This window comes from Panthera onca, chromosome Y, assembly GCF_046562875.1.
Source record: "Panthera onca isolate mPanOnc1 chromosome Y, mPanOnc1 haplotype 2, whole genome shotgun sequence".
In the NCBI taxonomy this organism is placed as follows: Eukaryota; Metazoa; Chordata; class Mammalia; order Carnivora; family Felidae; genus Panthera; species Panthera onca.
This window is the reverse complement of record NC_138358.1, coordinates 2478390-2550478: the sequence shown is the minus strand read 5'-3', so window position 1 is coordinate 2550478 and position 72089 is coordinate 2478390.

Below are 72089 nucleotides of genomic sequence, written 5' to 3'. Positions count from 1 at the left end.
TCCAGCTCTGTTTTCTAAAGCCACAAGGGGAACAAATAATCCCTCTTTTCACACACAAGACTTTCAGAGGTTGCAGAAAGCAAGCTCTCCGGCTCCACCTTGTCCCCATGCTGGGTGTATGTGGCCTCGACAACACACTGTTCATTCCCTCATTCGGCAAATGCTTCAAGGGCCCACCACCCATCAGACAGGTGGTCAGTGCCGGAGACAGAGTGGTGAACCAGACAGGCAACCTGAAGCTTATGAATCAGTGTGTAGACAATGAGCATCTGTTCCTCATACCGCGGGGTCCAGTCCCACAAAGTCACCCTGCAGAACTTCCAAGCCAAAGGCAGGGAGAAGACTCTTGCACCTTTCTCCTTAAAACGTTCCCCAGGAGTCTTCTGCAGAACACAAGATCCCAAGAGATGCTCCCCAAACAGAGGTCCTAGGAGCACGTGAGATTAACAAAGGCAGTCACATACTCTTCTGGGGTCATAGCACGCGGTGTGTTAGCATTTCAACATCTTCCTGTTGTGCAACATCTACTTGACTGCTCTTAAACATTTTTTTAACACTTATTTGTTTTGAGAGACAGAGCATGAGCAGGGGAGGGGCAGAAAGAGGAGGAGACACGGAATCCAAAGCAGGTTCCAGGCTCTGAGCTGTGAGCACAGAACCTGACGCGGGGCTGAATTAACCGAGAGATCATGACCTAAGCCAAAGTCGGACGCTTAACCAGGTGAGCCACCCAGGCACCCCTATTAGACTTCTTTTAAACCAGTGTCTCCCCAACCTATTGGAACCACACAACTCAGTCTTTTTTTGGAAGAGAAGTTTTCCTGTTTTATCTTTTGCAACTAGAATACCTTGAAGCATTCTTGCTTTGCCCTATCCTTAAAACTGGAGACAAAGTAAAACCTGGGTAGGCACTTTCCCTTCCCCCTCCCCACCTCAGGTGAGGAGACAGGAAGTTGTGTGCTGGAGCCAGGGTCTGCATGATCAGCAGGAAATGAGCAGCAGGCCCTCTGGGCACATCATGAAGGCCTCCAAGCAGGAGTCCCTGTGTCCTCGGGAAGCGACAGGAGATGGGGCAGACAGATTGGTCTATCCTAGGGTCAGGGTCTTGGCTCAGAGGGGACCTGTACCATCATCCACTGAGACAAAGCAACCACCTGTGTGTGACAGTCCCTGGTGATGCGTTTGGCATCGAGAGTCGCTTGGCCTGATTGTCACTGGAATCAGGCCCTGCAGGAATGCCCATCAACTCCTGACAATACCACTGCCAGCTCACAGCCCCTGGCCAAGCATCCCAGGCATTTGTGGAACCAGGATGGGGAGGGGGCTGCCCCAGCATTACCAGGACCCTTCTTGTTGTAAGTGACAGAAACTAAACACAGGCGGGTTTATTAAAGACAAGAACATTTTTGGTTCCCATGACCTGGCGAATAAGCACCAGGCCGGCTGCAGGGGGCCAACCTCTGCTGTCAGGTTTATGTTCACCTCCATGGACTACACTCTGGGGAAGCTCCCCTGGTGGTGACACAGTGCACTGGCTCCTGTCCAGGTGAAGAGAGAAGCCTTTCCTGGGTGCTGAGCACAAGTCCCAGGGCCCACTCAACAGGCCAATGAGTGGAAGAAGCTGACTGGCTAGGCCTGGGCCAAGTGGGCTCTCTGTGGCTGGGGTGGAATTAGCCCCACACAAACCACGCAGACAAAGTGTGGGCACAGAGTGGTCCCCCAAATGAAATTGTGAGTACCCTTACCCCAACACCCATGAGCGGCTATCCACTGTAGGGGAACGGCATACCTGCCCGCTGACCCAACCGTGTCAAAGACACTGGAGGACAAATCAGATCTTTACTGTCACTCCCACACCTCGGCTTCTTCCTCAATACCGAGTCCCATCTCGCCCTGCTTCCCCCAGTCGCCTAATGATTACCTTACAGAGAAGAAAGATGGGCCCAGGGCTATGCATGCTTAACGATCATTTCGATGGTGTCCAATTCAGGGCGGGAGCAGACCTCCTCCTGGAGGGGACCCCTCAACATGCCCAGAACCGGGGCCCCAACTCTGCAGGAGGTCCGCAGGACAAGGCAGGAATCTGAGTGTGCAGCCAACGTCCCACATAATGCTGACGCACGTGACCCTTGAACAGTGCTTTGAAAAAGCCAGGCTGCATCCATGGAGAAGTAACCAGGGCCTGGGAAATTGTTTCATATCTTAGAAGAACAAAACAGCCCGAGGATATGCATGCAATGCACAGAATCAGAGGAAAAGAAGGGTGTGATGCAAGATCAAGGAGGGGTCTGTTACTGAGGAGAAATGAAGACGTCTGAAATACCTCCGATGCCATGCTCCGAAGTAAAACAATGGAAAACCCCCATCACTGGGAGAAACTGAGAAATGATGGAAATGGTTAGGTGGGCGGTTCGGTCCTCTCTGGGGAGTCAGAAGATCTACTTTGGGGCCCAGGCAGCTCTGTTCCTCAGTGCAGACACCTTCAGTGCATGAAGACCTTGCCTTGTGCTCAGATGTGCCCACTTGTTAGGGTTGGAAGACCAGGAAGTAGAAGCACTGAGAGTGATGATAGAGTCCAGCATATAGACACACAGACGTGTCTCTCTGCCTCGTATGGTGTGTGTACACACACACACACACACACACACACACACACACACACACGCACCCTGGAAGAGTTCCACTAATTCCTGTGATATGAGAATTTGAATGTTTTACTTTATTTTTATATAAATAAAGAACACAAAAAAACTGCAAGTGAGGACGGACCAGGCTGTTAACTACATGCCATAGTAACAAACGGTTTCCTGAATATGGTGGCTTAAAACAGCAAAGGTTTGTGTCTGAGGAAGCAACACGCTGTCTGCCGGTGGGTGGGAGTTCTGCTCTGCTCCCCAGTGGGACACCGTTCCGGCACCTCTGCTGCTCAAGGCAGTGGAGGGAGAGAGGGCCTCGTGGATGTCACACCAGCAGTGGAAGTGACATGTGCCGACTCCACTCACAACCCCCCGGCCACTTGGGAGTGTTCACCTGACCCCTCCCCCCAACAACAGGGGACATGCCATGAAAGGTAACTCTACCAGATACACAGAGAGGGACCATATACATAGATGTATTTCTACCATCTACAGAGAAATTGCTTCTCTGTCTAATGCCCCTGCACTGCCCTCTCCACACTCACTTTCTTGAAGAGGGGGTGGGTGGCAGGACATCCTGTCCCTGGGTCAGCTAGAGAACCGCTCCATGAGCTACGCACACATTAGCGGGCCTGGCGCCGTGCCAGGGACCAGATGTGGGGCTGTGGCAATGTGAGCTAGCTCCCGCCTTCTCGAAGTTTACGTCACACTGCGGGGACCGATAATGTGTGAACAAACCCTCAGGTAAGACACTCTCCAATGGTGATAAATGCTCTGAAGAAAATCAACCAGGGACTGGGGGAGGGGGAGGGGTGGTGGCAGTAGGTTCTTTACGTGGACAGGCAAGAGGGCTCTCTGAGGAGCTGGTGCATGAAGGAGGTGCCATCGCAAAGAGGCGTGAAGGGGCGCTTGGGGACCTGCATCGCTCGCCGGGCAGGGGATCCCGGAGGATGTGTTCGCAGGCCCGGTTGGGGGCAGGCGAACTGCCAGAAGCCGTCTACCAGGGAATTCTGCCCAAGTGGGGCTGCGAGTGCTTCCTGGCCATCTTTGTCTCCCCCCCACCCTTGCTCCTTTAGACTCCTGCCCAAACATGTGCGGGACCGTGCGGTTGGCCACGAAGGATCTTCACTAAACAGCTCCCACCACCCTGAGTGATTGCTTTCCATTGGAGACAAATAACCACATAGTTCAGCTCTTTCCCAGGCAGCTCCCCGTTCCGAAGAGCCGCCTGCACATTAAGGCTTTTGATGCATGGTGCCCAGCCTGCTTAGGCCTTCTTTATGGCCTCATCAGCAGTAACTGGACGATTACAAAGGCTTCTTCTGTTTTTACAAACAATGATTTATTGGACCCCTTCAAGACTTCTTTCCCAAATCTGGGTATTACATGGGCATGTTTTGCTATAATTAAATTCCTAGATTACTGTCAAGCCAATTGTTTTACCCATCCAATCTGTAACAATGTGTTTTTATTGTCTCTTGTTTTTTTTTTTTTTATTTAAGCTGGAAATAGATGTATTCTATGAGATCCAGAAAAGAAATAAAAACATCCCTATTCTCTAGTCAATCCACCCCAATCAGAGGGACTCTGGAGGAGGGAGGTAGGAATCTTCAGTGAGCTCTACTTAGCGTGGAAGAAGCCAGACATTCTGGGTTTGTCCACCCCACACTCAACAGGTATTTATTGAGCAACTACTAAATGCTGGCCACTGAGAAGGACACAGTGGTGAACAGGACAGGATGAGACTATCCTCAAATGCTTACATTCTGCTGGGACCGACTTGTAACAAAGAAGTAAGTTTAAAACACTAAGATGGCAGTGTCCTTTATAAAGAAAAGCCAACAGCATGCCTGATAGGAAGTGACAATGACTGAAGGCTATGAAAATCAAGAGACCACGTAAGCCCTTTGGAAACTCATATTGAGATGAGATCAGAATTAGGAGGGCAGAGCTAAACCAAGGAAAACAGCACTGATGACAGAAAGAAATAGTAGGTTCAAAGGCTCCAGGGCAGGTGATAGAACCTCAGCAAGTGTTAGAAGTGGCAGAGAGCAGGGAGAATACAAGATGAGGTGGAGAAGCTTAAATGGAGTTGAATTTGCAGGAAAAAGGAAAAGAAGTGTCTTCTGGGAGCAGAAAGTGAGGGAGGAGGGGACTAGGGAGGCTCTGGAAGTAGCCCCAGCCTTGGCTGTATCTTAGGGGCACACCTGTTCAGTACGCCTGCTTCACACCCCAGACTTCTTGGCCAAAGACTCTTGCGGTCCAGGATGGGCATAAAACAGCATGGACCTTCATGCTGGGACGCGGGCACTCTGGCCTAGTGACCAGTGGCCAGAGCAGTTTCCTCCACACCTGGCTACGGCCTCCAACAAGGGAAGTTCTCCAAAACCCTGACAGAAGCTGACCCCCAAGAACAAGTGTGGCTGAATTTTCCTCTCACCAGGAAGGATGAAGGCTCAGCTTGTTCATTCCTTTGATGGCCAGAAAGTAAGGGTATTAGGTATTCCGTGCACTTCAGAGTTGGGAACCTGATGAATCCCTGCTGCATTTGTAGCCTTGATACTAGAATGGTACCCGGTGTATCTAGGTGCTCAATAAATGATTAATAGAAAGACCTGCCTGGATTGAAGACTTGGATGCTTCTCCCAACCCCTCAAGGTGGCCGCATGCATCCAACGTTCCTTCTCACATCCACCCTGAACCCACGGCTCGCCCACATTTGAGCACACCCACTGCCCCTCCCTGGATCCCTACAGAGATGGCGACCACATGCTTGGGCCCTGGGCAGCATGAAGCCTGATCACCTTCCTCCCTCCACAGCCCCTTTCTCAGGCCCTCCTGCCCCTTGTTTCTCACTAAGCCCTTGGAAGTGAGCTGCATTCTCTGACCTTGGCCCAAGGCAGGGTCTGTAAATCTTGCCAGGCTGCTCAGAGATTTGGTCCTGGCCTCAGTATTTGACTTATTTCCTACTTGCAACTTTTCTTCTTTGCAGGTATGCTGTGACCAAAGTAGTGCCCTGAACATCCTGTCATTTAAATCAGGGTCCACCTAGCATGTCTAATCAAACATATGGAAACACTGTGTCAGCAAAGGCAGGTTCCAGCTGTGGCTCCAAGGCCTGGGGTCTGGGAGGCCAGAGCCCATCAAGCTAGGAAACAGGGCCACGGCCAGCACCCCCTGGGGCCACCCTCCACATGATCCCCGTCTTCTGTTTTGGTCTCTGTCTGTTACTGGATAGGAGGCCAGGGAAGTGAGCGGCTTCAGAATCCAAAGATCCCAGGGTGATGAGGGTTCAGCCAGAACATCTCAAAGTCCGTGGGTGTCACGCACACCCTCTTCCCAAAGACTGTCTGTCTCCCTCCCTTCTGTCACCTTCCAGCATCATAGCTTGAGTAAGTGGCAGCTTCCAGAGGGCACAGGAAAGAAGCCTGTCCATTCTACATGCATGCACCTCAGGTGTCCAGTCCTCCTGGTATCCTCTTAGCTACTCAAACCAAAACGTGTGGGGGTCTCCAATGCCTCCTTGCTGGCCTCTTCAATCCACCTCCCTGCCTGAGGTGCCTCCTGCTAACCAGTGCCAGACTGCAGCTTGACTGTGCACACGGCTTCCTGACTCCACGTTCAGTGACATCACCCAGGCAGCTTGCAATCAGCCAGCGGTGAAGTTGTTTATGTCATGGAATTGTAACACTCATCGTGTTTGTTTTTAAGACTGTTGGCTTACCACTTACCAACACACCACTTCTACATCCCAAATTAGTTTGCCTCTCCCCGTCGCCACAATGACCACCTGACTTCAAGTTATCACCTCTCACTTCAAAAACGGCCTTCTCCCATTCCTGCTCCTTCCAGCACACTCTCTTCACTGCAGCTGAAAAGGAAGTTTAAACCTAGATTGGGCTGTCATATCCAATCCTTGCTTAACTTCCTACTAAACTTAAAGAAGAGTCTGAGCTCCTACCTGTGCCACAAGACCTGACGGATCCGATCCTGTTTATCTCTTCCCTCCCCCTGTGGTCCCTGGACTTGCACCATGCTGGCCTCCATTCTGTGCTGGACCAAACTGACTACCCCCTTATCTCAGGGCCTTTGCACATGTTCTATCTCTGTCTAGAATGTGCTCACCAGCACTTTGCCTGCATGGCTTAAATGCTACATCTTCACAAGGTACTTCCTGGACCAGGTTTCTACTGGATGGCCACACACATCCAATGCCAATTCACTCTATTACTGTTGATTTGGGTTTGCTTATAGCACCTTCACCAGTCATAACTCTTTATTTGCTTCTTTATTTTGCCTATAGTCTGGAAACTCCCTCAAAATTATAAGCCCTCAAAGGATAGGAACTATGTCTATTTTATTCTGCTAGGTATCACTATAGCTTGTTACCTAATAGACACCCAAAACAGCATTTATTGGATGGATGGATGGATGGATGGATGGATGGATGGATGGATGGATGAACATGTCCTCAGAGCAGCTGAGAGACTAGGGGATCTGAACCTGGAAGCCAAGGTGAGGCTTTAAGAAGGCTAGAGCCCTTCTGAAATCATGGAAAATCTTACATATCTATAGATTTTCTTTCTCAGACCCTTCCAACTGTGATCCAAAAACAGCATCCTGTATTGAAAATCATGGGAGGAGAGAGATTTCCCTGGACAATGATCACCTTAGAATCGGATTCTGCCTTACACTTAGCTGCTCACTGGACCTGGGCTCAGTATCATGAATAGAAAGTCAATAACTCTCCAACAAAGAGTGCTCACCAGAGAGTTCTTTGGTTGTCTACTGGGACCTATGGCTGTGCACAAAGAGCAGGGACCCAGGAGGAACTTCTGAAATGGTTTGAGGCAGACCCGTGCCCTTGCTGAAAGCATCACAGCCTCCCAGTGTGCTCAGCAGAACCCAGAGCTGGGGACGATCAGATGCTGGCACTGTGCGGCCTCGACAGGAGGCAGGCTGGAGGTCCTGGCATCTTGGGGAGGAATCGGGAGTTGGGGTGGGGGGGCACTGCATTGACATGGTAGCAGCTGGAGGTCTGTACCACGGATTTCCCCCAATTGTAGATCAATACTTCACGCCCATATTGATCTCAATTGTTTTCCTCACTGACAATCAGTAGTTCCAGAGGAAGTGGTAACCATTCCCCAAATAAAAGAGACAACAAGGAAATCTGAGCATAGGCACATTAAAAAAAAGAAGAGGAAAGATTTTCTTTAAAATCATAAAATGATAGGGCGCCTGTGTGGTGCAGTCGGTTAAGCGTCCGACTTCAGCCAGGTCACGATCTCACGGTCCGTGATTTCGAGCCCCGCGTCAGGCTCTGGGCTGATGGCTCAGAGCCTGGAGCCTGCTTCCGATTCTGTGCCTCCCTCTCTCTCTGCCCCTCCCCCATTCGTGCTCTGTCTCTCTCTGTCCCAAAAATAAAAAAAAAAACAACGTTGAAAAAAAAATAAAATCATAAAATGTTTATAACAATAACAGATAATGGAGTAGCATTATCTTCAGAATGCAAAGGTAGCAATTAAATCTCTGTTGGGCAAAATGTCCTCTACTTCCAAAGATGCACGCCCAACCTCAGAACAAAATCTCCTCTGTTTTGATCTCCTACCTCTGTGATTATGGAAGCTACAAGGACTTGGCTGGGGGTGGCAGAGAACTCATCTATTAGAAACCTTAAAAACAAAAGAAAAGAAAACATGAGAACGGGACTCAGGAGGGACTGATTACAAGGTAGCTCCAGATGTGGGTAGAGGATAAAAGAATGCATTTTGCCAAACTGACAGAGCTCCTGATCTGTAGCTCCCTGAGGTCCAGCTATGATTCCCTATGGATAGGGAAAATTGTGGTGTCTCTCTAGAATTTTCCCCCTTGACACATGGCAGGTCAACTTTTCCCAGCAGAAAGCACATTTTTGCAATAAAGCATTTTGATTTTAATGTATCCTTGTGTAAATTGGATACTCTGAGTCTAGACCCTCATATTTTTTAATACTTGATGGGTGGGAGTCTGGACATGCTGCTATTTTAAATCTCTCAGCAATTTTCTACACCATCTTTGGAAAGGAAGACTGCTCTTTTATTTCCAAAACAAAACAAAACAAAACAAAGCATTTCAAGGAGCCCTTTGACTTTACAAAGGAGAAGCCAAACCCCTATTTGGGAATGGAGAGGTTCTAAATAAGGAGATGTGAAATAGCCTTGCGTGATAATGTGAAGTGTGTCACTGCTGTGCATGGAACTCACCTTTGAGCTGGGAGTGTAATGTGGGAGAGGAGTCTAGGACTTTGTGTGGGGGGCTAGGGGGAAGCGGGCAGCATTCTTTCTGCTGATCCCAAAATGCTGCGGTTGATGGCAGGCAAGAGGTGGGTCCTGGGACTGGTGCACTGGATGCAGAAACATGGTATCAGGTTGAGGGTTAAAGAGAAGCACATCTAGCAGGGACCCACGGCTATGGTGGACCTGGCTTCAGATCACAGCCTTCTTTCAACTTTGGTCCCTCCAAGCTTTCCGTGAAGTTTTGATAAACATGAAAGGAGCCTGATTTAATCCCACTTTAAGGAAACAGAGGAGGACCTTAACCCTTCCGGAGAATGTAACTGCAAAATGCTGGTGATGTGTGGAGGGCAGAGCATTGGTCTGTCTGAAAAGAACAAGTACAGTGGATGTCAATGGATATAATCCTCCTCGGTTCCCTTCCCTGTCTTCATTCTTCTGGCATTAGAACTTCTCTTTCTAGCCTGAAGCCCTTTGCACACCAGACTTAACCACTCAGAATGTGGTCTCCTACTGCCTCGATCCTGGCCAATTCAAAGCTTCCCTGGGACTTTCCCTGGAACCATCAGATGTTGGCTGAGAAAGTTGCTGGGGAGGTGCTGTAAGTACAGAGGGGCTGGTAGCTGGCTTTGGTCCATGTACGAGACAGCCAGCTGAAGAGGAAGAATGGTTGAGTTATTTATTCCTCTGGTATCCTCTCTGCTCCACTGTTGCAAGCTGGCTTCGTCCTCCTTCTGAAGCTCTCACTTCTGCCGTAGTTCCCTACACCTCTCCTCCATGGAGCCCTGTAACTGCCCCCTCCCCCACTCCTTCAGGTCCTGGGATGGAAATTGTTCTCCCATTATCACTAGCCAAGGGGTTCCTTGATGTGACGCTCTCTGGACAATATCTCTGTTGATTCTTCTGTTTTGCCAGTTTGTGGTCTATTTCCTTCCTGAAGCCTGATCTAGTAAAGATTGGCCTCTGTGGTCTAACAAGAAACAGGCGCTTCTATTGTAGCTGGACAATAATGGGAGTTAGTGAGCCCTAAAGAATGGAGCAGTTAGGAGCCACTTGTGTTATATTCATGACAAACACAAGTTATGAAGCCTGGTCTTTGCTCACAGAACCTCCTGAATTCTGGGAAGTAACCACATCTATCTGAAGTTGCCTCTAAACTTCCCTTAGCATGCTTATCTAGGGCTTCCCAGTGCTGACTCTTAAAAACCAGGCTGAGAGAATGACATCAACAAGGTGGTAGCACAGGAGGTCCCCTGTTCATATCCACACCCCCCCACCCCCCGCTCAGCAATAAAAACCTGGCATCTATCCACAGACAACAGTGTTTTTCTGGGAGCTTTGGGATCCAGGTAGGAAATTCTGAAACCCTATGAAGTCCAAGCGCTATTTTGAGAATGGAAGCCCATAGCCAGGTGGCTGACTCACTGACTGCAGTCTCAACTATATACCCAGAAACAGGTCCATGCCCCTGCAGGCTCAGCTATAGCACCATCTGCCATCTCTCCTGTCACCAGCCCCATACGTCAAGGGCTCTGGGAGAAGTTATACCCATATCTGCACTGGCTCAGAGGCCCATAGACCTCAGTCCCAGCTGTGTACCTTGAAATGGCCAGCCCTTCTCAGCCATACACCAAGATCAAGTGGGGATTATCCTTGGGAGACAACGATGGTTCGCTATGTACAAATCGACAAAGGTGTTACACTGTATTAACAGGATAAAGGATAAAAGCCATATGCTCATCTCAACAGACACAGATGAAGCATTTGACAAGATTCAACATCCCTTCATGATAAAAACTCTCAACAAATTAGATTTGGAGAGGATGAACTTCATCAAAATAAAAGCCATATATGATAAACCCACATCTAACATCATACAATGGTGAAAAGCTGAAAGCTTTTCCCTACGATCAGGAACAAGACAAAGATGCTTACATTAAACCTAGTACTGAAATCCTAGCCAGAGCAATTAGTCAAGAAAAAGAAATACAATGTTTATAAATCAGAAGTTAGTTTGTCTCTGCAGATAACATCATCTTACCTATAGGAAACCCTGAAGACTCCATCAAAAACCTCTTAAAACTAAATTCAGTACAGTTGAAGGATACGAAATTGACACACAAAAATCAAATACATTTTTATACACAAACAAAAATGTGTCTGAAAAAGAAAATTATCCCATTTATAATAGGATCAAACACAATAAAGTACTTAGCAATAAATTTAACCAAAGAGGTGAAAGATCTGTGTACTGGAAACTATAAGATATTGGTGAAAGAGACTGAAGAAAACATGAAGAAATGGAAAGATAGCCCATGTTCATGGATGGGAAGAATATTGTTAGTGCCCATAGTACTTAAAACAATCTGCAGATTCACTGATATTCCTACCAAAATTCCAATGACATTTTTCACAGAAATAAAGAAAACACTCGTAAATTCAAATAGAATCACAAACACCCAGAAAGCCAAAGCCATCTTGAGAAAGAAAAAAAAAAATGGAGTCATCACACTTCCTTATTTCAAACTATTACAAAGCTATAGTAATCGAGAGTGTGAGCAGGGGAGCAGCAGAGAGGGAGACACAGTATCTGAACCAGGTTCCAGGCTCTGAACTGTCAGCACAGAGCCTGACATGGGGCTCCAACTCATAAATGGTGAGATCATGACCTGAGCCAAAGTCGGATGCTCAACCGACCGAGCCACCCAGGCGCCCCTTATTCAATATATTTTTAAAAAATACTCCATGAGCTGGAGTGCTGGAAGATGGCGGCGTAGGAGGACGCGGGGCTCACAGCGCGTCCTGCCGATCACTTAGATTCCACCTACACCTGCCTAAAGAACCCAGAAAACCGCCAGAGGATTAGCAGAAGGGAGTCTCCGGAGTCAAGCGCAGACGAGAGGCCCACGGAAGAGGGTAGGAAGGGCGGCGAGGCGGTGCGCGCTCCACGGACTGGCGGGAGGCAGCCGGGGCAGAGGGGCCGCTCGCCGGCCAAGCAGAGCCCCTGAGTCTGGCTGGCAAAAGCGGAGGGGCCGGACAGACTGTGTTCCGACAGCAAGCGCGACTTAGCGTCTGGGAGGTCATAAGTTAACAGCTCTGCTCGGAAAGTGGGAAGGCTGGAGGACAAAGGGAGGGAGAGCTGCTGAGCCCCCGGACGGCAGAGCTCAGCTTGGCGGTGAACAAAGGCGCCAGCGCCATCTCCCCCGCCCATCCCCCAGCCAAAATCCCAAAGGGAACCAGTTCCTGCCAGGGAACTTGCTCGCACAGTGCAAACACCCAACTCTGTGCTTCTGCGGAGCCAAACCTCCGGCAGCGGATCTGACTCCCTCCCGCTGCCACAGGGCTCCTCCTGAAGTGGATCACCTAAGGAGAAGCGAGCTAAGCCTGCCCCTCCAGCCCCCGTGCACCTTGCCTACCCACCCCAGCTAATACGCCAGATCCCCAGCAACACAAGCCTGGCAGTGTGCAAGTAGCCCAGACGGGACACGCCACCCCACAGTGAATCCCGCCCCTAAGAGAGGGGAAGAGAAGGCACACACCAGTCTGACTGTGGCCCCAGCAGTGGGCTGGGGGCAGACATTGGGTTGGACTGCGGCCCCGCCCACTAACTCCAGTTATACACCACAGCACAGGGGAAGTGCACTGCAGGTCCTCACCACGCCAGGGAGTCTCCAAAATGACCAAACGGAAGAATTCCCCTCAGAAGAATCTCCAGGAAATAACAACAGCTAATGAACTGATCAAAAAGGATTTAAATAATATAACAGAAAGTGAATTTAGAATAATAGTCATAAAATTAATCGTTGGGCTTGAAAACAGTATACAGGACAGCAGAGAATCTCTTGCCACAAAGATCGAGGGACTAAGGAACAGTCACGAGGAGTTGAAAAACGCTTTAAACGAATTGCAAAACAAAATGGAATCCACGATGGCTCGGCTTGAAGAGGCAGAGGAGAGAATAGGTGAACTAGAAGATAAAGTTATGGAGAAAGAGGAAGCTGAAAGAAAGAGAGATAAAAAAATCCAGGAGTATGAGGGGAAAATTAGAGAACTAAGTGATACACTAAAAAAAAATAATATACGCATAATTGGTATCCCAGAGGAGGAAGAGAGAGGGAAGGGTGCTGAAGGGGTACTTGAACAAATTATAGCTGAGAACTTCCCTGAACTGGGGAAGGAAAAAGGCATTGAAATCCAAGAGGCACAGAGAACTCCCTTCAGACGTAACTTGAATCGATCTTCTGCACGACATATCATAGTGACTCTGGCAAAATACAAGGATAAAGAGAAAATTCTGAAAGCAGCAAGGGATAAACGTGCCCTCACATATAAAGGGAGACCTATAAGACTCGTGACTGATCTCTCCGTTGAAACTTGGCAGGCCAGAAAGGCTTGGCACGATATCTACAGTGTGCTAAACAGAAAAAAATATGCAGCCGAGAATCCTTTATCCAGCAAGTCTGTCATTTAGAATAGAAGGAGAGATAAAGGTCTTCCCAAACAAACAAAAACTGAAGGAATTTGTCACCACGAAACCAGCCCTACAAGAGATCCTAAGGGGGATCCTGTGAGACAAAGTACCAGAGACATCACTACAAGCATAAAACATACAGACATCACAATGACTCTAAACCCATATCTTGCTATAATAACACTGAATGTAAATGGATTAAATGCGCCAACTAAAAGACATAGGGTATCAGAATGGATAAAAAAACAAGACCCATCTATTTGCTGTCTACAAGAGACTCATTTTAGATCTGAGGACACCTTTAGATTGAGAGTGAGGGGATGGAGAACTATTTATCATGCTCCTGGAAGCCAAAAGAAAGCTGGAGTAGCCATACTTATATCAGACAAACTAGACTTTAAATTAAAGGCTGTAACAAGAGATGAAGAAGGGCATTATATAATAATCACAGGGTCTATCCACCAGGAAGAGCTAACTATTATAAATGTCTATGCGCCAAATACCCGAGCCCCCAGATATATAAAACAATTACTCATAAACATAAGCAACCTTATTGATAAGAATGTGGTCATTGCAGGGGACTTTAACACCCCACTTACAGAAATGGATAGATCATCTAGACACACAGTCAATAAAGAAACAAGGGCCCTGAGTGATACATTGGATCAGATGGACTTGACAGATATATTTAGAACTCTGCATCCCAAAGCAACAGAATATACTTTCTTCTCGAGTGCACATGGAACATTCTCCAAGATAGATCATATACTGGGTCACAAAACAGCCCTTCATAAGTTTACAAGAATTGAAATTATACCATGAATACTTTCAGACCACAATGCTATGAAGCTTGAAATCAACCACAGGAAAAAGTCTGGAAAACCTCCAAAAGCATGGAGGTTAAAGAACACCCTACTAACGAATGAGTGGGTCAACCAGGCAATTGGAGAAGAAATTAAAAAATATATGGAAACAAACGAAAATGAAAATACAACAATCCAAACGCTTTGGGATGTAGCGAAGGCAGTCCTGAGAGGAAAATACATTGCAATCCAGGCCTATCTCAAGAAACAAGAAAAATCCCAAATACAAAATCTAACAGCACACCTAAAGGAAATAGAAGCAGAACAGCAAAGGCAGCCTAAACCCAGCAGAAGAAGAGAAATAATAAAGATCAGAGCAGAAATAAACAATATAGAATCTAAAAAAACTGTAGAGCAGATCAACGAAACCAAGAGTTGTTTTTTTGAAAAAATAAACAAAATTGACAAACCTCTAGCCAGGCTTCTCAAAAAGAAAAGGGAGATGACCCAAATAGATAAAACCATGAATGAAAATGGAATGATTACAACCAATCCCTCAGAGATACAAACAATTATCAGGGAATACTATGAAAAATTATATGCCAGCAAATTGGACAACCTGGAAGAAATGGACAAATTTCTAAACACCCACACTCTTCCAAAACTCAATCAGGAGGAAATAAGAAGCTTGAACAGACCCATAACCAGCGAAGAAATTGAATCGGTTATCAAAAATCTCCCAACAAATAAGAGTCCAGGACCAGATGGCTTCCCAGGGGAGTTCTACCAGACATTTAAAGCAGAGATAATACCTATCCTTCTCAAGCTATTCCAAGAAATAGAAAGGGAAGGAAAACTTCCAGACTCATTCTATGAAGCCAGTATTACTTTGATTCCTAAACCAGACAGAGACCCAGTAAAAAAAGAGAACTACAGGCCAATATCCCTGATGAATATGGATGCAAAAATTCTTAATAAGATACTAGCAAATCGAATTCAACAGCATATAAAAAGAATTATTCACCATGATCAAGTGGGATTCATTCCTGGGATGCAGGGCTGGTTCAACATTCGCAAATCGATCAACGTGATACATCACATTAACAAAAAAAAAAGAGAAGAACCATATGATCCTGTCAATCGATGCAGAAAAGGCCTTTGACAAAATCCAGCACCCTTTCTTAATAAAAACCCTTGAGAAAGTCGGGATAGAAGGAACATACTTAAAGATCATAAAGGCCATTTATGAAAAGCCCACAGCTAACATCATCCTCAACGGGGAAAAACTGAGAGCTTTTTCCCTGAGTTCAGGAACACGACAGGGATGCCCACTGTCACCGCTGCTGTTTAATATAGTGCTGGAAGTTCTAGCATCAGCAATCAGACAACAAAAGGAAATCAAAGGCATCAAAATTGGCAAAGATGAAGTCAAGCTTTCGCTTTTTGCAGATGACATGATATTATACATGGAAAATCCGATAGACTCCACCAAAAGTCTGCTAGAACTGATACATGAATTCAGCAAAGTTGCAGGATACAAAATCAATGTGCAGAAATCAGTTGCATTCTTATACACTAACAATGAAGCAACAGAAAGACAAATGAAGAAACTGATCCCATTCACAATTGCACCAAGAAGCATAAAATACCTAGGGATAAATCTAACCAAAGATGTAAAAGATCAGTATGCTGAAAACTATAGAAAGCTTATGCAGGTAATTGAAGAGGATATAAAGAAATGGAAAGACATTCCCTGCTCATGGATTGGAAGAATAAATATTGTCAAAATGTCAATACTACCCAAAGCTATCTACACATTCAATGCAATCCCAATCAAAATTACACCAGCATTCTTCTCGAAACTAGAACAAGCAATCCTAAAATTCATATGGAACCACAAAAGGCCCCGAATAGCCAAAGTAATTTTGAAGAAGAAGACCAAAGCAGGAGGCATCACAATCCCAGACTTTAGCCTCTACTACAAAGCTGTCATCATCAAGACAGCATGGTATTGGCACAAAAACAGACACATAGACCAATGGAATAGAATAGAAACCCCAGAACTAGACCCACAAACGTATGGCCAACTCATCTTTGACAAAGCAGGAAAGAACATCCAATGGAAAAAAGACAGTCTCTTTAACAAATGGTGCTGGGAGAACTGGACAGCAACATGCAGAAGGTTGAAACTAGACCACTTTCTCACACCATTCACAAAAATAAACTCAAAATGGATAAAGGACCTGAATGTGAGACAGGAAACCATCAAAACCTTAGAGGAGAAAGCAGGAAAAGACCTCTCTGACCTCAGCCGTAGCAATCTCTTACTCGGCACATCCCCAAAGGCAAGGGAATTAAAAGCAAAAGTGAATTACTGGGACCTTATGAAGATAAAAAGCTTCTGCACAGCAAAGGAAACAACCAACAAAACTAAAAGGCAACCAACGGAATGGGAAAAGATATTTGCAAATGACACATCGGACAAAGGGCTAGTATCCAAAATCTATAAAGAGCTCATCAAACTCCACACCCGAAAAACAAATAACCCAGTGAAGAAATGGGCAGAAAACATGAATAGACACTTCTCTCAAGAAGACATCCGGATGGCCAACAGGCACATGAAAAGATGTTCAACGTCGCTCCTTATCAGGGAAATACAAATCAAAACCACACTCAGATACCACCTCACGCCAGTCAGAGTGGCCAAAATGAACAAATCAGGAGACTATAGATGCTGGAGAGGATGTGGAGAACCAGGAACCCTCTTGCACTGATGGTGGGAATGCAAATTGGTGCAGCCGCTCTGGAAAGCAGTGTGGAGGCTCCTCAGAAAATTAAAAATAGACCTACGCTATGACCCAGCAATAGCACTGCTAGGAATTTATCCAAGGGATACAGGAGTACTGATGCATAGGGGCACCTGTACCCCAATGTTTATAGCGGCACTCTCAACAATAGCCAAATTATGGAAAGAGCCTAAATGTCCATCAACTGATGAATGGATAAAGAAATTGTGGTTTATATACACAATGGAATACTACGTGGCAATGAGAAAAAATGAAATATGGCCTTTTGTAGCAACATGGATGGAACTGGAGAGTGTGATGCTAAGTGAAATAAGCCATACAGAGAAAGACAGATACCATATGGTTTCACTCTTATGTGGATCCTGAGAAACATAACAGAAACCCATGGGGGAGGGGAAGGAAAAAAAAAAAAAAAAAGAGGTTAGAGTGGGAGAGAGCCAAAGCATAAGAGACTGTTAAAAACTGAGATCAAACTGAGGGTTGATGGGGGGTGGGAGGGAGGGCAGGGTGGGTGATGGGTATTGAGGAGGGCACCTTTTGGGATGAGCACTGGGTGTTGTATGGAAACCAATTTGACAGTAAATTTCATATATTAAAAAATAAAAAAAAAATTGTAGTGTAGGGCTAACCTGTAGCCTTGAGAAATAACAGCTTTGTTTTGACACTGTAGGTTAATAGATAACAGCCTTGTCCTATCAATCAAGGGAACAAAAGTTCAAGGAAAATCAACTGGGTTAGTGTTTGATTGGATTGGGGCAAGGGCATGCCTGAACTGTTTCTACCACCATCTGGGAACTATTTCTTTGTTCTGTTCCCAGTTGATGATAAGATGATGTGGTTGGCTATAAAAACTCTGTACCTCGGCTGTTCGAAGCCACGCTCTGGTCAAGAGTGTCCGTCCCGATTGGTAGGCCTTGCCTCTCATTGCAATAAACTTTGTTGTGACTGTCAAAAATAAATAAATAAATAAATAAATAAATAAATAAATAAATAAATAAATAAATAAATAAATAAATAAATAAATAAAAATAAAAAATAAAAATAAAAATAAAAATAAAAATAAAAATAAAAATAAAAATAAAAATAAAAATAGTGTTGAAAGGAAAAAAAAAACACCCTTTGAAAATTCTATATCCAGCAAAAGTGTATTTCAAACTGAAGAAAAAAGACTTTTTGGGGTGCCTGTGTGGCTCAGTCGGTTGACCATCTGACCTTGGTTTCTGCTCAAGTCATGATCTCATGTTTAATGATATTGAGCCCCACATAGAGCTCTCTGCTATCAGAATGGAGTCTGCTTGGAATTCTCTCTCTCTCCACCCCCCTCTCTCTCTGCCCCTTTCTCCCTCAACATAAATGTATAAACATTAAAAAAGATGTTAGGCATGGAGTGCGTTACTCTTCCCAAAAGCATCTGAAGTTTACCATCCCTCACCTTTGGAAACAACAAGAACAACAACAAGAAAAACAACAACAACCCCAAAACAAGTAATACGTTGTGAAACAAAAAAGGAAGGACTTTATCACTAGTAGATCTGCCTTGCAAGAAAAAAAAAAAAAAAAGTTCCTTGGAGGATACCTCAGTGGTTAAACACCCGACTTTAGCTCAGGTCATGATCTCATCATTCATGAGTTCAAGTCCGACAGTTTGTGAGTTCAAGTGCCACATCAAGTGACCTCCAGCCCCAATGCAAGTGAGCATGAGCCATGCTTTAGTGAGATCCCATTATCTCTCCCTCTCTCTCTGCCTGTCGTGGGATTCTCTCTCTGCCCCTTGCTCATTTGTGCCCCCTGTCTCTCTCAAGAGAAAGGTCTTTAGAAAAAGGAATATGGATATAGGTTATAGATAAGGAATTCAGATCTATGTTTAAAAAAGAAGAGGATTAGAGTAGGAATAAGGGAAGGTAAGATAAAATATTTTATTTTTCTCATTCCCAACTTATCTGATAGATAACAATTTGTTTAAAGTGATAACAGCAGCAATATACTCGGTTGATCATAGCATATGGATAAGGAGGTAGATGACCTCAATATTAGAAGGCATGGGATGGAGGAATTGAGAAAGTTTTATAAGGTAGCTGCACTACCTGTGAAGTGGCACAGTGTGATTTGAAAGAGGAATTTGACTAGTTATAAATGAGTAATGCAAATGCAAATAAAGGGGATACCACTCCAACTTTTTAAAATAAAAAAGTGTAATGAATATGCTAACAGAAAGAAGAAAATGGAATATACCCACTGCTGCATTAAAGTCTAGAAGGCAGAAAAAGGTGAAGATAGAAAGGAAGCAAAGTATAAATGCAGTGAATAGAAAACAGTTACAAACATGGTAGATATTATTCCAACTATATCAATACTCACATCAAATGTGAATAGTCTAAATATACCAATTAAAGCTCAGAGATTGTCACAGGAGATCCAAAAACAAGATGCAACTCTATATTGTCTAGAAGAAATTCACATGAGATATAAAGGTACAGATGGATTAAAAGTAAAAGGATGAAGAAAGATTTATCATGCTAATGCTTATCAAAAGAGAGTTGGAGTAATTGCATTAATTCCAGACAAAGCAAACTTCCAAACAAGGAAACTCTAGAGAGATAAAGAGTGCCATTATATAAAGAGATTATCTAGAGAGATAAAAGAGTCAGTTCTGTAAGAAAACATAACAATCCCTAATTTTCTATGTCTAACAACAGAGAATGAAAATACATGATGGAAAAACTTTTAGAATTTCAAGGAGAAAGGGAAAAATTCATTATTATAGTGGAGACTTTAACACCTTTCTGTCAGTGACTGACAGGTCTAGAAGGATATAGGTAAGGTTACAGCTAGACTAAGCAGTAGCAGTAATCACCTAGATCTAACTGATACGTATGGAATATTTTATCCAACAGTAGTTGAATAAACATGTTTCTCAAGTTCACACAGAACATGCACGAAGTCAGAACATGTTCTGGGCCATAAAACACATCCTACCAAATTTCAAAGCCTAGAAACCATACAAAGTATGCTGTCAGGCCACACTGGAATTAAACTGGATGGAAAGCAATAATAAAAAGATAGCAGCAAAAATTCCCAGATGTTTAGAGATTAAAGAACATACTTCTAAATAACACATCAAATAAGGATTCTTGAGAGAAATTTCAAAGTAGTTTGGACTCAAACGAAATTAAATACAACCTACCAAAATGTGCAGGACGGGGGGTGGGGGGGGGGCACTGAAAACATGATTTACAGTAAAATGTAAAACATTGAATGCATTTATTAGAAAAGTAGAAAGATCTTCGGGCATCTGGGTGCTCAGTCGTTTTAGCATGCAATTCTTAGTTTCTACTCAGGTCATGCTATCATGGTCATGAGATCAATCCCCTGTATTGGATTCCTGCTTGGGATTCTCTCTCTCCCCCTCTCTGCCATGCCCCTGCTCACGTACATGCTTTCTCTCTATCTCTCTCAAAGTAAGTAAATAAATGTAACAAAATCGAAAAGGAGAAAGACCTTAAATTAGTAGCCTAAACTTCCACCTTAGGAAAATAAGGGAGGAGGTACAGTTGAAGGCTGCAGTAGAAGAAAAGAAATAATAATAATTAAAAAAATAATAATTAGAACAGATATCAATAAAATAAAAGATAGTAGAATACTGGAGATAATCAATAGAGAAATCAAAAGATGGTTCTTTGAAAATATCAATAAAGGCAATGAACCCCTAACTAGGTTATCCAAGGAAAAAAGTAGACGCAAATGACTAATATCAAAAATGAAAGAGACATAACCGCTACCGATTCCATGAACATCAAGAGGATAATGGAAAATATTATGAATGACTCTATGCCCCCAAATTTCATAACTTATATGAACCAGATCAATTATTTAAAGATGCACACGATGGGGCACCTGGGTGGCTCAGTCAGTAAATGTTTGACTTCAGCACAGGTCATAATCTCCTGGCCCGTGGGTTTGAGCCCTGTGTCAGGCTCTGTGCTAACATCTCAGAGCCTGGGGCCTGCTTCAGATTCTGCATCCCCCTCTCTCTCTGCCCCTCCCCACCTCCCACTCTATAGTTCTCTCTCAGAAATAAATGAAAACGTTTTAGACAAATATAGAAAACAAATAAAAGACACACACTACTAAAACCCACATAAGGAAACATAGATTATCTGGATAGGCCTACATTTTTTAAGTAAATAGAGTCAAGGATGAATAACCTCCCCAAAAGAAAGCATCAGGCCCACATGGTTTCAGTGAAGAATTCTAGCAAACATTTACAGGAAAAAATGATGCTAATGTCCTATAATCTCTTCCCGAAAATAAAAACAGAGGGAAAACGTCCTCATTCTAGGAGGCCAGCATTGAGAAAACAAGGTAAATGCATTGTAAGAAAGGAAAACTGGAGACCAGTGTCTTGCATTTTCATATACACAAAATACCCAATACATGTTAGCAAATCAAATCCCACAATGTGTAAAAAGAATTATACATCCATAACCAAGAGGGATTTAGTACCAGTATGGGAGACTGGTTCAATATTCAAAAATCAATTAGTTTAACCCCTCACAACAATAAACTAAAGAAGAAAGACAGGAAAATGAACAGATGGTCTTAAAAACAGATGCAGACAAGGCATTTGTTACCTCCATTCATAATAAAGAAAACATTCTCTCCACAAACTATGAGTCCAGGGAGACTTCATCAACTTGATAAAGGACTTTTATAAAACAAACAAAAACTAATCCCCACCAAAAAAATCCTACAACTAGCATCATAACAGTTTCACCATTTCATGGGGCGCCTGGGTGGCTCAGTCGGTTGAGTGTCCGACTTCAGCTCAGGTCATGGTCTCACAGTTCATGGGTTTGAGCCCTGCATCAGGCTCTGTGCTGACCACTTGCTCAGAGCCTGGAGCCTGCTTCGTATTCTGTCTCCTTCTCTCTCTGCCTCTCCCCCACTCACACTTTGTCTCACTGTTTCTCAAAAATAATAAATGTACACACAAAAATTAAAAAAAAATGTTTCACCATTTCAATGGGGAAGAATGGGATGCTTTCTGAAATGCTACTGTAGCTGATTATGAAGAGGCCAGGTAGGTGAAGTCACCTGTAGTAATAATGGACATAATTATATAATTCTATAAGAACACACCCAGAACAGGCCTGTTCTGTTTAATTGTTCCTGATTCTGCTACAACACTAACTTTTGATCAGTTAATGATTTCTGATTCCATCTTTAGAGGAACTAAGTATTGACAAAACAAACATCTTGTAACACTGAATGTACATTCATATTGTCAGAGGGACATCATACACCAACTTAGAGCTACTCAGAGTAAATAGAGAATTACATGGAGCCAACGTATTCCCTGCAAATGATATTTTTGTTTTTATATTATATTCTGTTGATTTTTTCCAGCTTTTTTATATTGTTCCTTTTTTTTTCAAATCCCGATAATTCTACAAATATTAAAGTTTTAGTCATTTGTTTAGAGGTGAATTTTAAAATCACGGGTATCTAGCTAAAACTGGCTGACTGAAGAGAGTTTCCAGTTTCCATGAATGCAAATTAATAGATTCAATTAAGGGAACAAGCTTGAAAACCAGATGTTGCTGTACCCCAAGGATAGGCCCCAGCTAGTTGAGAATCAGTGAGAATAAATTACCTTTAGATAGCTCACAAACAGGACCTTCTTAAATTTGTCTTCAGTATACACTCCACATGATAAATTAATGACAAGGAAAGTAAAACAGAACCACAGAAATGACTGCAATCTGTACAGTAGAAAAGACCCTCCAGGAGATAAAACATGTGTGTACAAGTTGTACATTTTACAGATTTGAGGGTTACCATTCGCACTATAGTTCATATAAATCATGCCCCCTAGAACTGTGCAGTATACAACTTGTGCAACCAATAGCAACAAACTGAAAACATTCTGATGCTGGTATAGAATAGCAAATATATGAACAAGGAGTACAAATTACAACTGAAGTTATAAGGTGTATAAATTTGATTCATATAAAAGAAAAAAAATCTCTAAATTGCACTTCATTATTACTAAAACTTTTGCTTGGTAAAAGACTCTGTGAAAAGAACAAAAAGACAATCTATGGACTTGGAGAAAATATTCCCAAATCATATATCCAGCAAAGGTCTTGTGTCCAGGATGTCATATATGAAGTGCGCAAAACGATGCTCCACAACACTAGGCTTCAGGGAAACACATTAAAACTGCCCTGAGATACTGCTATACACATATTGAAAATGTTTTTTTCAATCTTTACTTATTTTTGAGGGATAAAGAGAGACAGAGTGTGAGCAGGGAGGGGCAGAGAGAGAGAGGAGATACAGAATCCAAAGCAGGCTCCAGGTTCCGAGTTGTCAGCATAGAGCCAAACATGGGGCTTGAACTCACAAACCGTGAGATCATGACCCGAGCTGAAGTCAGCTACTCAATCTACTGAGCCAACCAGGAGCCCATGAAATATATCTATTTTTTTAAAGACAATACCTAATACTTGCATGTGACCCATAAATCTGACTCCTAGACATTTGCTCTAGAGAAGTGAAAACTTATGTTTATAAAACAAAAACAAAAAAACATGCACACAAATGTTTACCGCAACTCTAATCATAACTGACAAAAATGGAAAAACACAAATTTCCTTCAGGAAATGAATGGTTAAACAAACGCTGGTATATCCGTACAGGGAAACACTAAGAAACAGATGTATTGTAAAGGCTTGATGTTGAATGAAAGAAACCAGTCTCATAAAGTTACCTACAATAAGGATCCATTTATATGCTATTAAAGTTGGAGATAGATGGTTGCCAGGCCTCAGGGGTGGGGTGAGAGTGATTCAACATGAGGGAATTCTGGGAGCTGATGGAATTGTTCTCTTTGTGTCTAATTTTTTTTTGGGGGGGAGACAGAGAGTGAGAGTGGGGGAGGCACAGAAAAAGAGGTAGAGAGGAATAATCCCAAGTAGGCTCCGGGAAGTTCATGAACATGGGCTCAAACTCAAGAACAGTGACATCATGACCTTAGCTGAAATCAAGAGTGGGATGCTTAAGTGACTAAGCCACCTATGTGCCCCAGGAACAGAACTCTTCTGTATTATCACTGGGGTGACATTTACATGAGTATATACAATCTTTAAAACTCAATGCACTATGCACCAAAAGAGTTATTTTATATAATGTTAATTACACAACAAAAAGCATTTTCAAAAAATACCACATCTGTCCTCATCTCTCCATTTACTGCGTCCACATTAATTCCTGTCACGTTCACCTCTCCTGGTCAACTGCAATGACTCCTTTCCTGATTTCCTCGCAATTACATTCTTCAATCTGTCTTTCTAATAAACTTATGAAATATTACTCCTGAATAAAGTGTTATAAGGAAAAAAAATAAGCCAGATCTTAATAGCTGCACCTTCCTTAGATCATACATGTACACCACTCCCTATGGTATTTGTAACATGCAGACCCAATGTGCAAATACAATAAGCAGCCAAGGGGAGCCTAGTGGCTCAGTTAGTTGACTGACCTAATCTTAGTTTCAGTTCAGGTCATGATTTCGCCATTTGTGGTTTCAAGCCCCAGGTCACACTCTGCACAGAGCCTGCTTGGAATTTTCTCTTCCCCCTCTCTCATCCCCTCCCCTTCCTCACACACACTGTAAATCAACCACCCACCCACCCACCCAACCAACGAACAAACATTAAAATAAAAATAAGCAGCCCAAATCATAGGGTTTGTAGTATGTTACACATTTATCCCATAGTTCAAATAAAAGCAGAGAAAACTTGACTATCGTGCTGGAATTATTTTTCTTTCTTATACCCAACACATTTTGCTCACTTGTGGTTCACTTCTGTGTCTCCTCCTCTAAATGCAGTGCCCACTTCCTCTGGCAGTCCTACTTGAAGTGAATTCTAACTGCTTCAACTCAGTACCTTCTTCATTCTGTTGCCTTTGTCATGAAGACCTGGAACAAAAATCCGTGAAAGAATGAACACCCCAGGCCTGGCATGCCAATACTAACACCTGGCAAACAGCAACAACGTCCCAGAGACAGCAACTAGCAAACAATCCGTTGTCTATTTAGGAAACATGAGCGAGAAGATGGAAGAAATAGAACTTCCCAAAGGGAGCCTGAAAAAGAAAACCAAAAACAAAATCCCCTGGCGTTAAAAAGTGAAAACAGGTAACACCAAGGTTTATCTCAATGTTATTGCAGGTGTTACTGGATAGACTAGATGAACCTGAAGCAAATGATTTCTAAACAACAAAAACAACAACAACAACAACAACAACAACAACAACAACAGCAGTAGCAGCAGCAACAACAACAACAAAAGAGTCTTCTAAAATATGCATTGGTGTAATTTAGCAGATAATCAGAGCTGCAGAAACTAGCTTTATGTGGGAATAATCAGAATACCATAGCTACTCAGAGGAGTCACGCTTATTGCGAATAACTGATGCTCAGGTGGTGTGATCACTGTATCACACAAAACCAAGTAAGGGTGTTAAAAAGGAGGAGGGAACACATGCAGGGCAGCAGATGCCAGAACACATGGGGTGAATCAAGGGCTCAGTGAAACAGGAAGACTTAATCACAAAGTGAACAATTTGCCTGAAAATGCTGCAGATTCAGGCCAGCACACAGGCATCCAGGCTCCCTGGCAGGAGTCCTGGGAATACCAGGAGCAAAGCAATGAACTTACAGCTACCAATCACTTCCCTGTGGCAAGCACGTTACCTGATAAAGCATCTCAATTGACCCTGTGTACAGAAGAAGGAATTGAGGCTGAAGGAGATGTTATAATTGCTCAAGGTCACAGAACTACGAAAGTTATGGAAATGGCCATTACCCCAAGCACTCTGACTCCTTAGTGCATTACATGCTGTCTCAAGTATGCAAAACTCAGCTTCAGTAACCCTTTTACATCTTTTTAAGTAATTTTATTTCAAAAAGTTTTGATTGTTGTATTTTCATTTTTTATTTGCTTTCTTATGTCTTTTAATTTCTTTTCTAATTGTCTGGTTGACTGATTTGTTCTTTAGTAGGTTGTTTTTTAACCTGTTTGATTTTAGACGTTTAGCAGACTTTTTCCTGTAGTTTATTTCAAGTTCTAACCATTGTGATCTGAAAGTGTGCATGGTGTCATCTCAATTCTGTTATATTTATTGAAGGCTTTTTGTGACCCAGTATGTGGTCTCTCTTGGAGAATGTTCCACGTGCACTCCAGAAGAAAGTATGCTCTGCTGCTTTGGGATGTAGAGTTCTAAAATATCTGACACGACCTTCTGGTCCAATGTACCATTCAGGACCATTGTTTCTTTCCTGATTCTGTCTAGATTTTCTGTCCATTGTTGTAAGTTGAGTATTAAAGCCCCCTACAATTACCACATTCTTATCAATGAGATTGTTAATGTTTGTGATTAAATGTTTTAAATCTTTGTGTGTTTCCGAATTCACTGCATACTCATTATAATTGTTCGCTCCTCCTGATGTACAGACACTGTAATTATTTAATAATGCCCTTAAACATCTCTTGCTACAAACTAATTTAAAGTCAAGTTTGTCTGATATAAGTATGGCTAATACAGCTTCCTCTTGACTCGCAGTAGCATGAAAGGTAGTTCTCCATCCCCCCACTTTCAATAGTAAGGTGTCCTCAGGTCTGAAAGGAGTCTCGTGTAAGACAGCAAATAGATGGGTCTTGTTTTGTATTATCCATTCTGATACCCTATGTCTTTTGGTTGGAACATTTATTCCACTTCCATGCAGTGTTATTATGGAGAGCTATGGTTCCGAGGCACTGTGATGTCTGTACTTTCCATGCTTGTACTGGTGTCTGTGGCACTTTGTGATACTTGCGACATTTTCCTCATAGAATCCCGCTTAGGATCTCTTGCAGGGATGGCTTAGCGGTGATGAATTCCTTCAGTTTTGGTTTGTTTGGGAAGACCTTTACCTCTCCTTCGATTCTGAATGGCAGGCTGGCTGGATAAAGGATTCTTGGTTGCATATTTTTCCTGTTCATCACATTGAAGATTCCCCTATTCCTTTATGGCTTGTCTGATTTCAGTAGATGGGTCTGCTCCTATCCCAATACTTCTACCTTTGTACGTTAAGGTCCACTCATCCCTAGCTGCTTTCAGAATTCTCTCTTCATGCTTGTATTTTGCCAGTTTCACTACTATATGTTGTACAGGAGATCAACTCAAGTTACATCTGAATAGAGTTCTCTGTGCCCGTTTGGTTTCAATGCCAGTTTCCTTCCCCAGATTGTGGAAGTTCTCAGCTATGATTTGTTCAAGGTCATCTTCACACCCCTTTTTGCTCTCTTCTGGAAATCCTGTGCTATGGATATTGTTCACTTTGATTGCATCACTTAGTTCTCTAATTCTGCCCTCTCGATTCTCAATTTTTTCTCTATCTTTTTCTCACCTCCTTTCCCCCATGATTTTATCTTATATCTCATTTAGTCTCCCCTCTGTCTCTTCAATCCGCGCTGTGGATGCCTCCATTTTAAATTGCACCTCATTTATAACATTTGAATTCATCATGACTACTTTTTATTTCCTTGATCTCTGCAATAATGGATTCCATGCTGACTTCTATGCCTTTGCCAATCCCAACGATTCATCTTTTGACTGTTATGCTAAATTCTGATATGTAACTTATATCTGTTTTGATCAAGTTGTTAGCTGTCCACTTCTACCCAGAACTTCTTTTGAGGGGAGTGCTTCTTCTGTTTCATTGTTTTGGCTAGTTTTCTCTCTCTTATGAGGTTTAAAAGCTTGTTATTTGCTCTGCACCTGCAAGAATTGCTATATGAAATGGGGGTCATGCCCTGTGCAGGTTCTAGCCCTGCACGTAGTGTTTCTTGGAGAGTGTTACTTGCTCTCTGTTGTGGCAATGGCTCTTTGAGTTCTCTACTCGTCATGATGTTTTTGACCCTCCACAAGGTGTGCGTTTATTTGTCCCTTGAGGTATCCCTGGAAAGGAAAACAAACAAACCAACACACAGGAAACAGAGACATGGAAGGAAACGTGCAACTAAAAGAAATAAATGGACACACACACGCTCAGACACACAGACAAACAGTCTGAAATCAAAAACAAAACAAAACAAACAAACCAGAAACACCAGCTACAAGTAAAGAACACGGTAGAGGTGTTGCTCTTGGAAGAACACATATAAAGAGGGAAATGACAGGAGTGGGGAAAAGGAAAAAAAAAAAAATATTATATATATATATATATATATATATATATATATATATATATATATATATATATATATATATATATATATATATATATATATATATTGACCAGACTGGGAGGCTAAATGGCTTAATGCAGAGAGAGAGAGAAAGGAAAATAAGGAAGGAGGTGTGGGAACAAAAGGAAGATAAGTTTACCCAGGCAGAGAAACGAGATGGCTTGATTATTCCAGAGAGAGAGAAAGGAAAGTATAGAAATATAGGTAGGAAATGTATCAAGGGAATGGATTATAAATGTCCGCTTAAACGAACCAACAAGCAGAGTTATCAACCTAAAAGAGGGAAGAGATAGGAAGGGAGAATATGTCTAACTAACAAGAGTTGTCGCGGAATTAATCCAGTCTATGCAGCATCACTGGTCCGGATGATGGACCTTCCTGGTTCCACAGCGCCTACCCTGCTCCATCAGATAAGCAGGTACCCAGCACAGAGGGGCGTGGTTTGGGGTAGGCTGGTCCCACCTCCACTATGGACCCTCGGACTGATCCCTGAGGCCCCGCCTTGGTGCTGGTGGTGGTGGCGGTGGTGGTGGTGGTGGGGAAATGGTGATGCCCAGCCTCTTCTCCATGACCTGGTGTACTCCGTTCCAGTTGTCCTCATTGTGCCCAGGGCACACGCCGGGTGGTCCTTCTTGCTCCGCTGACTCCTTTGGCATAGGGCTTGTCTAGGATTCGCAGACCCGTTCCGTGTGCTCTGGCACTGGGGAAGTGCCTCTCTGTGCTGCTACAAATGTCTTCCTGGCTATCTTTGTGCTGCTGTGCTTCAGGGAGCCCCGCCTTTTCCTGCCGTGGACTGCGCTGCTGACCTCACTGCTGAGCTTGGGCATGGTGGATGCAGGCAGGCATTGTTTTGTCCCACAGCGACGCCCCCAGGGAGGGGGCCACTTTCTCCTACTGCAGACTGCGCCCTAGACACAGCCACTGATCCGGGGGGTGGTGGATTCAGGCAAGCTTTGTTCTCTTGCACAGCCCTCCAGGGAGGGGCTACTGTCTCCTTTTGTAGACTGTGCCCCGATCTACCCCTGAAACCAATGCTGGCTCCTCTCCTCCCCAGGTGTGCAAACAGGGAGCCTAGCCCCAGACCCAAGAAAGCCCCACAGTTAGAGATAAGATCCCTCTCAGTCCCAGTCCGAGGTTCTCCTCTTATCCACATACAGCCCTACACTTCTCGAGCCACTCTTTCTCTTACTTTTGTCTCTCCGCAGAAGGGGATCTCTTCCCTCCATTCCTACTTGGCCCAATTTTTGTACCCCAGTTCACAATCAGCCACCTGTAATTTCTCAAGTTGTCTCATTTCCTTCAGGAGTATTCAGTCTGTTTTCCTCGCAGACTTTTGGGGTTCAAAATACTTTGGCTTCAGCACTTTGTTTGAGAGACATGGGATGTGCAGATCCCCCTACTTCTCCACCATGTTGACCACTCTGCCCAAGACAGATTTATTTATAAATTGATGGATATCAAATTCTAGATCTTATTTTCTGATTAATGTCATTAGGATTAACCTCAGTACATACTTTTCGTTTTAAGAAAAATTCCCTGTGATTTGAATCCGTTGAAAATGAATTGAAGAGGCAATCCGATAAAATATCACATTCCCATACTGGGACTTCTCTCTTCATCTCTCTCTCTCTCTCTCTCTCTCTCTCTCTCTCTCTCTCTCTCTCTCTGACACACACAAACACACACACACACACACACACACACACACACACACACACACACACACACACTTCCCACAGACTGTCAGGAATTTCTCTAAGGTGCCCGCCAACTCCATGGCCAGTACATAAACTTCACCAGTACTCAGGACTAGACATCCTCACTAAGGTCTGCCCGAACAAAATGGAAGAAAACAGCCTCTGTCAGTCCCACTCTCCTGCTTGTGCAGTTTCCTCCCTCCTGCCAGGTCACCCTGACCCCAACCCCACCTTACTGTCAAAGCCCATTCTATAACTACCTGAGAAACCTAGCTAGTGTTTGATTCTACAGCAAAACGCAATAAAGTTCCAAAAGGTCTCAGCCCTCCCAGGCCAATGAGTTACCAGGAAAACACCAGGCCAAAAATCACACTAGGAGAATTCACATTCCAGCTGTACCACTTCCTGGCTGAAGATGCACAGTGAAGCTGTCATCCAACAACATCCAACAACAACAGTCTATCTCCACATCTGTAGGCCTCTAGCCCACCTGCATTGCTACCAGGCTTGGGGAAACATCCAACGATTTTGTTTCTTGAGCCCTTTCTGGACTGTGTTTGCTTTGTTTAAAATGTCTACCTCTAGGATAAACAACATTTTGAGATACAAATTTGCACAAATATGCAAATTCCCCAAGGGAAAAGACACATCCAGGAGTCTGTTCTTGCAGTCTTCCATATTCCCAAAGCACTGATTTCTACCGTGTACATAATTAGAGAGAAGAAGCAGGCAGACACCTGCCCAATGACAATGGAAAAGCAACAGAATGTGATGGAGAGCCCCCCTGATGTAGTAGCTGGAAGCCCAGAAGTCAAGAATTACCCACAACCACCACGGAGGCAGGGGTATACCTCGAGAACAGAGCCTGGCACACAGAGTCCCTCAGTCAGTTTTCGGTGAGTGGTGAATAAAGCCACAGGTGGACCAATAAACTGACAAGCAAGCGAGCAAAGGCTGACAAGGGGAAATCCACCTGTTTTATGGTGGTATAGAGAAAGTAGGTGCTTTTAGCAATGCCAGTAAGAGGGTAAACATTATAGAACAGACCAATTAGTGAATTCTGTGGGTGGAATGTTTTCTCCTAATTACAATGGGCAGCTTATCCATCCTCCATCTCTGAAGCATATGGTAAGTGGACACCACATGCTGGCGACAACAAGTTCTGGAGTAAAGGAGTGGAAGTAACAAGTCTCCACCTTTGCTAGCATGCCAGCTTCCATTTACAGACCCTCCATCTGGCCCCTGGCCCTTTCTTCCTCCCACCCACCCCGATTACTCCCACGTATTATGTCCTTACTGCAATCTTGCAATCCTTGGTTTTGAACCATCCTTCTAATCTGTTGTGTTGTTGTTTGTAAGATCTGTCATTTATCTACGTAAAAACCTGGGAATTTTAAACAACTATACAGTTGCACGGCTCATGCTAGGTATTTAAACCTTGACATATTTTAGTTTTCTGTTTTTCATTATTTAATATTTTTTTTAGAATTACCTTTTGCTACAATCTCATAAATATTAACTTGGGTAATGGACATCCAAGTTTCCAGCTTATCTGTTTTTGTATCGGTGATTAAAATCAATCCCTATGTCATTGCCTTTTTAATTAACCATGGCTATGTTTTAGTTCTTTTATCACTGCAATACTAAATTCTCTGTTGTCTTCTATGCCTTTCTTCAAGCCCAGTGATTAATCTTATGAAAATTATTCTAAATTCTTACTGTTATACTGCTTTTATCTATTTTGAACAATTCTTTAACAGTCACTTCTCCTGGAATTTCATCTGAGGGGAATTCTTCCGTTTCATCATTATGGATAGTTTTCTATTCCTTATGTGTTTTAACGTTTTTGTTGTTGTTGTTGTTGTTGTTGTTGTTGTTGTTTTGTTTTGTTTTGTTTTGTTTTGTTTTGTTTTATGTGCTCTGCACCTGAGAGCACTGCTACATTAAAGTGGGCTCATACCCTCTCCATGGCCTGGCCCTTCTGGAGGTGTGTTTTGGAAAGTGTTACTTGCTTTGCGTTGCTATGATGTTCCTTGTTTGATTTCTCATCTCAGAGTGATTTTTGAAAATCCCACGAGGTGTGCTTTGATTTGCTCCTTGAAGTACCAAATGAAGTAATTTGAGGTTTGCACTACCTTGACAGGGGTTAAAACACCTTAAGTTGCCATGGATGGATGTTCGTGCCCTTCCCAATAATGGTGGTTTCTCCTGTTAGTGAGATCCTGGAGATGTGATGGCGTCAAAGCCCGGGCTCCACACAGACGGCTCCGCCGAAAGGCTCTGGGCAGCTGCACTTATGAAAGCCGCTCATTTTCTGATTACCCAGAGGTTACCTTGGGCAAAATTGTGGATTTTTTAAATTACCTGGCCCCATAAATTTCTTCTAGCAGCCATATCTTAAATTATAGGCAAATGATACCTCAGAGTTTGCTTTTCCAATTTGTAAAGGGCAAGTATAATGCCTATGTTCAGTATAGTTGTGAGATTATTGGTAATGCTGCAAAACGTATGGAAAAAATCTTGGCACATTACACTCAATAAACACTGTATTTTGTTTTGATTTCCTCGTAGTTGTCACTACATCCATGCAAACTGTATCTCTAGGGTGGGGTCTTTTGTAGGGCAAAATGTAACCTACGCCATAGAAGCTATCAACGAGGCAAACTGTTTTTCCTATTCTTGAGGAGGTGACCCTTCCCTTTTTTGTATATGAATACTAAATTTGGTGGTAGAGATTATTGGAGACTTGAATGTATATTCCAGTCCAGCACACTGGGAGATAGTTAAAAGTGCCCTATTTCAGGCACTGTGGATATACATATCGAGCACCTTAGGTGTCAGGTGCTATTAGGTTCAAGTACACAGTGATAATCAAACATGCACGCTCCATATATTCAGGATGTTTCAAACCTTAGCTACAAAAGGTACATGTGTAATTACAACTTGTGGCAAATGCTGTTAAATAAAAGACTAAATGTTATGATTAGGAATGACGCAGGGGACAGAATGTCGATTAGAGGATTGGCCAACAAAGGTTTCTTGGGGAGAAAAGTCCTTTATTCAAACTTGGACCCGTAGCAAGAACGGTAAGGAAACTAGCAAACACAAAATGCATTCTAAGCGGAACCTACGTAACTCTAATTTGAGAAACCAGGAGAAGAGATGGTCCCAATCACCTAATGAAAGGAGAATGAGGAAAGATGGCATTAGAGGGGTGACAAGGCAAGACTGCCAAATCTGGTGGTCACGTTACCGATTCTATGTGTCATTTTGAGTAGAGTGGAGATTAGAGGGTTGTTTTAAGCAGAGGAATGAACTGCTCAGATTCAGGATTTTTGGATTGCATTCCTGATGCAGTGAAAAGAATGAACTGGGATTTTGGTTGGAAGGGAAAGGCAGCATGGGGCTAAGAACGAAAATGGAGAGTAAGCAGGTGGTGAGAAACTAGGTGGCTTGGCATACGTTGGAGGTGGAGTTGAGAACCCCTGCTGCTGAATGGATCACAGGAAAGACGTTGAGGAGGGGACGACTGACAATGAGGCTCTTTCCCTCTTGAGCAACTGAAGACAATGTCCCATTAACAGAGAGACACAAGAGGGGTCTTAACTTGGTCATGGATTTCAATTGCTTATTGATTGGGTATTAATTCACATACTTACAGAAGTTTGCTTAGAATTTTAACTTTTCATTGTTTTGTTTCTACCGAATTGCTTCATTATTACCATCTGGAGGTTCTAACTGATGGTCTCCAATTCTTCGCTGTCAACAAGACCTTCTTACATAAGATTATGGAATTGATGGGTGATGTAGGTACCTCATCTTCTACCCAGTCTTGGTCATCGTCACAAATACTTAATGGCCACTGTTGTAGAAGAACCTCAAACTCCAACAGGGTTGTTCTCACTGTTCTTGGAATGCCTGCCCCTCCTTTTTTCCCCACACATTTGGTTTTGTCTCCTTTGTCCTTCTCCTTTCTGCCTGCCAGCTAGAAATTTGGTCATCCTTTAAGATTCTTTGTCCTATGCCTCTGAGATGTCTTTACTGATTAACTCAGCTCAGTGGACTTCTCCTGATACATGAAACTTGACCTTGAAGTCTTACTGTGCTTTGTATGGTGTTTGGGTTTTTCCTACTCTCAAATATTGTAAGTTTCTTGAAGGCAAAGATGAGGTCTTCCATGCTTCCAGAAACTTTTATAAACACTCAAACATGGTCAAAGTTTAGAAATCTTTCTTGGTGAAGTGTTGGAGTCAACGTCATATCAGGTGGGAGGGGAGTCTGCTGAAGGAATTTTCGGATTCAAGTGCAACCTTGAAACAACGTTTACATCACAAACTAAAGGCAATTACCTAACTTCACAAAAATAATAACTTACTGCACATATCTTCACATTTCATAAAAGAGTTATATCATGTTGATTTTGAGACAGAGAGAGCACAAACAGAGAAGGGGCAAACAGAGGGGACAGATGATCCAACGTGAGGTTTAGCACAACGTGAGGTTTATGCTGATAGCACTGAGTCTGGTGTGGTGCTTGTATTCACAAATTGTGAATAGTGTTAACGTTGCTAAGGTCTAGATTACAGTGGGAGTCTAGGGATACCTGGGTGGCTGAGTCAGCTGAGTGTCCAACTTCTGCTATCAGCACATTAACACTGGACTATTTGAAACTATCCTTGATATGTTGAATGTACATAATAAATTTATGAAATTGAAACACTTTATTTATTTAAATGATACTAGACTGAATCATTTATTTGAAATGTTATTTTATGATTATGGTAGTCTTAAAGTATATTGCAGAAAAGTTAGAAAATTAAAAATAAAAAGAAAGAAAAATGGTCATAAGTCAAACACCTGGAGATAAGCATATCTAAACACCTTTTATTATGTTTATATATTTTTGGCAGAGAGAGAGAAAGAGAGAGAGATGAGCAAAAGTGAGGGATGGGAGGAGAGAGAGAGATAGAATCATAAGCAGGCTCCACGCTGTCAGTGCAGAGCCTAATATGCAGCTTGGTCCCACACACTGTGGAATCATAACTGAGCTGGAATCTAGAGCCAGATGCTTAACCGACTGAGCCATTCAGGTGCCCCTGGAGGTAAGCACCTCTAACACTGTGGTATAATCGCCAGGGAAGAGGTATATGTACATGCGTTAACCAAAATTAGCTGTGTAGCTGTGAATCCCATTTCCGGTCATCAAGTGATACGAGCATTTCGCTAGGTCATGAATGTTCTGCAGGGCTATGAATTTTAAAGGCCACATAGCATGCCATAACCTATTTAAACACTGCTATTGATCATTGAAGTGTTCCATTTTCTTGCTTCAATTAGTTGCTACAAGTAGAATTAGCTTTTCATGGTCTAGACACGGTTTAGTAAATGTCAATTGAAAAATAAAAAGAACTGTAGCCAGTAATGTGAAGCGGAGGAACAAGTATGACCAGATTTGGCTTCCCCTTGTCTATTGCTGGCAGTCTTTACATCCTTCTCTCTCTCATCCTCTTTTTCTCCTCCTAGACCCACAACCTCCACCTCTTTATTCCTCCTTCTTCTCATCCTCGTTTCTCTGTCTATACCGGCCTCCTTGCTTCCCATCAGTACACACGTTCACACTCCTACCTTGGGGAATTCATGAGTCCTTCTGCCTAGATCACCTTCCTGACAGCAGGTAGTTCTCTCATTTCCTTGAGGTATTTATTGAACTGACACCTTTTTCAGCAGGACCCTCTGTGTCTAGTATTTCACCCTGTCTAGTATTTCACACCCCCTCCCCCAATTCTTCTATCCTCTCCAAGATGTATTTCCTTTTTTTCCCCATTCATTATTCTCTACCATAGTTTCTATTTCCATTATCTTTGTCAGTCCTCCCACTGGACTATTAAGCACCAAGATCACAGTGATCCTTGCTCCTTTTGTTCACTATTGGACCCTCCAGGTGTAGACTGTGTTGTCTCACTCTAAATGCTCCAAAAGTTTTTACTGAATGATTCAATGAATCAACATCACTCCTTCTTTATTATGAACGTTTTATAATTTTGTACTTTACACTTACATCTATGATGCATTTGGGTGAATTTTTGTATAAGTTATGAATTTAGGTCAAGTCTTCTCTTAATTAATTAATCAATGAACCGATTAATTAAACAATTAATTACTTAGTTCATTGATTACTATTGCATACGAACACTTAAATGTTCCAGTAACACTTGATGAAAGACTATATCCTTTTTGTGTTAGGTTGGCTATATGTCATTGTCAGAAGTTGGGTGAGGATGCTTGTGTATGGGGTCAGTTTCTGGATTCTCTGTTCTATCTCTTGACCTGTGTCTCCATCTTTCTTCACTATCACACTGCCTTGATTATGGGAGGTTTATATTGAGTCTTAAAATTGTGCAACATGAGTTCTCCAAATTGGTTATTTTTCAGAGCTGTTTGGCTGTTCTAGTTCCTTTGTCTTTTCACACACATTTTAGGATCAGCTTGCTGATATCCACAAAAGAATCCTGGGATTTCGACTGGGATTATGTTGAATCTCTAGATCAAGTTGATAATTGACATCTTACTAGCGAAGCTTCCATGGGTAGATATGGCATATGTCTCCATTTATTTATATCTTCCTTGATTGATCCAATCAGCCTTCTGTGGCTTTTAGCATACAGATCCTGTGCATGGCTGTTAGATTTAAATGTAAGTATTTCAATGTTTGGTTTGATATTAAATGGTTCTTTAAAAGCTTTTCATATTCTAATTGTTCATTGCATATGTATAAAAATAAAACTGAGTTGTATATATTGACCGTGTATTCTGGGGCTTATTTAATTATGTTTGAGTTCTAGAAACCTGATGTATACCCCTTAGAATTTGTTTCATGTTGATAACCCCATGATTTAAGAGTCGCGGCAGTTTTCAGGGCACCTTGATGGCTCCATCAGTTGACTACCAGACTGCTGGGTTCAGCAGCTCATGTCATGGTCCCATGGTCAGGGGATTGAGCCCCGTGTGGGGCTCTGTGCTAAGCATGGAGCCTGCTTAAGCTTCTCTCTCTGTCTTTCTCTCTGTCTCTTTCTCTCCGCGTCTCTGCTCATTCTCTCTTTCCAAAATACAAATTGAAAAATAAATAAATAAAAGAATCGAGATAGTTTTTATTTTTACTTTTTCTAATCTGAAGGCCTTTTCTATGCCTTTTTGTGAACATGCCGCGCTTGTAATCAGGGGAGGTAGTGATGATTATGTCGATTTGTACACAGAACTGGCAGATTCCTTGCTTGTATTGTCTCCTTCCTTGGATTTCTCCCAAACTTTCCCCAATCAAAATAGGATTCAGAGGGACCCTATTCTAGTTTCGGTTCAAGATGGCTGTGTAGGAAGGCGTTGAACTCAACTCCTCCAAGGTGAAAGAAGATTCCAACTACCTCCAGATTGACCTTAAACTTTCCAATTGATTAACTTTTTCTTTCCAGCTTCTCTCCTTCTTTATGATTCTTTATTTTTGAGACAGAGGGAGACAGAGCACAAGGGGGGGACGGGAAGGGATAGCAGGGGACATAGAATCTGAAACAGGCTCCAGGCTCTAAGCTGTCAGCACAGAGCCCATTGCGGGGCATGAACCCATGAACCATGAGATCATGACCTGTACTGAAGTAGGATGCTTAATTAGCCAAGCCACCCAGGCGCCCCCTCCCCACCCTCAGCTTATCTCTTAATTCAGGATCCTGAAAGCAAAGTATCACTTAATGGGAAGTGAATCTACCGCTCTAGCAATAAGGATTGCCTGAGCCAATAAGACTCCACCCTCAAGCCCAAGACAATGACCAACCTGACCTTAGTGACCACCTGTGTATGCCTACCTCTTTTTGTCCCACATTTTCCTTACATAAACCTGGAAGTATTTTCAGCACGTTAGAGAGAGTCTTTGATGTGAGTCTGCTGCATTTCTTGTGTCAGCTTCTGAATAAATTTCCCATTTGTTTCACCTCCACTAGTTCCTTTGAATTGCGATCTTGTCAGTAATGGGTAGCCAAAACTCACCTTTTTTGGGTCCCCTGGAGCTAGGTGCTCTTGTTCCTGAACTCCCTGAATCCATTTCTGGTGAACCAGCCAGACGGTGTACTTCCAGTTTGTCCAGCTCCCTGGGGATTGCACCCATTGATATAACAATTCCTCCTGAGGAGCTGAGGACTGACTGCACAGATTGTGCCTAACAAAACATAGAAAATTGAAAGACAACAGCAAGACAGAGAGACATTAACAAAGGAAACACTCACCCCTAACGTTGCCAAGAGCAGCTGGGGAAGGACCAGGAACAGACTCCTCTGTCTTTGGGCAGAAAAAAGAAAGAAAGAAAAAAACAAAACACAACCCTGCAGTTTGAAAAGAGCAACTGTCATATAAAAGAGAGCATTAGAACTCTGTCAACGACAGAGGAGCCACAGAAGTTCTCTCTGGGTCATAGAGATGGGAGAATGGCAGGGTTACATTTTACATCCACATTTTTTAATGTTTACCTCTTTTTGAGAAGCAGAGAATACAAGCAGATCAGGGGCAGAAAGAGAGGGACAGAAGATTCAGGAAAGGCTCTACACTGACAGCATCAAGCCCAATGTGGTTCTCAAATTCATGAACTGTGAAATCATGACCTGAGCTGAAGTCAGATACTCCATCCACTGAGCCACCAAGCTGCCCCACATTCTCCATCCACCTTAAAAGCATAGACCACAGCAGGGTCCAGTTGCTGTAGCTGGCCTGCTGCCTCAGTAAGTTCCAGGCACACAATACACACCAGCCCCAATTGCACTGGACACACACACACCCATGACATGCTTTCCCCCCTTAAACAATACACTTTAAAGGGGAACTAGCATATAAAAAGAGCCATTCCTGGACTGTAACCCACCTCAGCTCCCACGGCCCCTTCAGGGCACCCTCTCAGTGGAAAGTCCTGGTACACCCTAGTTTATATCCACTTCAGCTTCAACTATATTGGCAAGGTATCCTCTGCATGTACAGCCCCTGGTGCCTTCAGCTTGTATCTACTTTAGCTTCACCTATCTTGCCCAGGAACCGTCTGCATAGAGAGATCAAGGACAACCTGACCCCCAGACTGCTTACGTTCTAGCCACCCTGTACAGGGCACCTATACACAGCACCCCAGCATGCCTCACCTTGCAATCATTTCAGCTTCAGCTGTCCTGCCAGGGTACCCTCAACACACAGAATCCTAGGACACCCCAGTCTGCATTCACTTCAGCTTTAACTATCCTGACAGGGCGCCTGCTATGTAGAAAGCCCCAGGATCCCCAGTCCATGCAAGCCACGGCTTCAGCCAGCCAGCCAATGTCACCAACTAGCACACAGAGTCTACCCAGGGGGACAATCATATATAAGACAATTCCTTCAAGTGTAGGAGGAGTAGCTGCTCTGCCTCATCTATAGAAACAAATGCAGAAAGGTAAGCAAAATGGAGAGACAGGGAAATATGCTCCAAAAGAAAGAACAATAAAAAACCCAGAAAAGAGCTGAAACAGAGGTAAGCATTGTGCCTCAATTAAATAAAGAATATAAATTAATGATGGTCAAGATGCTTGCCGGGCTGCAGAGAAAAGGGAAGAAATAAGTGAGACCCTTAATTAAGAGATAGCAAACACACACAAAATCAGAGTTCAAGAAGATAATAGCTGAAAAGTAAAAAAAAAAAAAAAACAAAAAAAACACTAGAGGGAATCACCTGTAGAAGATGGCATGTGGAAGGACATATCAGTGATATAGAAGACAGATAAGGGAAAGCACCCCAAATAAACAGCAGTTGTTCTGTAAGGCCCGATAACTTATTATTCCACATTTAGAAGAGCAAAGGTAGAAATGGTGAACTTTACATGTGTTACTATGGCTATCACGTAATATTATTTGATATCCACGAATTTTAAGCAAATATACAACTTTAGGAAAACAACTTTAGGTTTCTAAGTTTCCCTTTTGCTCTTAAGAATATATTTTGTCCCTGATATTTTTAGTTTCCCCGAAATGAGCTGCTGTTACTGGCCATAGATAAAACCATGAAAATCCAATGTATATGCAGTCACTGCCCTGTGAAATCAAGTAAAAAGCAGAAGATTGTTTTATGTTGCCTGCCTAAAATTATTTATTGTTATAAGGGTTTTCTGTTTTGGGGAGCCTGGGTGGCTCAGTGGTTGAGTGTCCGACTTTGGCTCAGGTCATGATCATATGGTCTGTGAATTCGAGCCCCACGTCAGGCTCTGTGTTGACAGCTCAGAGCATGAAGCCTACCTCAGATTCCCTCTCTCTCTCTCTCTCTCTCTCTCTCTCTCTCTCTCTCTCTGCCCCTTCCCTGCTCATGCTGTGTCTCTGTCTCTCTGTGCAAAATGAATAAACATTAAAAACATTTTAAGAGAGTTTTATGCTTATTTTTTTGAAATATAGAAAGATAGAAAGAGGGAGAGAGAGAGTAAGAGAGCACAAGGTCGGATGGTGCAGAGAGACATGGATACACAGAACCCAAGCAAGATTCAAACTCTGAGCTGCAGCGCAGACCCTGATGCTGATGTAGAACTCATGAACCATAAGATCATAACCTGAGCTGAATTTAGATGCTTAACTGACTCAGCCAAACTTGCACCTAGTTTCTTTCTTTCTTTTTTAAATGTTTATTTATTTATTTATTTATTTTTAAAATTAATTTTTGGTGTGTGTGTGTGTGGGTGTGCGTGTGTGTCTCCATCTGTGTGTGTGTGTGTGTGTGTGTGTGTGTGTGTGTGTGTGTGTGTGTGAGAGAGAGAGAGAGAGAGAGAGAGAGAGAGAGAGAGAGAGATGGAGAGAGAAAGAGAGAGAGACAGTGGAGAGAGACAGTGGAGAGAGACAGAATGAATGGGGGAAGGGCAGAAGAGCAGGAAATACATAATCTAAAGTAAGGTCCAGACTTTGACCTGTCAGCAAGGGTCAGATATGGGGCTTGAACTCATGGATCATGAGATCATGATTTGAGCTGAAGGTGAAAGCTTAACCATCCAGGAAGCATCCTCAAATAAGTGCATTTATCTATCTGCTTTCAAACAAGCCAAATTAACAGAGAGATGGCAATCTAATCTTCACACATATGTGTGATGAATAAATTTGTCCATCAGAATGTTTTGAACTAATCACCACCATATCAAAGTTTGAATGGATTTTCACATTATCTGGTTTACTTTCTTAAAATGTTGTCACTTTGCCCTTGTTTAGCTCTCAATCAATAAAAGTAAATAGATTATTTTCTCATCTGATCAATTATCTTTATAGCAACCCTCCACTAGATTCTTCCTATGGAACCATTATTTTGTCCTGCGACCTTTTTTTTTTTTTTTTTTTTTTTTTTTTTTTTTGCCATCTGGCCTTATTTGAGTTTTTCTCTACATTTCTAGCATTGGCAAAACTGAGTATCTTGTCTTTGATGCCATGCTTCCAACCATGCTGATGAAATCTTTCACATCATGTTACCTCAAGTTCATGGAGATTAGACAAGTTTCATGGCTCCTCCAAGGTTTGTTTGTGGTTTTGAATGGTACAGTACTGGGGAGAATTAGATTAGTCTTACAAAATTTGTTTCCCCAAAGCTGCACTAGCACATACTGATAGTACATATTAGAGTCAAAGTCCATATAAATTGGTTACTGAGTGTCACTTAACGTGAAGTTTACATACAAGCGAGAAAAAACAAAAAACAAAAAACAAAAAACTCTGGTATTGGGCTCGTGGGTGGCTCAGTTGGTTAGGCCTCCAACTTTTGATTTTGGATCAGGTCATGAGATCATGGTTTCATGAGTTCAAGACCTGCATCAGGCTCTGTGCTCACAGCATAGCGCCTGCTTGGGATTCTCTCTTTCTCTTCCCTCTCTGCCTTTTCCACACACACGCTGTCTGTGTCTCTCTAAAAGGAAATAAAAGTCTTCTAAAAAAAAAAAAAAACTTCTGGTCTCATTAATTTATAAGTGACAGGGAAATTGTCAAATGTTGTTTTACAGAGAAAACACAATTCCAGTATACTCTTTATACCGTGCTTAAATCTGTTTATTTTTAATTAATTATTGAACACAAAGTGTTCCTTGCTCTTGAATAAAATCAGTGTTCTGTCTTAGAAGGATACTGTGTGAACAGTACAAAAGAGGCAGGGAGTGAAGACCAATGCAAGCTTGAAACAAATGATGAACGTGGGTAACACCACTGATGTGACTGGCCATATAATTTTATTTATGTTTGCTTGATTTGGGTGTTGTGATTCTTAGTTATTAGGCAATAATAGAGACACTCCTACTGAAATGAGCCCAGCTGGAAATAATGAATCACCCCAACTCACCTGTCACACGTTGGTAGCCATCTGTGCATCTGGCAATCTGTGGAAAATCCATATCTGCTAATTGAATGAGAAACACGTAATTTAAATCCTTTATCTTACATCGGACCACCATCTCCCTATTCCTGCCTTGGTACCTGCAAGAAGATTCTCTTTCATCTTCCCCTGGAGCATCGTCTACCAAATCTTGCTGGGAATATTTATCTTTCCATCTCCCTGGGAGCCCGATCTCCATCATCTTGCCTAGGAAGGACACCTTGGGACATCCTTCCAGAAAGCATCCTCTCCAGCATTTTGCCTAGGAATGCAAGTCCCTACTCCTTCCAAGAATAGTGGTCCCCTACATCTTTCCTGGGACCTAAATTTCTGTCATCCTGCCTGGGAGTGCCAACTCCATCATTCAGAGAGGAAGCAAGGCCTCCCTCATTCTGCTCTCAGCCACTGTTTCTCTCATTCTGCCTGGTAGCACAGTATCCATCACTCACGTTGAATGGCCTTGAAGGCCATTTCCACCATTTTTCCTGGGAGCACCATTGTGGTTGTCATGTTTGCTGGCACTGTCTACGTCATCATCCTGGGAGCACTGTATCCTTCATCCTGCATGAATGTGAGGTATCCCTGATCCTCCTGGGAGGACAGTCTCCTTCATTCTGCTTTCCAGTGTGATCTCTGTCATACTTCCTGGGAGTACAACCTATGATATCTTCTATAGGGGATGAAGTCTGGCATACAGCCTGGTAGCCTGATTTCTTTCATCCTAATTGGGAGCTTCCTGTCCCTAGTCTTTTTTTTTTTTTTTTTTTTTTTTTTTTTTTGAATGCGATTTTTGTTGTTTTACCTTGGGGTGCCATCTCTGTCACCATGCCTGCAGCTATGATCTCTGTCTTTCATGTTGGAAGCGCCATGTACATCATAATGGTGGTGCGCATGGTATCTTCAACCTGCCTGAGATCACGTTATCCACCATTGCCTGGGGATATGAACTACCTCATCCTGCCTGAAATCACCATTTTGTCATCCTGTGTAGGAGTGCAAAATCTCTTATCCTGTGTGGCGGTGAATTCTCCATCATTCTTTCTGTGAGCTCATCCTTATTATCCTGCCTGAGAGCATGAAATCATTCATCGTACCTAAAAGCGCCTTGCCCTTCATTATACTTTGCAGTGCGATTTCCTTCAATTTTCCTGGGAGCACCATCTACCTTAGCCAGCCTCTGATCATGATCCACATCATGCTCCCCTGCATTGCTGTCTCTGCTGTACTGCCTCTGAGTGCTGTACCCTTCCTTCATCCTATCTGGGAGCACAATCTCCTTAAACCTGCCTGGGAAGTCAGTCGCTGACATCCTGCCTGGGAGTGCCTTCTATGTCATATTTGCTGGTATCATGTTCCCCATCATCCCGGCTTGGGATACAGTCTCCATCATCTTTCCATGGAGCACCATGTCTATACTCTGGTCTGGCAGCACAATATATGACATCCTGCCTGCCTAGGAGTCCTGTATCCATCCTCCTGCCTCGAAGGGTCCTCTTCTTCATGATGCCTGGGAATGCAATCCCATAATCCTTCTTACAAGCACGATCTCTGTAATTCTGTCTGAAGGGATACCTCCAATTTATTATCTTGGAGAGCATTCTTGGTCGTCCTGAATGGGATCATTGTCTCCTTGATCCTTTTGGGAACAGATCTCCATCATCTTGCCTTGGAGCTCCCTCTTTCTAATCGTACCTAGTAACATGTTCTCCTCATTCCCACCCTGGAGCACAGTCCACAATTCCTACCTGAAAGTGCCTTCTCCTTAATACTGACTGAGAGCAAGAAACCATCGTTATGCCTAGAAAGGCTGCCTCTGTCATCCTGCCAGGGAACACAGTCTCCACCAGCCTGCCTAGGAGCAGTTCTACCTCATTCTGCTTGAGATAGCAATGCCAGTCATAATTAAGAGCTCCAAATGCATCATCCTATCTGAAAGCAAGTTCTGAGACATACTGTCTGGAACACAATCCTTATCATCCTGCCCAGGAGCTCCATTTCAGTCGTCCTACCTGGTAACACAATACCTTTCATCTTGCCTCAAAGCGCCTTATGGTCGTTTACACTGCTAGAGCAATCATCCTCATACTGCCTGGGAGATCTGCCTCCATCATCCTGTCTGGGTGCCAGGGAGAAGGATGTGTTTCATCCTGACCTGGAGTTCTGTCTATGGTTCCTGCCTGGGAGTTCTTTTGTCATCCTTCCTTGGAGGTTTATCCCCACATCTTGCCTAGGAAGGTCATCTCTGACATCCTGCCAGGGAGCATCTTCTCCAGCATCTTGCCTGGGAGCACATCTGTCTCATTCTGCCTTGGTTGAATTTAGGATAATCTCTTTCTTCTTGCCCTGGGACATTTTCTTACAGCCCAGCCTGGAGCACGTATCCCTCACCCTTCCTGGGAGTGTGATCTCCATCATCTTGCCTCAGAATGCCAACTCTGTCATCCTTCCAGCGAACATTTCTGCCAACATCTTCCCTGGGAGCCTGTCTCCCTCATCGTGCCTGGAAGAAGAGTCGCCTCCATCTTTCCTGGGACCTCCAACTCTGTCATCCTGTCCAGAAGCGCCAAATGTGTCATGCTGGCAGGAAGCTGAATCTCATTTGGAGCACCGTTTCTTTCATCTTGCCTTGTAGTGCAATATACTCATCCTGCTTGGAAGTCCTTATATGCCTTTTTGCCTGACAGCACCATATCCATCAATCTTCCTGGTTGTGTGGCCACGAGTGAGGGTAGTCACCTTCATCCTGTTTTTTGGCATGCTCTCTGTCTCCCTTCCTGGGAGCAAAATGTACATCATCCTATTTATAGGACCATCTCCAACTTCCAGTCTGGGAGCCTCTTTTCAGTCATCCAACCTGAGAGCATGATTTCCTTTATCCCATTTTGGAGTGCCCTCTCCATCGTCTTTTTTTTTTTTTTTTTTTTTTTTTTTTTTGGCGGGGGAGAGGCACATGATTTGTTTTGTCTTACCTGGGAGTGCCATCTCCACTAGCCTGCATGGGGCACGATCTCCATCCTTCAGGGTGGAAATGCCATTCTGTCATTGTGACAGGGTGTTTGGTCTCTGCATCCTGCCAGGGAACAGGATATCCACCAACAACTTGGGACACAAACTCCACCATCCTTCCTGAAAGCGCCCTTTTGCTACATGCATAGTAGAGCAATATCCCTTATCCTGTGTAGGAGCACCTTGTCCATCATCCTTTTTGTGAGTGTCATCCCCATAATCCTGCCTAGAGAAGCATATCCTTCATCCTACCTGAGAGAGCAGTGTCCTCATGATCCTGAGAGTGTGATTTCCTTCCACCTGTCTGGGAGTGCCTTCTACCTTTTCCTGCCTCAGAGCCCAATCTCTGTCATGCTCCCTTGGTGCACCATGTCCTTTATCTTGCCTGGTCATATGATCTCCTTCAACCTGCCTTGGTCTCAGTCATCAACATCCTGCCTAGGAGCACCCGTTAAGTCATCCTTCCTGGTATGCTGTTCCCTGTCATCCTGCCTCAGAACGCCATCTCCATCTGTTGCCAGGGATCACCGGTTGCCCCATCTCCTTCCCCTGTCTTGGACTCAGTCTCTGACATCCTGTGTGGGAGCACCTTCTACATCATCCCTCCTAGTATCCTTTTCTCCATCATGCTGCCGTGGAATGCCATCTCCATCATCCTGCCATTAAGTCTGTATGCGTCCTACTGCCTTGGGAGCAGTATGCCTGTCATCCTGTCTTCCTAAAAGTGCTGAGTACGTCCTCCTTCTGGGAAAGGCCATATCCTTTATCATGCCATGGAAATCAATCTCCCTCTCATGATTGGGAGCATGTATTCTGTCATTGTGGCCTGAGGAAGATCTCTGACATATGTTCTGGGAGAGTGATCTCAGTCTTTTTGCCTGGGAGAATATCATCTCTGTTCTCCTTTTGGAAATCTAATTCACGTCATTTTGTCTGGGAACATCATCATGGTCATCCTTTATGGGAGTATAAACTCCCAATCCGCACCATGCAGCACAGTCCAGTTCCTGCCGGAGAGTCACTTCGGTGTCATAGTGACTGGGAGTGATAAACCCTTGTCCTGCCTTGAAAGGCTGTATATGGCATCCGCTCAGGAAGCACTATCTCTGTCATCTCGCCTAGGAGAATTTCCCCCTCATCTTGCCTGTTATAGTGATTGTCTTTCACATGCCTGGGGACTCCAAGTCCATCATCCCGCCTAGAAGCATGTTCTCTGACATGCTTTCTGGAACATGGTCTCTTTCATCCTTCCTGGGATCACTGTTTCAGTAATTCTCCCTGGTAGCACAATATCACTCAGCCTGTCTTGTAACAAACACCTTATGGTCTCTTACCCTGGTAGAGTAATCGTCGTTGTCCTGCCTGTGACCAATGTTACCATCACCCTGCCTAGGAAGACCACCTCTGTCATCCTGCCAGAGATCATCTTCTCCACCACCTTGCCTGGGAGCACATCTCTCTCATCCTGCCTGGACGTGTGATCCCCTTCTTCTTGCCTGGCACCCCCATCTCTGTCATCAGGTCTGGTAGCACCAACTCTGTCATCCTGGTAGGAAACACAACCTATCTCTTTCTTCCTTGGAGCGGTGTTTCTCTCATCATGCCTGGGAGTGCATTATCCCTTATCCTGGCTTGGATAAGGGATATTTTCTGTCCTTTTGTCTGGGAGCTCCATTACCATCATCCTCACTGGGAGCACCTTCTTTGTCATCCTTCTGGGGGTGACAAATCCATCATCCTCCCTGTGTGTGTGGTCCCTCTGCTCCTCCTGGGAGGGCAGTCTCCATCATCCTGCTTTACAGCGTGTTCTCTGTCACCCTGCCTTGGAGCACGATGTACGTCATCCTGATTACAGGAAGATCTCTGACATCCAGCCTGGGAGTGTTATTTTGATCATAATACCTGAAAGTGAGACTTCCTTAATCCTACATGGGAGCGTCTCCTCCATAAGTCTTTTGGGAATGTGATATGTGTTGTTGTATCTTGCAGTTCCATCCCCATCACCCTGGATTTGGACACCATCTCCGCCTGACAGGTTGGAAGTGCCATCTCCATCATCCTGGCAAGGTGCCAGGTATCCGCATTCTGCCAGGGAACATGGTATCCACCGTTGCCTGGGGACAATAACTCCATCATCCTGCCCAGGAACACAATTTTGTCATCCTTCCTTAGAGCTCACTATCCCTTTTCCTGTGTTGGAGCGCTTTCTTCATCATCCTGGCTGGCAGCACAATTTCATTCACTCTACTTCAGGGTGCTGTGTCTTCCATCATGCTTGGCAGGATGATTTCCTTAGAGCTGCTTGGAGGGCAGTCTACCATATCCTGCCTTGGAGCAGGCTCTTCATCATGCTCTCTTGGTCTGCTGTGTCTGTTGCGCTTCCTGGGAGCACAGTGTGCTTCAGCCTACCTCCGAGCAAAACCTCCGTCAACCTTCCTGGGAACCAAGCATCCGATGTCCTGCCTCGGGGTGCATTTCACCTCACCTTTACTGCTATCGTGTTCCCCACCACACTGACTTTGAACACTGCCCCATCATCTTGCCATGGACCAGGATCTCCATCCTCCTCCTCCCTGGGAGCATTATCTCCTTCAACATGCCTGGGCCACCTTCTCTTTCATCATACCTGGGAGATTTGTGTCACTTAACTTGCCGAGGAGTGCAATCCTCATCCTCCTTTGGAGCACAGAATCCATCCTTCCTGGGAGCATGATCTCCTTCAATTGGCTTGGGAACCCAGTCTCTGATCTCCTGCCTGCCTGGGCGTGCCCCCTACATCATTCTCCTCATATCATATTTGCCATCACCCTGCCTTGGAACACCATCTCCATCATTTTGGCACGGAGCGCCATCTCGGTACACCTGCCTGGCCGTACTGTATCTGTCATCACGCCTGCCTGGGAGTGCTTTGTATGTCCTCCTGCCTGGAGGCTTGATGTTACTCATCCTGCTGTAAGTACTGCCTCGGTCCTCCTGACTGGAAGACGCATCTCCTTCAGGATGCCTGAGAACACAGTCTCTCTCATCACGTCCAGTAGCACAGTCTCTGCTGTTCTGACGAGAGGAAGATCTCTGACAAATGCCTGAGAGAGCCATCTCAGTCTTCCTTCCTGGGATAGTCATGTCCATTCTACTTTAGGGAAGGTGATTCCCAATACCTTGACTGGGAGTGCCCTCTTTTCATCCTGAATCGCGGCATGAATTCCTAGTTTCCTTTCTGGAGTGCAGTTGATGCTTCTTACCTGAGAGGACTTTCTCCCTCATACTGACTGGGGGCAAGAAACCATCACACTGCCTAGAAAGGCTGCGTTGTTATCCTGCCAGCAAGCACCATCTTTGTCATCCTGCTAGGAGGGCTTCTACCTCCTCCTGCCTCGGGGAACGATGGCCTGCTTCATGCTTTGGAGCACCAGCTGCATCATCCTGCCTGGAAACAAGTTCTCAAGCATACTGCCTGGAACATGATGTAAGCGACCCTGCCTTGGAAACGCCATTCCAGCCATCCTACCTACCTGGTAGTGAAATATCCCTCTTTTTCCTCAGAGCACCTTACAGTCATTCAAGCTGTTAGAACAATCATCCTCATCCTGCCTGGGAGCACCATCTCCAACACCCTACTTCAGTGCCTGGGAGATTGCTCTTTTAATCCTGCCTTTGAGTGCCATCTACGAATCCTACCTGGAAGTGCGTATCTGTAATTCCTCCTAGTAGTGAAATCTCCATATCATGTCACAGAGAGCCATGTCCGTTATCCTTCCAGGGAGCATCTTTTCCAACATCTTCCCTAGGAGCGTGTATCCCTCATCCTGCCTTGAGTGGATAACTCCACTTTATCTTGCCTGTGACTACCATCTTAATCACCCTACCTGGCAGCACCATATCTGTCATCCTGGCAGGAGGCACCATCCCTCTTCTTTTCCTTGGAGAAAATCTTCTCTTATCATGCCTTTTAGCACAATACCCCTCATGCTGCCTTGGAGGGTATTTTCTGTCATTTTGCCTTGGAATGCGGCATCCTTCATCTTGCATGAGTATGTGATCTTGATCTTCCTGCCGTGCAGACTCCTTCTTCCTGCCACGCTGTGTGGGCTCTATCACCCTTCCTGGAAGCATGATCTACATCAGTCCGTTGAGACGATTTTTGACATCCGGCCTGGGAGTGTGACTTCAGGCAATCCTATCTGAGAGCGTCATGTACTTCATCGTACCTGGGAGCATCCTGACCCACCATTCTTTTTGGGAATGCGATTTCTGTTGTTTTACCTTGGAGGGACTTTTCCTTCATCTTTTCTGGTGACACGATCTCCATCTCTCAGGTTGGAGGAGTCATTTCTGTCATCGTGGTGGGGAGCATGGTATCTGAATCCTGTTCAGGACCATGATATCCACCATTTCCTGGGGTCACAACCTCTGCCACCCGACCTCCAAGTGTCGTTTTTTGGCATCCTGCCTAGGAGCGCAATATCCCTTATCCTCTGTGGGAATGCTTTTACCGTCCTGTATCCTGCATGTGCAGTCTCTGTTACCCTGCCTGGGAGCATATCATTCATCCTACTTGAAAGCGCTGTGTCCTTCATTTTGCCTGGGTGGGTGATTTCCTCCTACCTGCCTGGGAGTGCCATCTAACTTAGTTTGTCAGAGTGTGAACCTATCGTGTTCCCTTAGTGTGCCATGTCTGTCCTGTTGTCTGGGAACACCACGTACCTCCTCCTGTCTAAGAATATGATTTCCTTCAACCAGCCTGGGGATTCTGCTTTTGACATTCTGACTGTGAGAGCCTTCTATGTCATCCTTCCTGTTATCATAGTCCCTGTAATTCTATCTTGGAACGACTTCTCCATGAACATGCCATGGAGGACCATCTCAGTAACCCGACCTGGAAGCACTATATCTGTCATCCTGTATGCCTAGAAATCATTTGTACGTCATCCTTCCTCCATGGGTGATCTCTCATCCTCCTTCAAAGTGCCCTCTCCTTCTGCCTGCCTGGATTGGTGATCTCCTTCATCGTGCCTGGGATTGCAACCTCCCTCATCATGCCTGGGAGCACAATCTTGTCATTCTGCCTCAGGGAAGATTTCCAACGTAGTTGCTGGGCATGGATCTCAGTGTCCCTGTAGGGAAAGTCATTTCTCTTATCCTTTTGGGAAATTGACTTCCATTATTTTGCCTGGTAGTGCCCTCTTTGTCATCCCATCTGGGAGCAGAATCTCCTACTTCCTGTTGTGTAACACACTATGATTCCTGCCTGAAAGTCCCTACTCCATCATACTTACTGGGAGTGCAAAACCATCTCCATACCTAGAAACACTGTCTCTGTCCTCTTTACGGGGGCACCAATCCATGTCTTCTTGCCTGGGAGCATTCTCCTTCTTCCTGCCTGGGAGAAATATGACCAGTCATCATGCTTAGGAGCACCAACAATCATCGTGCCTGGTAGTAATTCTCCGATGTACTGTATGTAACACAATCTCCATCAACCTTCCTGGGAGTGCTGTTGTGGCCACCCTACCTGGTAGCATAAAATCCCTAATCATGCCTCAGAGTGCCTTATGGTCATTGATCCTGGTAGAGCAATCACCCTCATCCTGCCTGGGAACATCATCAGCCTCTTCTTGCCTCTGTACCTGGGACAATGATCTCTTTCATCCTGCCATGGAGAGTCATCTACGAATCCTGCATGGGGGTGCTTATTCGTCCTTCCAGAAAATGCAGTCTCCACCATCCTGCCTCAGATTGCCGTCTGCATCATCCCACCAGAGGGCATCTTCCCCAACACCTTGCCTGGGAACACGTCTCCTTGATCTTGCCTGGAAGAATGGTCCCCTTCATCTTGCAAGGAACCGCCAACTCTGTCATTCTGCCCAGGAGGACCAAATCCTTTTCATCCTGGCAGAAACCACCATCTCCCGCGTTCTACCTTAGGGCACCATTTCTCTCATCTTGCCTGGCAGTGCAATGTCCCTCATCCTGCTTCAGAGGTCTTTATCGACATTTCGCCCTGGGAGAGCCATATCTGTCATCCTGCCTGGGTGGATGGTCTCCCTCTCCCTCTTGACCTGAAGGAGTTCAGTGTCCTTCATCATGCCTTATAGCATGATCTGTCATCCTGTCTGGAAGCATGCTCTTCATCCTGTTCAGATGACGATCCCCAACATCCACCATGGAACTGTGTTTTTTGTCATCCTTCCTAGGAGTGCTATTTCTTTCATCTACTTGGGAGCATCCTCTCCCTCATACTTTGTGGGAACATGTTTTCTGTTCTTTTACCTGGGAGTGCTTACTGGGGCATGACCTCCATCCTTCAGGGTAGAAGCTCAAGCTACGTCATTGTGGTGGGGAGCATGGCATCTGCATACTGAATGGGAACACGATATCCACTCTTACCTAGGGACACAAACCCCATCATCCTGTCTGAAAGTGCCATTCTGTTATTTTGCCTAGGAGCGCAATGTCACTCCACAAATGGGCCATTTCTCCACCATCCTTTTTGAGATTTAGTCTCCATCATCCCTTCTGAGAGCAAGGTATCATTCACCCTACCTGAGAGCTACAAGTTCTTCATTATGCCTGGGAGTCCTATTTCCTTCAAACTGACTAGGAGCACTGACTATCTTCTCCTGTCAGTTATGAACTCCACCATGCTCCCTTGGTGTGTCGTTTCTTTCATACTTCCCAGAAGCCCTATGTCCTGCTTTCTGCCTGGGACCATCATCTCCTTCAACCTGTCTTCAGGTTGTTCATCTCCTTCAACCCTGTTCCCTTGGGGGAACTCAGTCTCGAAATCCTGCCTGGGAACTCCTTCAACGTCTCCATTTCTGGTATCGTGTTACATGTCACCCTGCCTTGGAACACCATATTCATCAACCTGGCCATTAGGTGCCGTCTCGGGTTTACTCCCTGGGAGCACTATATCCACCATTTTGCCTGGCGAGGAGTATTGTGGAGGTCCCCCTGCCTGGAGGCCTTATTTCTTCCATCGTCCGTGGAAGTGCTGGCTCTGTCTTCCTGCCTGTAAGGGGGATTTGTTTCTTGATGCCTTGAAATGCACTTTCCCTCAACATGCCTGGGAGCGTGATCTCTGTCATTCTACCTAGAAGAGGATCTCCAACATATTAATTGGCAGAGCAATCCTGGTCTTCATGCCTGGGAGCATTTTCTCCTTTTGGGAATGTGATTTCCATCATTTTGTCTGTGAGCACCCACTTTGGCACCCTGACTGGGATCATGATCTCCTACTTCCCACCTTGGAGTGAAGACTACAACTCTTGCCTGACAGTGCCTTCTGCCTCATACTGTCAGGGAGAAAGAAATTGTCATCATGACTAGAAAGTCCACCTCTATCATCCTGCCAGGGGGCACTATCTCTTTCATCTGGCTTAGGAGTGCTTCTCCCTTGTCCTGCCTTGGAGAGTGATGTCCTTCATCCTATTTTGGAACTACAGGGTAATCCAGCGTGGAAACGAGGTATGAGACATACTGTCTGGAACATGATCTCTGTCAACCTGTCTGGCAGCGTTTTCCTCATACTACCTGATAGCACCATATCTCACATCCTGCCACGGAGTGACGTACAGTCATTTACCCTTGTGGAGCAATCATGGTAATCCAGCCTCAGAGCACAATCACTAGCATCCTGCCTAGGAAGTCTGTATCAGTCATTTTACCTGGGAGCATCTTTTCCAGAATCTTACCTGTGAGTGTTGTCTCCCTCATCTTGCCTGGAAGAATGGCCCTCCTCCTCTTGCCTGGAACCACCGTCTCTGTCGTTCTGCCTGGGAGTGCCAACTGCTTCCTCTTGGCAGGATGAATAATCTCCCTTATTCTGCCTTGGAGCACCATTTCTGTCCTCCTGTCTGGTAATGCAATATCAGCCATCCTGCCTTGGAAGGCCGAATCTGTTAATTTGCCTGGAAGCATTATTGTCATCCTCATGCCTGGGAGTGCCTACTTTGTCAGTCTCTTTGTAGCCCTGTTTCCATCATCCTGCCTGGGGGCATGGTCTCCTTGATCCACTTGGGCAAGTAGTCTCCTTAATCCTGCTTTACAGCATGATATCCGTCACCCTGCCTAGGAGTGTGATAAACGTTATCCTGTTTAGAGCATGAACTCCAAAAGCCAGCCTGGGACAGTGGTTTTGGTCATCTTATTTCAGAGCATGATTTCCTTCATCCTATTTGGGAGTGTCCTCTCCATCACGCTTTATGGTAAAGTGATTTCTTTTGTTTTACCTGGGAATGCTCTCCATCACTTTGCTTGGAGGCATCATCTCCGTCCTTCAGGGGGGGAAGCAATATCTCCATCTTTGTGGCAGGAAGCATTGTAAAGGCAGCCTGCCAGTGAACACGATATGCACCATTGCCTGGGGACACAAACTACATCATCCTACTTGAAAGAGCCATTCTTTTATGTTGCCAAGGAGTCCAATATCCCTTATCCTGTGTAGGAGCACCTGCTCTGTCATCCTTCCTGCTAGAGCAGTCACTGTCATCCTTTCTAGGACCACAATACCTTTCATCCTACTGAGAGCGCTGTGTCCTTCATTATGCCTGTGAGTGTATTTTATTCAGCTTTCCTGGGAACACCACCTGATTTATCTTGCCTTGGAATGAGATTTCCATCATGCTTCCGTGGTGTGCGGGATCTGCTGAACTGCCTGCGAGCGCTATGTCCTTCATGTTTCTTGGGAGCATGTTCTCCTTCACCTGCCTTGGAACTCGGTCTCTGACTCATGCCTTGTAGTGTCTTCTCCCTCATTCTTCCTGGTATCATGTTCCCTGTCCTCCTGCCATGGAACACCATCCCTACCTTTTGCCATGGAGAGCACCTCAGTCTTCCAGCTTGGCAGCACAATATCGGTCATCCTGCATGCCTATGGATGCTCTGTGCAATCTCCTGCCTAGAGGGCCACCTCTTTCATGATCCCTGGGAATGCAATCCCCATCATCCTATATGTGAGCGTGATCTCCTTCACTCGGCCTAGAGGAAGATCTTCGACTTATCCTTGGAGAGCAATCGTGTTCTTCCCGCATGGGATCATCACCTCTATTCTCCTTCTGGGAATGTGATTTCCATAATTTGTTCTGGGGCAACCTCTTTGTCACTCTGCCTGATAATACGATCCCCTACTTCTTGCCCTGGGGCACAGTCTACGATTCCTTGCTGAGATTGCTTTCTTTGCCATCCTGACTGCGAGCAAGAAAAAAAAAATGTCATTCTGCCTAGAAAGGCTGTCTCTGTCATCCTGTCAGGGAACACAGTGTCCATCATCCTGCCTAGGAGCGATTCTCACTCTCCTTTCTGCCTGGGAGAGTGATGTACTTCATCATAGTTAGCAGCACCAACTGCATCACCCTCCCTGGAAGCAAGTTCGTAGACACACTGTCTGGAACATGATCCTCATTAGCCTGCCTGAAAATGTTTCACTCATCCTGAGAGATGACCCTTCTTTGTAGCACAATATCCCTCATCTTGCCTCAGAGCACCTTACAGTCATTTACCCTGTCAGAACAATCATCATCATCATCATCATCATCATCATCATCATCATCATCATCATCATCATTTCTGGACAGCCACCTCCACCATCCTGTTTCGGTGACTGGGAGAAGAATCTCTTTCATCTTGCCCTCAAGCACCTTCTCTGAATACTGCCTGGGAGCACTTATTTGTCTTCTTCCTGGGAGCATGATCTCCATCATCCTGCCTAGGAAGGCAGTGTCTGTCATCCTGCCAGGGATCATGTTCTACAACATCTTGACTGGGTGCTCATCTCCCTCAATCCTGCCTGGAAGAGTGGTCTCCTTCGCCTTTCCTTTGGCTGGCTTCTCCATCACACTACCTCAGTGCCTGGGAGAATGGTCTCTTTTACCTGTCCTAGGGCATGGTGTACCAAACCCTCCTGCAAGTGGTTATCTATCTTCCTTCCTGGAACCACCGTGTCCAACATCCTGCCTCAGAAGACCATCTCCTTCATCCTGCCAGGGAGCATATTCTCCAACATCTTGCCTAAGAGAGCACCACTCTTATCCTGCCTGTAAGAGTCATTACCTTCATCTTGCCACGGACCCGCCATCTTTGTCATTATGCCCAAGGGCGCCAACTCCAGCATCCTAGAAGATCTCACTTGTTTCTCCCATCCTGCCTGGTATTAAAATATTCCTCATCCCTGTGAGGGCCTTATCTTTCATTTTCCCCAAGAGCACCATATTAATAATCTTGCCTGGGTGCATGGTCTCCCTGTTCCTCCTGACCTGAAGGAGGGAAGTCTCCTTCATCCTGCTTTGCGGAGTGATCTCTGTGATTCCGTTGTGAGCATGATCTATGTCATCCTGTTTCATGGACGATCTCCACTATCCAGCCTCAGAACATGTTTTTAGTCATCCTACCTAAGAGTGTTATTTCCTTCATTCAACTTTGGAGCATATTCTCCGTAATCTTTTTTGGGAACGTTATTTGTATTGTTTTACCTGGATTTCCATCTCCTTCAGCCTGCCGGGGACATGAGCTCCGTCCTTCAGGATGGAAGCGCCCTCTTCACCATCATGGCAGGGAGCATGGTGCCCACATCCTGCCTGGGAACATTATATGCACCATACCCTGGGTACACAGACTCCATCATCCCGGAAAGGGCCGTTCTCTTGCCTAGTAGCACAATATGGCTTATCCTGTGTCAGAGCACCTTCTCTGTCTTCCTTTTTGCAAGTGCAGTTTCCATCATCCTGCCTGAGACCATGATATCCTTCCTCCTACCCAAGAACACCATGTCTTCTATTATACCTCGGAATGTGATTTCCTTCCACCCACCTTCAAATGCCATCTACGTTAGCTCCTCTAGGAGCACAATCTTCATCATGCTTTCTTGGTGTGCTGTGTCTGTTTTACTTCCAGGGAGCACCGTGTCCCTCATCCTGCCAGGTTACATGACCTCCCTCAAGCTACCTGGATACTAAGTCTCCAACTTCCTGCCTCGGAAAGTGTTTTCTTCATCCTTCCTGCTATCATTTTTCCTGTCCTCCTGTTTGGACCTTGTCTCCCTCATCTTCCTTTGGAGCACCATTGGTGTCTTTTTGCCTGGAAGTACTTAGCCGTCCTCCTGCCTGCCATGGAGTGCTGTGTCCATCCTCCTGTGTGGAGTTCCAATCTCTGTAAATCTTCCTTGGTAGTTCTATCTCCTTCCTGCAGTCTGGAAGGGACATTTTCATCATAATGCCCAGGAACACAAGCCCCCTCATCATGCCAGGGAATACAATCTTTCACATTTGCCATGTATAGAATGTCCAATTCCCCCCCCCCCCCCGGGATATCACTCTCTCCCTTCCTGTCTGGGAGTGTAATCTCTGATCTCCTTTCGGGAAGGTTATTTACATCATTTTACTGGGAGCACCCTTTCCATCATTCTGTCTGCGATCATGATCTCCATCTGCCGGCCTTGGAGGCTCTTCTACAATTCCAGCGTGTGAATACATTCTCTGTCATACTGACTGGGACCAAGAAACCATATTCTGTTTTGAAAGGCCATGGATATCATCTTCCCAAGGAGCACCATCTCTATATCATGCTGCCTACAAGTGCATCCCTCTCTCATGCCTGGAAGAGGGATCTCCTTCATCATACCTGAGAGAGACATCTCCATCTTCCTGACAGGAAGCATGTTCTCCAACCTATTGTAGGGAACATGATTTGCATCAGCCCAGCTGGGAGCAACGTATTTGTCATCCTATCTGGTAACACAGTAACCCTCTTCCCGCCTCAAATGCCTTACTGTCATTTACCCCAGTAGAGCCATCATTGTCTTCTTGCCTGAGATCCTGTCTCCATCTGAGATCCATCAGATCCTGAGATACTGTCTCAGTGCCTGCAAGAAATATCCCTTTTATCTTGCCATGGAGTGCTCTGTATGAATCCTCCTGGGAGCACTTATCCGTCATCCTCCCTGAGAACATATATCCATCATCGTGACTAGGAAGACCATCTCCATTATCCTGAAAAGGAGCGTCTTCTTCAGAATCTTGCCTGGGAGCATGTCTCCCTCATTCTCCCTGGAAGAGTGGTCCCCATCATCTTGCCTGGGAGCACCAATCCATCATCGTAGCAGGAAACATAATATCCCTCGTTCTTTTTATTATTATTATTATTTTTAATTTACATCCAAATTAGTTAGCATGTGGTACAACAATGATTTCAGTACTAAATTCCTTAGTGCCCCATTACCCATTTAGCTCACCCCCCCTACAACCCCTCCAGTAATCCTCAGTTGGTTCTCCATATTTATGAGTCTCTTATGTTTTGTCCCCCCATGTTTTTATATTATTTTTGTTTCCCTTATCTTGTGTTCACCTGTTTTGTCTCTTAAAGTCATCCTATGCGTGAATTCATATGACTTTTGTCTTTCTGTGACAAATTTCACTTAGCATAATGCCGTCCAATCCCATCCACGTAGTTGCAAATGGCAAGATTTCATTCGTTTTGATAGCCGAGTAATACTCCATTGTGTGTGTATGTATGTAAGTATGTTTGTATGTACGTATGTATGTATGTATGTATACATATATATATACACACACACATATATATAAAGATATGTATGTGTATATGTCTTTATATATCTATATATATCTGTATATATCTATATCTATATATCTATATCTACATCTACATCTACATCTATCTCTATCTCTATCTCTATCTCTATCTCTATCTCTATCTCTATCTCTATCTCTATCTCTATCTCTATCTCTATCTCTATCTAACTCTTCCTCTACCTCTACCTCTACCTCTACCTCTACCTCTACCTCTACCTCTACCTCTACCTCTACCTCTACCTCTATCTCTATCTCTATCTCTATATCTAATCTTTTTTATCCATTCATCCATTAATGAATAGTTGAGCTCTTTCCTTACTTTAGCTACTGTTCATAGTGCTGCTATAAACATTGGGATTCATGTGTCCCTTCGAAACAGCACCCCTGTATCCCTTGGATAAATGCCTACTAGTGCAATTGCTGGGTCATAGGGTAGTTCTATTTTGTTTTCTTGGGAACCTCCATACTGTTTTCCAGAATTGTTGCACCAGCTTGAATTCCCACCAACAATACAAAACAGATCCTCTTTCTGTGCATCCTCACCAACATCTGTTGTTGCTTGAGTTGTTAATGTTAGCCATTCTGACGGGTGTAAGGTGGTATATCATTGTGGTTTTGATTTGTATTTCCCTGATGATGAGTGAAGTTGAGCATTTTTTCATGTGTCCGTTGGCCATCTGGATGTCTTCTTTAGAGAAGTGTCTATTCATGTCTTTTGCCCATTTCCTCACTGGATTATTTGTTTTATGCATGTTGAGTTTGATAAGTTCTTATAGATTTTGGATACTAATCTTTCTCTGATATGTTGCTTGCAAATGTCTTCTCCCATTCTGTCAGTTGCCTTTTAGTTTTGCCGATTGTTTCCTTTGCTGTGCAGAAGATTTTTTTCTTTGTTTCTTTTTTGTTTGTTTGTTTCTGTTTTTGTTTTTTACATGGCCCTATTAGTTCATTTTTGCTTTTGTTCCCCTTGCCTCTGGAAATATGTTGAGTAAGAAGTTGCTGCAGCCAAGATCAAAGATGTTTTTTCCTGCTTTCTCCCTGAAAACCTCCCTCATTCTTACTTGGAGCATCATTTCCCTCATCCTGCATTGTAGAGCAAAATCCCTCCTGCTGGTTTGGAGAGGCTTATCTGTCACTTTGTCTGGGAGAGCCATTGCCACCTTCTCGCCTGAGAACACCTTCTTTGTCATCCTCCTGGGAGTGCCATATCCATTATCATGCCTGGGTGCATGGTCTCCATACTCCTGCTGGGAGGGTAGCCTCCTTCACCCTGCGCTGTAGCATGATCTCTATCATCCTGCCTGAGAGAATTACCTAAGCCTTCCTGTTTAGAGGATGATCACTGATATTAAGACTGAGAGTGTGGTTTTGTTCATTCTACCTGGGAGTGCAATTTCCTTCATTCAAATTGGGAGCATCCTCTCCATCATCCTTTTTGGAAATGAGATTTACCTTGTTTTCCTTGGAGTTCCATATCCATCACCCTGGTTGTGGTCACCATCTCTGCCCCACTGGTTGGAAGCAACATTTATGGCTTCATGGCAGGGAATGGGCTAACTACCTCCTGCCGGTAATACTATGTCCATCATTGCATGGGGACACAGGTTCCATAATCCTGCTTGAAAATGCCATATTGTCATACTGCTTTGCAGGATAAGTGACAATTTATCCTGAGGAGTTATACCTGTAATGTGCTGTGAATTCAGTATGTATTATCACATTGCTGATGCATGTGGGTATACTGGATGAGAAATAACTTTCAGTATAGGTGAAGAAGGCATTCCGTTTCTTTAAACTCCTACACAATCATGCATCGCTTTGATTGTAGTTTTAGTGAAATGTCATTTATTTCTAGATTTAAAAAATGGGTTAGTGGGCATGGGATTTGCAAAGGCACAATATAGAAATGATGTTTGTGACCTGAAGGACTTAGACCTTTCCCCGACAAGTATTCCTTGTCCTATGTGGGAGTGCTCCTCCGTCATCATTCCTTTGAGCAGCAGTCGTCATCTTCCTTCATGGGAGCACATATTGTTTCTACATGAGAGCACCATGTCTTTCATTTTTCCTGAGAGTATTACCTCCTTCAAGCTTCCTTGGAGCGTGGTCTACCTAATCTTGCCCCAGAGCATGATCTCCATTATGCTCCCTTGGCATCCCATGTCTGTCATACTGCTGGGGAGCACAGCATCTTTCAGCATGCCTAGGGGCATTATCTCCTTAAACCTGCCTGGGAATCTCAGTTTCTAAATTCCTGCCTACGAGAACCTTGTACATCATCCTTCTGCCATCGTGTTCCCCATCATTCTGCCTTGGAATACCGTCTCCATAATGTTGATATGGAGCACTCTCTCCATGTCCTCCTTCCTTAGAGCACCTTATCCTTCATCATGCCTGCCTAGGAGTGCTGTATACATCATTTATCCTGGGACCTCCCTTTTTGTCATCGTTTCTGGAACCGTGATCTACTACTTTCCACCCTGGGGTGTATTTGGCTGTCATTCACCCTTGACAATGTGGAGTGCTATTATTATCAGGGCTTTATTAGGGTAAGATACAATTAAAATTAATTTTCTTAGGTATCCATAATACAATTGTTTTATGAAGTGGCGTTTTGTCTTTAGCAATTGAGATTTTTTATGTTTATGATCTTCGTGTTTTTTTTTATGTCCCTAAATTTGGATTCACATCACCTGACTTCAATTTATTGTGAGGAGTTATACTTGTAATGCGCTGTGAATTCAGTACATATTATCACATTGCTGATGCATGTGGGTTTACTGCATGAGAAATAACTTTCAGTATAGGTGAAGAAGGCATTCCTTTTCTTTAAACCCGTACACAATCATGCATTGGTTTGATTGTAGTTTTAGTGAAATGCCATTTATTTCTAGATTTAAAAAATGGGTTAGTGGGCATGGGATTTGCATAGCCACAATATAGAAATGACGTTTGCGACCTGAAGAACTTAGACCTTTCCCCGAGTCAGGATGAGAGAGGTGACACTCTCAGGCAAAACAACAGAAGAAAGCATCATAGACAGAATGATCCCAAGTAAGATGAAGGAAACCGTGCTCCCATGATGGATGTAAGAGATCATTCTCTAAACGGGATGACAGAAATCGTCCTCCCACACAGGGGGACAGAGATCATGTGCAAAGCAGGATGAAGAAAATAGTTCTCTCAGGATGATCAGGGAGACCATGGACACAGTAGGATGACAGATACGTTGCTCCCAGGAGGATGACAAAGAAGGTGCTCCCAGGCATGATGACTACAATAGCACTCCCAAGCAAAATCACAGAAAAGACCCTGCAAGACACGATGAGGGATATTGGGCTACCAGGCAGGATGAGAAAAACGGTGTTCCAAGGCAGAACAAGGGAGATCATGCTTCCTGTAAAGGTGATGGTGTTTGCCTTCAAGGCACGATGACAGAGATGGTTGTCCCAGTAAAGAGGAAGGAGACTACTCTTCCAGGCAGGATGAGGGAAATGTACTCCCAGGGAAATTCTGGAGAATTTTCTCCCTTGAAGGACAATGGAGACAGCCTTCTGAGGCAGGGTGATGTACATCATGCTCCCAGAAGTGTGACAGACAAGCACTGCCAGGCATGTTTGGTCAGTGAGGGGTACTGTGCCTCCAGGTGGGATGAATAAAGGACAGTTCTGGGCAGGATGATGATGACCATATTCTACACAGGATGTCTGAGAACTCACTTCCTTACAGAATGGTGCAGTTGGCCCTCCTAAGCATGATGAAGGACATTGTTCTCCCAGGCCATGCGAGGAAGAATCACTCCTAGGCAGGATTATGGAGACTGTACTCCCTGGCAGGATGACAGAGATGACCTTTCTATGCAGAATCATGATGTCCCACTCCCAGTAAGTATGACAGAGAGACGCTCTCAGGCAGGAATTGTAGACTGCACTCCAGCACAGAAATTAGGAGACCATGCAGCCTGAAAAGATGACATAGAAGGAGCTCCCAGGGGAAAAAAAATGATGGGAATCAGGTTCGTGAAGAGGGAATGGAGATGATGCAGGAACACCTTGATAGCTCTCCAAGGCAGTAAATCCAAGATCTTCCTCTAGACACAATTACAGAGATTGTGCTGTCAGGCAGGATGACAGGCATAGCAACCAAGGGAGCATGATGGAAATCGCTCTCCAAGACAAGATAAGGTAAACTGCACACCCAAGCAAGTTGAAGGTAATCACACTCCCAGTTATAATGAAGTGCGCAGCACTCTCAAGTATGATGAATGATATCCTGTTCTCAAGAAGGGTAACAGAGATGCGCTAGCAGGAAGGATGACGGAGAAGACACTCCCACACAGGATAAGAGATATTGCTCTCCTGGCCAAGATGAGAAAACGGTGCTTCCCAGGAGGATGATGGAGTTCATGACTCCAGACGATGGTGGATGTCATGTTCCTATGAGTAATGTGAACACCACGCTCTCAATCAGGATGACAGAGATGGCCTTTCCAACCTGAAGGACAGAGATATTATTCTGAGTCATGGTAATGGAGATGGCATTTCCAGTTAAAAGAAAAGAAATAGCTTTTCCAAATGGATGGTGGAGAGGACACTCTCCAGAAGGATTAAAGAAATCGCGCTTCCATGTAGGATGTCTGAAATAAAGCTCTCAAGTTATCAGTAAAAAAAAAAATCATGCTCAGAACAGGATAACGTAGACCTTTCTCCAAATTAGGATGAATGAGACTTCCACCCCAGGTGGATTAGCGAGATCATGCATCCTGGCAGGATGATGGAGACATTGCTCCAAGAAGAAAGACAAAGAAGGTAGTCCCAGACATGAGGACCACAATGGCCCTCCCAGGAAAAATGATGGATTAGGCCCTCTAAGGTAGGAATATGATACTGCACAACTATGGTGGATGACATAAATGGTGCTCCACGGCAGAAAAAGGGAGATCATGCATTCTGCAAGGGTGAAGGAGTTGGCACTCTCAACCAGGATGACAGAAATGGCACTCCCGGGTAAGTTGAAGGGGACCATTCGTCCAGGCAGGATGAGGGAGATGCACTCCCAGGCAAGGTATGAGAAAATGCTCCTTGGCAGGATGAAAGAGATGAGCTTACCTACACAGGATGCAGGGTAGTACCCACCCAGGAAGGATGACAGTTACTTCCTCCCATTTGGATGACAAAGAATGCACTCAGAGGCAGGGTAATGGAAGGAGGATGGAGATAGCACTTCCAGGGTGGATGACATAGATCATACCTCCAGATAGGAGGATGGACACAGGTTTCCTAGGCAGGCAGGAGGATAGATATTGTGCTCCCAGGGGGGAAAAAAAAGATAGAGACAATGATCCAAGGTAAGATGATAGAGATAGTGTTCCAAGACAGGAGGATGGGGAAAATGATAACAGGAAGTGTGACATAGAAGGCACTCTGAGACAGGATGTCATACACTGGGTATCCAGGTAGGTTGAAGGATATTGTGCATCCAGGCATGATGAGAGACATGGCCTTCCCTGGCCGTACGATAGACATGATACACCACAAGAGCATGATGGAGATCGTGCTCTGAGATGAGATAATTGAGAAGGCACTCCCAGTCTTTTTGAAGGTAATCACAGATTCAGGTACAATGAAGGGCGGGACACTCTCAAGTAGGGTGAGTAATATCATGCTTCAAGACATGATGACTGAGACTGTGCTTGCAAAAAAGATGAAGAGGAGGCTTTCCCACGCAAGATAAGGCATATTGTGCTCCTAGACAGGTTGATGTAAGAGCACTTTTATTCAGGAAGATGGAGTTCATTTCCCCAGGTGATGGTGGATATAGTATAACCAGGGACTATGTGGCTTCCACGCTCCCTGCCTCAATGACACATGGTGTTTCCACCTTGAAGGAAGGAGACCATGTCCCCAGGCAGGGTGACAGAGCTCGCTACTCAGGCAAGACAATAGAAATTGCTTTCCACATGTGGATGATGGAGAGTCCTCTCCCATGTAGGATGAAGGACATCTCACTCCCAGGTAGAATGTCTGAAAACATGGTCCCAGACTGGATTTCTGAGATGGCCATCTAAACAGGATGACATGGATCCGCACCCAGGCAGCATGACAGAGATCATGATCCAAGGCAGGAAGAAGGATACCATCCTTTTTCAGGAAAAGAGGGACAGGGAGACCACACACCTAGGCAGGATGATGGATATGGTGCTCCCAGACAAAAAGAGAGATAAGGCCCTCCATGACAGGATGAGGGATACTGAACTACCAGAGAGGATGAGAGAAATGGTTCCCCATGACAAAAGTGAGTTTGTGCTTCCTACCAGGATGACAGAGTTGGCGCTCCTGGGAAGCATGACAGAGTTAGAGGTCCTAGAGATGAAGGGGACCACTATTCCAGCCATGGTGAGAGAGACATGTTCATAGGCAAGATGTTGGAGAACATGCTCCCTGGCAGGATGAAGGATATGGTCTTATGAGGCAGGATGGTGAAGATCATGTCCCCATGATGGATGACAAATAAGTGCTACCAGGCAGGTTTCTTAGATGGCACTCCAGTGCAGGATGAAAAGAAAAATCATTCTCCCAGGCACCAAGACAGGACGACGGAGATGGATGTCCCATGCAGGATGAAGGTAACCACTCTTCCAGGCAGGATAAGGAGATGTGCTCCAGGGGAAATGTTGGAGAAGATGCTCCCTGGTTGGATGATGAAGACAGTCTTCATAGGCAGGATGCTGGAGATTGTGCTCTGAGGAAGGGTGACAGATATGCAGTCCCAAGTAGAATTTGTAGGTGGTACTCCAGTGTACTGATGAAAGAGGTGCTTCTTCCAGACCCTGATATAGGATGAAAGAGATGATGCTCCCAAGCAGGATGACGATGATTGTTCCAGCAAGGTAAATGACCATAGGGTTCTCTGAAGCAGGATGCAAGATATGTGCTACCAGGTAGGATGAATAAAACAGCAATCCCAGGCAGGTTGACCAACATCATGTTCCCGACGGTATGTCTGAGAACTTGAATTCCAGACAGAATGAGATAGTTCGTGTTGCTAAGCATGATGAAGTACGTCACTCTCCCAGGCTGGAAGAGGGAGAGTCACCTGTAGTCAGGATTATGCAGACTGTGCTCAATGGCAGGATGAAAGAGATGGCCTTTCTATGCAGAATTATGGTTTCTCACACCCACGAAGTATGACAGAGATGACACGTCCAGGCAGGAATTGTAGACTGCCCTATAGGGAGAAATGTTGGAGATCATGCTCCCAGGAAAATTTATGGAAATGATGGAAGCCATTTTCCCAAAGGAGAAAAAGGTGACACTCCCATGTTAGGAGACTGGGATTCCTCCTCAAGGCAATAAATCAGAAACCTTACTCTAGACATAATTAAACAGATCATGCTCTCAGGCAGTATAAGAGACACAGCAACCAAGGGAACGTAATGAGTATTGTTCTCCAGGGCAGGAAAATGTAGACAGCACATCCAGGCAGATTGAATGTATTCACACTCCCAGGTATAATGAAGGATACTGCACTCTCAGCTAAGATAAATGATATCCTGGGGGAGGAGCCAGAAGGGCAGAACAGCATGGACGTTTTTTGTGTGTCTCACATCCATGAAATACAGCCAGACCAACAGTAAACCATCCTACACACCTAGAAACTGATTGGAAGTTTAACACAACAATCTGCACAACCTGAACCACACTATTCAGCAAGTATGCGACACAAAGAGCTGAACTTGGGGAGCAAGAGACTGGGGGAGGGAGAAAACATACGGGAAAAGGACGCCTCCCCAAAAGCAGCTGGAGAGAAAGTAGAAAATTGGAAACACCCACAGGAACTAAAGTAAAAAGGGAGAAAGGACCAAGGAGAAAGCAGAGGGTTTAAATTCCATGAAGACTGTAGACAAGGGGAGTTGCAAAGGCTGCAACTCCTCAGCTCGATACCTGGCAGTGCTCTGGTGGGAAAGGTGAATGCCCAGGAACAGAGTGGGGTCTGGGAGGTTCTTGGGCCACATGGGGAAAACTGGTTTCACTGCTGGAAGACCATTTGGTAGAGACTGTTGACGTCACCTGTTCCCAGCTGACCCTGGAAGACAGCCACATTCGCTGGCGCTGGGGCAAGGTTGTTGTGGGTGAAGCCTGGTGCCAGATCTGTGTTGCGATTTTCCGTAATCCCTGAAAAGCTGATGCTACACTGTCTCCCGATCTTTTCTGGGGGCGGGCTGGCACCTGGCCGCAGTGTCGGGACACTGGCAACAGCAGAGTCCGGCGGGAATTCCTGGGTGCAGCCACCCTCCGCCATTGCTCATTTGGCCATTGCTCTGTGAGACCCTCCCACAGAGGGGTGCAACAGATCAAAGCCACAGTCTGTCAGAAGTAAGGGGCTGGGGAAAACAGCCGCATCTGAGACAAAACTTGGGACAGAGTACTGCCTGGGGCCTGGTCACGGAGAGTGCAAAAGTGGGGAGTGGATGAGAGCTGAAGATGGAGGACCGGTGAGCGATTGAAGATCCAAGAGAACAGACTGGGTAACTGGGTGGCGCCTTTTTCACCACTGGCACAATGCCTATGCGCACCTAACAGCCCTGGAACAATCAACCACAGTAGGCTAGCAGCGCCATCTCGTGGAGCGCAGAGCTGTTACACGAAGCCCGCCCAACTGGGCCAACTTTGCTCTTCAAAAACAAAAACCTCATCCCCGGCTTAATTTGTGGACTACAAAGAGCTACATGGACTGATCTGTAGGGGAAAATGAAGCCATTTCAGTCCTACTTCAATCTGTGAGCACTTTTCATCTATTCATTTTTTTCTTTTTTTCTCTCTTTTCCTTTTTCTTTTTTAGAATTCTTTTGTTTTTCTTCGATAGAGAAAGAAAAAAATTTCATTTTATTTTCAATTTTTATTAAATATATCTGTCTTTAGTTTTTATTACTAAAATTTTTTCCTTGTGTAATTTTTTTCAAATTCTACTTTACTTCCACCATTTTATTTTAATCTACTTCAGTGTACTCACCTTTTCAAATTTTCAAGCAGTTTCCTTTTTTTCTTTCTTTTTCTTTTTTCTCTTTTTCATTTCTTTTTTTCTTGAATGCAGAAAAACATAGAAACTTCATTTGTACTTTAAAATTCTTTTAAAATATTTTATTTAATTTTTATTACTATATTTTTTGCTTTTATATTTTCTTTTTCAAATTCTATCTTACTCCCATATTTTATTTCAACTACTACAGTGTATTCACTTTTACAAATTTTCAAACTATTTCTTTTTTTTTGCTTTTTTATCTTTTTACTCATTCATTTCTTTCTTTTTTCTTAAATACAGAAAACTAATACATTCATATTTCTTATTAACTTTTATTAAAAATATTTTTCTATAATTTTTATACTACATTCTCTACTATTGCGAATAATTTTTTTCAAATTCTATTTTACCCACATCATCTCACTTTAGTCTACTTAAGTGCAATAATTTTCTCAAAATCTCAAACGATTTCCATCTTTTACCCCCCCCCCCTTTTTTTTTCATTTCTCTAATCTGTCAAACCACGTTAACACTCAGACCAAAACACACCTAGGGTCTAGCATCATCTATTCGAATTGTGTGTGTGTGTGTGTGTGTGTGTGTGTGTGTGTGTGTGTGTGTGTGTGTGTGTGTGTAATTTTTGATTTTTATGTTATTTAATTTTCATTTTTCTTAATTTCAATTTTTCTACTTCTTTAATTCCTTTTCTCCCTTCAAAATGACAAAATAAAGGATTTCACCCCAAAGAAAGTTAAAGAAATGACAGCCAGGGATTTAACCAACACAGATACAAGAAACATGTCTGAACCAGAATTTAGAATCACGATAACAAGAATACTAGCTGCAGTCCAACATAGATTAGAATCCCCTTCTGCAGGGATAAGAGAAGTAAAAAATATCCAGAATTAAATTTAAAATGCTATAACGGTGCTGCAATCACAGATGGATGCAGTGGCGGTAAGGACGAACAAGGCAGAACAGGGAATCAGTTTTCTGAGAACATAGTGCACAAGCTTATAGAGAATACAGAAGCAGAAACAAAGAGGGAGATTAAGACAAAAGAGCACGATTTAAGAAGTAGAGAAATCAGTGACTCATTAAAAAGGAAAAACATCGGATCATAGAGGACCCAGAAGAGGAAGAGAGAGAAATACGGGTAGAAAGATTATGTGACCAAATCATGGCAGAAACTTTCCTAAACTGTGGAAAGATACAGACATCAAAATCCAGGAATCACAGAGGACTCCCATTAGATTCAACAAAAACTGACCATCAACAAGCCATATCATAGTCAAATTCACAAAATATTCAGGCAAGGAGAGAATAATGAAAGCAGCAAGGGGGGAAAAAAAGTCGCTAACCTAGAAGGGAAGACAGATCAGGTTTGCAGCACACCTATCCACAGAAACTTGGCAGGCCATAAAGGAGTGGTGAAATATATTCAGTTGGCTGAATTGAATATGGCTGAAATAGAAAAATACACAGCCAGGAATTCTGTACCCAGCAAGGTTGTCATTCAAAAATAGAAGGAGAGAGAAAAAGATTCCCATACAAACAAAAATTAAAGGAGTTTGTGACCAGTAAACCAGCCCGGCAAGGAATCTTAAGGGTGACACTCTGAGGGGAGAAAAGATGAAAATTATATACACATACATATAAATTATAATATATAATATAATAAAATATAATAATATGATATGAATGATATAATATAATATATAATATAATATAATATAATATAATATAATATAATATAATATAAATGCAAAAATATGTATATATTTTATATATATATATATAAAATATATATATAATATATATATATATATATATATAATATATATATATATATATATATACCAAAAGGAAAAACAGACTAGAAAGGACCATAGAACACCACCAGATACTCCAACTCTACAAGCATCATAATGGCAATAAATGCATATCTTTCAGTACTCACTCTAAACGTCAATGGACTCAATACTCCAATCAAAAGATATGATGGATAAGAAAACAAGATCTATCTATATGTTATTTACAAAGGACCCCCTTTAGACCGAAAGACCCCTTCAGATTTAAAATAAGGAGGTGGAGAAGGCAGGAATAACCATACGTCTATCAGACAATCTAGACATTAAAATAAAGACTGTATCAAGAGATGCAGAAGGGCATATATCATAATCAAGGGGTCTATCCACCAACAAGACCTAAAAATTGTAAACAGTTATGTGCCAAAGGTGGGGACCACCCAAATATATAAATCACTTAAAAACAAACATAAAGAAACGCATCAATAGTAATACCACAATAGGAGGAGTCTTTAACACCCCACTAGCAGCAATGGACACATCATCTAATCAAAAAATCAACACAGAAACAAAGGCTTTGAATGACACACTGGACCAGATGGACTTCACAGATATATTCAGAATAGCTCATCCTAAAGCATCAGAATATACATTCTTGTCCAGTGCGCATGGAACACTCTCCAGAATAGACCATATACTGGGAAATAAATCTGCCCTAAGTAAGTACAAAATGATCAAGATCATACCGTGCATATTCTCAGACCACAATGGTATGAAACTCAAATCAACCACAAGAAACAATTTGTAAAGGTAACACATACTTGGAGACTGAAGAACATCTTACCAAAAATTGAATGGGCTAACACAGAAGGGAAAGAGGAAATTAAGTATATGGAAGTCAAAGAAAATGATAGCACCACAACCGAAAACATCTGCGATGCAGCAAAGGTGGTCATAAGAGGAACGTATATAGCAACGCAGGGCTTCCTAAAAAAGGAAGAAAGATCTCAGAGACACAACCTAACCTTATGTCTTAAGGAGCTGGAAAAAAAAAAAAAAACAGCAAGTAAAACCCAAAAACACCACAAGACAGGAAATGACAAACATTTGAGCAGAAATTAATGTTATCAAAACCAAAAACTAACAAACAAACAAACAAACAAACAAACAAACAAAACAGTAGAACAGATCAATGAAACCAGAAGCTGGTTCTTTGAAAGAATTAACAAAATTGATAAACCACTAGTCAGTTTGACCAAGAAGAAAAAGGGAAGGAACCAAATGAGCAAAATCAAGAATGAAAGAGGTGAAATCACAACCAACACAACAGAAATACAAACAATAATAAGAGAATATTATGAACAATTATATGCCACTAAAATGGACTATCTGGAAGAAATGGACAAATTCCTAGAAATATATACACTACCAAAGCTGAAACAGGAATAAATAGAAAATGTGAACAAACCCATAGTCAGTAAGGAAATCGAATTAGGAATAAAAAAAAATCTGCCAAAAAAAAGAAATGATTCCAGGGCCAGATGGTTTTCCAGAGGAATTCTACCAAACACTTAAAGAAGAGTTAACACCTATTCTCTTGAAACTGTTCCAAAAAAATAGAAATGGACAGAAAACTTCCAAACTCTTTCTATGAAGCCAGCGTTACCTTGATTCCAAAGCCAGACAAGGACCCCATTAACAAAGAGAACTATAGACCAAATTCCCTGATGAACATGGATGCAAAGTTCCTCAACAAGGTATTAGCCAACCGGATCCAACAATATTAAAAAAAAAAAGTTATTCACCACAACCAAGTGTGATTTATACCTGGGATGAAAGGCTGGTTCAATATCCACAAAATAATTAACGTGATTCATCACATCAATAAAAGAAAGGACAAGAACCATATGATCTTCTCAATAGGTGCAGAGAAAGCATTTGAAGAAATACAGCAACGTTTCTTGATAAAAGCTCTCAAGAAAGTAGGGATAGAAGGAGCCTAACTCGAGATCATAAAAGCCATATTGAACGACCCAACGCTAATATCATCCTCAAGAGGGAAAAACTGAGAACGTTCCCCCTAAGGTCAGGTACAAGACAGAGATGTTCACTATCTCCACGATTATTCAACATAGAATTAACTGGAAGTCTTAGCCTCTGCAATCAGGCAACACAAAGAAATAAAAGGCATCCAAATCAGCCAGGAGGAGGTCAAACATTCACTCTTCACAGATGACATGATACTCGATATGGAAAACCCAAAAGATTCCACCCAAAAACTGCTAGAACTGATCCATGGATTCAACAAAGTTGCAGGATATAAAATCAATGCGCAGAAATAGGTTGCATTCGTATACACAAACAATGAAGCCACAGAAAGAGAAATCAAGGAATTGATCCCATTTACAGTTGCACAAAAACCCCTAAGATACCTAGGAATAAATCTAACCAAAGAGGTGGAAAATCCATACACTGAAAACCATCAAAAGCTTATGAAAGAAATTGAAGAAGACACACAAAGAAATGGAAAAAGATTCCATGCTCCTGGATAGGAAGAACATCTATTGTTAAAATGTCGATAGCACCCAAAGCAATCTACATATTCAACGTAATCCCTATGAAACTAACACCAACATTCTTCACAGAGCTAGAACAAATGACCCTGAAGTGTGTTTGGAACCAGAAAAGACCCCGAATACCCAAAGCAATCTTGAAAAAGAAAACCAAAGCAGGAGGCCTCACAATCCCAGACTTCAAGCTATCGTTGATGATACAAAGCTGTAATCATCATCACGACAGTATGATACTGGCACAACAACAGACACTCAGATCAATGGAACAGAATGGAGAACCAGAAATGGACCAGCAAACATATGTCCAACTAATCTTTGACAAAGACGAAAGAATATCCAATGGAATAAAGACCGTCTCTTCAGCAAGTGTTGCTGGGAAAAGTGGACAGCGACATGCAGAAGAATGAACCTGGACCACTTTCTTACTCCATACACAAAAATAAACTCAAAATGATGAAAGACCTAAATGTAAGACAGGAAGCCACCAAATCCTCGAGGAGCAGCAGGCAAAAGTCTCTTTGATCTTGGCCCCAACAACTGCTTACTCAACATGTCCTCTAGAGAGAAGGGAAACAACAAAAGTGAACTTCTGGGACCTCATCAAAATAAAAACGTCTGCACAGCGTAGGAAACAATCAGCAAAACTAAAAGGCTAGTGAAAGAATGGGAGAAGATATTTGCAAGCGACATATCAGATAAAGGGTTCGTATCCAAAATCTATAAAGA